This window comes from Electrophorus electricus, chromosome 5, assembly GCF_013358815.1.
Source record: "Electrophorus electricus isolate fEleEle1 chromosome 5, fEleEle1.pri, whole genome shotgun sequence".
NCBI lineage: Eukaryota > Metazoa > Chordata > Actinopteri > Gymnotiformes > Gymnotidae > Electrophorus > Electrophorus electricus.
In genome coordinates this window covers 4,646,277-4,715,441 of record NC_049539.1, presented here as the reverse complement: position 1 = coordinate 4,715,441, position 69,165 = coordinate 4,646,277, and the positions used below count along the sequence as shown (strand labels likewise).

General features: G+C 43.1%; 7 protein-coding genes, 1 long non-coding RNA gene and 1 pseudogene across 15 annotated transcripts; 4 read left to right on the top strand and 5 right to left on the bottom strand.

Moving 5' to 3' along the window:
• Window positions 1–21,440: 21,440 nt before the first annotated feature.
• hamp (hepcidin antimicrobial peptide) lies at window positions 21,441–22,888 on the bottom strand. The gene is made up of 3 exons (XM_027027660.2): window positions 22,584–22,888; window positions 22,374–22,460; window positions 21,441–22,194 (listed from the first exon to the last, which is right to left on the bottom strand). The coding sequence occupies exons 1-3, from the start codon at window positions 22,674–22,676 to the stop codon at window positions 22,096–22,098; spliced, it is 279 nt and encodes a 92-aa protein (XP_026883461.1). The 5' UTR covers window positions 22,677–22,888; the 3' UTR covers window positions 21,441–22,095.
• Window positions 22,889–28,172: 5,284 nt separating this feature from the next.
• LOC113588465 (upstream stimulatory factor 2) lies at window positions 28,173–36,264 on the bottom strand. 5 transcript variants are annotated; one of them, XM_027027650.2, is made up of 11 exons: window positions 35,934–36,264; window positions 35,429–35,476; window positions 34,945–34,985; window positions 34,641–34,759; window positions 33,568–33,675; window positions 33,100–33,241; window positions 32,606–32,693; window positions 29,850–29,908; window positions 29,458–29,552; window positions 28,994–29,122; window positions 28,173–28,679 (listed from the first exon to the last, which is right to left on the bottom strand). In XM_027027650.2, exons 2-11 carry the CDS (start codon window positions 35,464–35,466, stop codon window positions 28,590–28,592), a joined length of 909 nt encoding a protein of 302 aa, XP_026883451.2. In that variant the 5' UTR covers window positions 35,467–35,476; window positions 35,934–36,264; the 3' UTR covers window positions 28,173–28,589. The 5 variants fall into 5 exon arrangements, with proteins under 5 accessions (XP_026883451.2, XP_026883450.2, XP_035382194.1 ...); XM_027027649.2 differs by having other exon boundaries at window positions 36,167–36,261; XM_035526301.1 differs by lacking the exon at window positions 35,934–36,264 and having other exon boundaries at window positions 28,173–28,506; window positions 35,429–35,715.
• Window positions 36,265–36,490: 226 nt separating this feature from the next.
• etfb (electron transfer flavoprotein subunit beta) lies at window positions 36,491–41,117 on the top strand. The gene is made up of 6 exons (XM_027027654.2): window positions 36,491–36,578; window positions 37,778–37,936; window positions 38,197–38,355; window positions 38,815–38,877; window positions 39,352–39,510; window positions 39,633–41,117. Exons 1-6 carry the CDS (start codon window positions 36,525–36,527, stop codon window positions 39,801–39,803), a joined length of 765 nt encoding a protein of 254 aa, XP_026883455.1. The 5' UTR covers window positions 36,491–36,524; the 3' UTR covers window positions 39,804–41,117.
• On the bottom strand, window positions 40,282–42,142 carry LOC113588467. The gene is made up of 2 exons (XR_003411852.2): window positions 42,042–42,142; window positions 40,282–41,449 (listed from the first exon to the last, which is right to left on the bottom strand). It is a non-coding gene; the product is annotated as an uncharacterized LOC113588467 (long non-coding RNA).
• A 213-nt stretch (window positions 42,143–42,355) lies between these two features.
• On the top strand, window positions 42,356–47,679 carry vsig10l (V-set and immunoglobulin domain containing 10 like). The gene is made up of 8 exons (XM_027027661.2): window positions 42,356–42,730; window positions 43,143–43,472; window positions 43,655–43,927; window positions 44,823–45,089; window positions 45,795–45,908; window positions 45,988–46,028; window positions 46,192–46,284; window positions 46,403–47,679. Exons 1-8 carry the CDS (start codon window positions 42,670–42,672, stop codon window positions 46,469–46,471), a joined length of 1,248 nt encoding a protein of 415 aa, XP_026883462.1. The 5' UTR covers window positions 42,356–42,669; the 3' UTR covers window positions 46,472–47,679.
• Window positions 47,680–47,896: 217 nt separating this feature from the next.
• On the top strand, window positions 47,897–54,712 carry LOC113588474 (myelin-associated glycoprotein-like). 4 transcript variants are annotated; one of them, XM_027027665.2, is made up of 11 exons: window positions 47,897–47,958; window positions 48,129–48,170; window positions 48,889–49,260; window positions 49,486–49,779; window positions 50,171–50,440; window positions 50,734–51,009; window positions 51,433–51,702; window positions 52,195–52,455; window positions 53,180–53,282; window positions 53,883–53,923; window positions 54,467–54,712. In XM_027027665.2, the coding sequence occupies exons 1-11, from the start codon at window positions 47,955–47,957 to the stop codon at window positions 54,496–54,498; spliced, it is 1,965 nt and encodes a 654-aa protein (XP_026883466.2). In that variant the 5' UTR covers window positions 47,897–47,954; the 3' UTR covers window positions 54,499–54,712. The 4 variants fall into 4 exon arrangements, with proteins under 4 accessions (XP_026883466.2, XP_026883465.2, XP_026883464.2 ...); XM_027027664.2 differs by having other exon boundaries at window positions 53,874–53,923; XM_027027663.2 differs by having other exon boundaries at window positions 53,868–53,923.
• A 3,054-nt stretch (window positions 54,713–57,766) lies between these two features.
• Window positions 57,767–59,131, top strand: lim2.5 (lens intrinsic membrane protein 2.5). Its single transcript, XM_027027648.2, has 4 exons — window positions 57,767–57,941; window positions 58,376–58,525; window positions 58,823–58,957; window positions 59,042–59,131. Exons 1-4 carry the CDS (start codon window positions 57,767–57,769, stop codon window positions 59,101–59,103), a joined length of 522 nt encoding a protein of 173 aa, XP_026883449.2. The 3' UTR covers window positions 59,104–59,131.
• A 979-nt stretch (window positions 59,132–60,110) lies between these two features.
• On the bottom strand, window positions 60,111–61,131 carry LOC113588473 (free fatty acid receptor 2-like). The gene has a single exon (XM_027027662.2). It carries the CDS (start codon window positions 61,129–61,131, stop codon window positions 60,205–60,207), a length of 927 nt encoding a protein of 308 aa, XP_026883463.1. The 3' UTR covers window positions 60,111–60,204.
• A 4,365-nt stretch (window positions 61,132–65,496) lies between these two features.
• Window positions 65,497–68,619, bottom strand: LOC118241439 (annotated as a pseudogene).
• Window positions 68,620–69,165: the final 546 nt, after the last annotated feature.

The following is a 69,165-nucleotide window of genomic DNA, read 5'->3' as shown; positions in this document are numbered from 1 at the left end:
TGCAAGTACGGTATGTTCATAAATGCGTAAATGTCCCAAAGGTTGATAACTTGAGCCAAGTTTCAGTAAAGGAGGAGTGTATAGCAGTGATAGAGAGAGAGAGAGAGAGAGAGAGAGAGAGAGAGAGAGAGAGAGAGAGAAGAATTGCTCCCACACTGTTTAGTATGGTAATGTATGGAGATGGTGGCGCAGCTCTCTCTCTCTCTCTCTCTCTCTCTCTCTCTCTCTCTCTCTCTCTCTCTCTCTCTCTTTCTGTCTCTTTTCTCCACACAGTTCTTAAACCCTCCTTATTAATTGGCTTGGCAGAGGCAGCCGACACTCACTTGTAATCACTGTCCCTTAGAGAAGGAAAGGAAGCAAGGAAGACCACAAGGGGGGTAAAGAGAGAGAGAGAGAGACAGGATGAGAGAGAGAGAGAGAGAGAGACAGCAGGACATGGGAAGGAGAGAAGGAGAGAGAGAGATAGCAGGAAATGAGGATGAGAGAAGGAGAGAAAGAGAGAGACAGAGAAGTTCTTAGGCCCAGCGAAAGCATACAGTCTGGCGACTGAAAGGATATCATGGTAATGGGACAGGAAAAAGAACAGGACAGAAAAATGTGTTTGTGTGTGTCGGCGGGGGGGGGGGGTCATGCATGTGAAGCCTGGGACAAAAGGTGGAGCTGAAGGAATAGGCCCTGGGTCCCCTTCAGCTCTGCCCCACCTATTCTCATGGGAATGGGACAAGCAGACACTGGTAGCCTACAGAACAGGAAGGCATTTGATCCCAGCTCTGAGCCCAGGCTTGTGTTTGACATTTTTACACACTTCTAGTCGCTTATGTAAACACTCTCTCCAAAGTGTGTGAAGTAAACAACGCTAAGATAGTGGTGGTGGGTGGGGTGGGGTGGAGGGTGGCGGGTATTTACAACAGAGGAACAATTTACTCAGTGTTAATCTTGTTCACTTTTAAGAGCTGATGCCATGACTACTGTTACCGCAGCCACGATTAAATATGTCATTGCGTCTGCTTTGTTATCACAATTGTTTTTGTTTATTGCTGCTGCAGCAGCATGGCATGCCATTAAAGTAGCCTGAAATTGACAAACTGAAGCTGAATCCACAAAGACAAATACTGTGAAAGGAAACAGCTAAAATGGGGAAAATAGATGGAGGGTATGTGAGAGAGCCAGAGAGAGAGAGAGAGAGAGAGACACAAATAGGGAGGTCTCCAGTTTCAAAGACGCAATCGATTTTGCATTTTTACTTCGCCCAAACCTTTTATCACTTTTAACCCATAAGACAATGTATATTTAATTTTGTTTCACCTAAATGACGCAGTAAATTATCGATATTAGATATGTATGATAAAACACAGCCAGAAAAAAAAAATCTTTAAAGGGAGACAGGTAGAATCGCACACATCCCTGAGAGAGGGGCCTTAAAGACAGATTATAGCTGAAAGATATAACTAAAAGATATACAGACTTAATCACATCTTCAACCTTGTTTCTATCCATAAGTCTGTCGGTCTCTCATAAGTCTCAGTCTCTTGGTCCTGTCATGCGCACACACTCTATCTCCATTCTCTTTTGACCTACGCTTCTCCTTAAGTCTTGTTCATCTGCCGTGCTGAGTCACATCCTCATGTGGGTCACATCTGTAGTGTCTTTGCACACCCCCTGCCTCTGGCCACACCCCTGGCATCTGTCCCTGCCCCTGACCTTTGGCCTCACCCTTGCCCCCTCTCCCATCCCTCGCCTCTGGCCACACCCCTGGCATCTGGCCACACCCCTGTCTTGCACTACGCCTTGTTGCCTTGCCGTTCAGCTGCAGCTCTGATAGGTGTTTGGTTTCAGCGTATGGCGGGAATAATGAGGAGCTGCTTCACCTTAAGTGCCATACAAGAAAAAAATTAATAAAAGACTTGGATCAAATTGATTAAATGTGCTGATGCACCCCTTTACTGTCCACAGCGGGGGATGGCGAAGAGCCCGGCGCGGAGTGTTTGCGGGGGCTCTGTGTTCCAACTCGGCCATAAACAGAGCTGCACGGACGCACCAGGGATCAGGCAGAGTGGGTTTGAGTTGGAGAGTGCTGGACTGCTTAGAGCCTTATCGCCGCGGCTTTACCATGAATCACCAAGGCCTGTTGTTAGAGTCGTTAATGATGAAGTGCAGTTCAGTGACCCCTCGTATTTCATGGTTAACTGCTCACTTATGCCTGTCTTTTACAATGTCTTGGTGCCTTTCATATTTGAACCTCTCTTCACCTCTCTTCACCTCTCCACGCTTTTCTTTCCTCTTCTCCCCTCTTCTCTTCCCACATCCCTCTACTCCCTCCTTTCTCCAATTGAATCCTCTCCTTCTCTTTTCAACATTTCTGTGCCCATTGTCACAGTTGCAGTTCTACTGCAGCAACACTGAAGATCTCGCGTCATGTCACCGGGTCATCCTCACTGCACTGCTGCTCTGTCCGGCAGGGAGTCACGCGACCGTAATGCCACCATAACATGACAAGGAGACTTACTGCAAGTTAGCATGGCTAATCCAGGACTCTAATTGAGATGGTGACCTTGGTATGAACCTAAAGCAAGACAGAAAGCGCGTGCGAGAGAGAGGGATGAGGTCAGGGTCCTAGCCAGTAAGAGAGCTGCACACGAGTAGCAAGGGTGTCGCTAATGTCACACGTCGATTCTTAAAGGCACAGGCGAGGGATGTTTTTCGGATTGATGATAGTTGGGAGATCATTACAAATCAAATTGTGCCACTACAAGAAGGTCACTTATCAACATCTGTCATCTTTTCAAAAGCAGCTGGTAAAAGGGTTGTAAAAATGCCATGAAACAGAATATACACCCGGCTGAACTGTGATTACTTGGCCTTTTCAGGAGCTTATCTACCAGCTCCACCTTTCTTGCTGTAATGGGTTCGTAGGTTGCCAGTAGGTTTGTTCCTGCTGCTGTTTTCCTCTCTTCCTTCGTGGACATGTTTGTGCATTTCGTAGTTTTGTAGTGTTTCGTGCTGCTTCTTATTGTCAGGCTGTTAGCATCTGAAGGGGCTCATGTTCTGGCCCTTCTTCACTCTCCTTCCTGCTCTCTCTCTGACACATAAATGCTTGAAGTAACTGCTGTTGCAAGCTCGGGCAGACGCTGCTTGCACCACTTTTTAATGCGCCCTCTCTCTGTCTGTCTGTCTCTGTCTCTCTCTGTCTGTCTGTCTCTGTCTCTCTCTGTCTGTCTGTCTCTGTCTCTCTCTGTCTGTCTGTCTCTGTCTCTCTCTGTCTGTCTGTCTCTGTCTCTCTCTGTCTGTCTGTCTGTCTCTCTCTGTCTGTCTGTCTGTCTGTCTCTCTCTGTCTGTCTCTCCCTCTCTCCCACTCTCTTCTTCCCCTTCACCAAAGGGGCTGGACGTTTGTAGTGGAGAGTGGTACAAACGACCCTACCATGGGCTGCTCATGTTTAAATCATGTCTTTCAACGCCTGTATTTTTTTTAAAATAGTAAGTTGATGCATTAAAGTTAAAAGTCAAAGTCTTTTCTTTCGGTCCCCAGCTCCACCACATCTCCCTTTTCTCCACACCAACCATCCCCACCTTTTTGATTGCTTCTCTCTTTGTTACAGTCCCAAATCAATTGAGCTCATTTTGGACAGAATTGATTCCAGCATCTCTTATCGTCGACACAACTGCCTGTGCCCGCTCCTCCATCCATCTCTATCTCGGCCCATCTCTCTCTACCTCCAGCCTGCTGTAGCTCATTTAGAATGGCTCTCCTTCCTTCCTGCTCTCTTTTCCCAGCCTTTCCCAGGAGCTCCACAACAAAGACTTGATCCAATGGAGATGGAACACCAAAGCCCTGGCACATTTTATCATATAAAGTGGAATTTCCCATCGGCTGCATCAGCCACTCGTAATATGTGGCAGGATGTGTACCCAGCCAATTCTAGCGGGAGACTGAGCTGGCGGATGATGCTTTTCGGAAGGTTCACTAGCAGGGACAAGGAACCTTGGCTATACCGTCCAGCACCCTGTACATGGCCTATGTCCGGACAAGTTCCGAGCACTGGCGGTCGCTCGCAGGATGGGCTGGAAGAGAATCCACGCCATCCCGGGGAGGTTCTGCGGGGTGAAGTGTGTGATCGATGACTCTGAGAGAGCAATGGTCAGCAAGGGCACTGTGGGCAGAAGTTGAGCAGGGGACAGACAGGAGATCTGCTCGCCACTACACCCATTCAATATGAGTCATCCACCACCAGGAACAGAGCTCGCAGCTGGGGAGAGACCGTTTGCCCAGAAACAAAAATAAAGTTGGATATTGAATGTCAATACGTAGATGAAGGGGAAGTGTCTGGTCTAAAGTTGCAGGCAGGGGCTGCTCCGAGAGCTAACAGGAATAACGGGAACACTGAGCTTGTTGGCGGGACAGCAAATGCTGCTCCAAAATATTCTGAAACCAGACAGAGGCTGCCCCCACTGAAACCTCCCATCAGTCATAGTCAAGGAAGCTGTACCTAAAGAGATCTGCTGTTTGGGTGGCCTTGAGAGGCTCCACAAGGCACTGAAGAGAGATGGAGAGAGCGGGTACACTGGATGCAGCATTAAGTGAAGAAGAGGAGAACCTTGCTAGAGAATGCCTGAGTAAATTCAATATAGGCATGTTTATTTAACGACTCACCCATCGATTTTTATTCAGCTCCTGAAGTCGGGGGGGATGGCTCATATGATTAAAAGCCTGATTTCCTGCTGTTCAGGACGTCGGCTCTCCTGCTGCTGCCGAACTAACTGGTTTGTCATTTGTTCCAAAACAGCCGCAGTGTAAATTCCGGGCAGTGTGAAGCAGTGGGTCGCCCACAGTCACGGAGAGTAAGGGCTTCTCGAGCCATGACATATGCCTTGAGATTTCCACAGTTTACTCACCCTACCACCATTCGTGGCAAAATCATTATTGCCATTAGCATCTCTCTGTGATCATTGCTGTTATCACGCCAGTTCAATTTATCTATTGATCGCACCCTCAGTTCCTTTCTCTCTCTCTTTCTCTATCTGTGTGCATGGACAAAGGTTCGCCCTCTTCACCTTCTGCTCTTTCACTCTCCTGCTAAACTCTTTAACAGACGTGTTCTTTCTTGGTCATTAATTAAACGTGTCCATGCCACCTCTTGGCTCTACGGCGGCTTTCCGGTCGATGCGTGTGAAATCAAACTCTTTACTGCTGACTTGGCCCTGGCCAAGAGCATCTGCAGTGCCAATCAATGTGTCGCTCCGCCCCTTTCACTGACTGTCGCTCTTTCTGTCACTCTAAGTCACCTCTCTTTTGACCGCCCCCCCCCATTTTAATTTTTAGCCTGTAATTCAGTGCTCATAATAAAACAGATGACTTGCTTCAATTTCATTCAGTTTGGGCTTCTGTGTCTCTGTCTCTTTATGTCTGACTCTCTGTGTGTCTGTCTCCCTGTATGTCTGCTTCTCTGTGTGTCTGTTTCTCTGCATATCTGTTTTCTGTGTGTCTGTTTCTCTGCATGTCTGTTTCTCTGTCTATCTGTCTCTCTGTATATGTTTCTCTGTGTATCTGTTTCTCTGTGTATCTGTTTCTCTGTGTGTCTGTTTCTCTGTGTCTGTTTCTCTGTGTCTCTGTTGCTCTCCTGGCCTCTGATTCTTTTGCTCTCAGTCTCAGTCTCATACAATGAAAAATAAAACAAAAGCCATTTTAATTTTTAATATGTGAATTGGTTTTCATGGTAAGACAAAGGCAGAGGAGTTAGGACCACTCTACCTCTGTCTCCCTCCTGCCCTTGTTCACGGTCAAACGCATAGTGCAAGCCAGACTGGGTTCTGAGGGGCTCGGAGACTCCACCACTCAGCATCACTGCAGTCAAACAGGTCACTTTCTGCTCTCTGGCTGGGCACGCCGCTCGGCACATTCTGCGAAGTGAACCCATTTTGCAGCACAGCACGGCACTCGTTAGCATGGCTTCACAGCCTCACATTCCGCCGAGCTCTGGCTTCGCCTCGTTATGTCTGGAAGCATACTGAGGCCAGGTTCTGGAACAGGTATGTCCTGCCAAGCCACCTGGGATGCAGAGAACCTGAACAGTTGAACCAGCTGGACTCAAATCATTCACCACAGTCTCTCTCACACACACACAACACACCCACTACCACCACCCCAAAAAACAGACACAATATTGAATAAATTTGGTTCATCTCTGAGGTAGAAAAAAAACCATGCTGCCCAGGCAACCATAACTCCTTCAGCAGAAGTGAAGGTGAGGCCTAATTAAGACAATACTTGTCCAGAGTCTACCCATTAAAACCACTAGAATCAGACCAAGCAAAAAACAAACAGCCTGGCTGCAGGGAACAAATGCATGTCGGGTGGGATTTCAAGTGACCTTTGGGAATGGTGGATAGATTGTTTCTGAATTAAGCAATGCTTTGACTTTGTTTGCATATAAGTGGATTACATGGTAAAAAAAAAACTTCACATATTAAATTTATTGAAGATATGAACAGAAAAACAGATTTATGTATTAGCCCCCCCACCCCCCATTACCCCATTACCCCAGGAGAGCTGTTTTATTTCATTCTGTACCCAGATCAGTCTGTGGGAGATTTATAGCTGGTTTGTGTGGGGAAATAAATGATATAACTGGCAATGACGGGAACTGATCAATGTAAATTGCTGCATGAATGAGCTCTGTGACCTCTGGATGTCCTCAAAGAGCACAGGGAGACAGGGCCCACTGTTACTATGTGGTTTTCCCACAAACATCCACCCCCAGCATACACCCCCATTGGCCCCCATTATGAAGCATTCATCCAACCACCTCCACACTGTTAAAGTGGGTATATGATTTATCAAGCGCAAAATGCTTAAATGAGCTCAAGTCAATTTTCTTGCACCGAAAGTTCACCAAACCTTCCCACCGTGAGAGTAAAGTTTTTTGATGTGATTAACTGCATTTTCAGTAGACCCAAGTTTTCTATCCGTTGGTGCAGGCTGTGACAATAGTAAATCCAATAACATGTCTGAAGACTCTGCAGACAGTGACCCCTTTGGGGCACAGACTGAATGAGAGTATACAAAGGCTTATTTTACAAATGTACGAATGTCATGCATTTCTGTAAAAAAAAAAAAAAAAGAAAAAAGTTACCCCGAAGAATATAGGGGCATTTATTGTGAGTGCAGGCTGGAGGATGGGGGAGGTTAGTAGAGGGAGAAAGGCCAAGGTCTTTCCGTTTTACCCAAGAGCCTCTGGGAGCTGTCTGTGACACATCCTCTCATAGGCGCATGGTTACAGAGAAAGGACTGGTGTCACTGGTGTCACGGCTGGCTCTGCGCATGCTTGCAGAGAAAGGACTGGTGTCACTGGTGAGGAGGGCTCCTGTGAATAGCGCCTCCTGGCACTTGTTATTACAAGGCATCTGACGTAATACCTGCACTGTCCGCCAACAGATGCACCCAGACCAGAGGAGTGGGAGGGTGGGAAGACCAAAGCAAATCTTTAGCGTGACATGTGGAAAAAAGCCACTTTACAGGGGCAGAGATGGACGTGCTCAATCACAGTTGTAAGTCGCTTTGGATAAAAGTGTCAGCTAAATACCGCAAAAGTAAAAGTAAAGTAAAGTAAAAGGATGTAGCTGACAAGAACACTTCAAAGAAACAGTCTGTTCCAAGTAAGGGATCTGCAGTCTTTGGTCATCGGATCATGAACAAGTGAGAGAAATATGAAACGCAGGCACAAGGTGGATAATAAACAAATGATGTCATAAAGTCATAAAAAAAACCTTTACTTTAAATATCTATCTATCTATCTATCTATCTATCTATCTATCTATCTATCTATCTATCTATCTATATATATGGCACATATACATATGGCTAATAGAACATATTCATATGGCTAATATTGGTGATATATGAGTATAGAGTATAAAAGTATATATATATATATATATATATATATATATATATATATATATATATATATATATATATATATATATATATATATATATATATATTGGTATATGGACACCACATTTTGCTGAGAGTTATTTTTTCTGTGCATCGCTTTGCTGTCCTCTCTATATATAAAATGTACATTTGTTTGTTCACGCAAAAGCAAAAGATACTTTATTACTAATGGCTAATAACCTTGATAGTGTTTGTAGATCGCCTGACTCTCACACTGATCAATGCAAACATAGTATAGCACAGAAAACATCAAAGAACCCTCGGGAGTCTCTAAGACCTTCTTTCTCCAAACATAACCTTTAAAAAACTCGAGTACCCAAATAGTGTGTGAGATCAGTAAAGTAGTAAAAGGACATTGTCTCCAGTAAAAGGACATTGCTTATGTACCTGTCGCACTTTTTGTGGGTTTTATCAGTTTGGCCATAATTTCTGTGTACCTACCCTGCATTCTCATCACATTTCCTCTTCCTTTTCTACATCAGCAACCATGCAGTGAAAGCAGAGTGCCGCTGTTGTTCTCATCAGCGCTGGTGCACAGCAGCCAGCCCACCCACCCGCGTGAACCCACTGCGCTGCGGCTCGCAAGTCGTGAGAAGCAGTTGTTTTTGTTGTTCCTCTTACAGTGTGCACTCCTTTTGGTCCTCCAGTCTTCCAGGGTCCCCTCGCTGTGTGCTGCGCCTGGTCCCTCAGCCCCTGTCTCTATGAGGCACTGGTTTCAGACCTGTCACGGCTCGCCTCCACAGACCACAGGAGCCTTGAGCTTGGACCCCCCCCCCTCACCCCCACCACCACCACCTAGGCCCATTCGTAACCGAGTGACTCTAAGCAGCATTTTTCGGGCACTGGTAGCAGCTGTAGTGAGATTGCAGTGAGCTGGCTCCTTCCTGCGGACAGATGTCCAGGTAGGCAAAGATCTATCCAGTCAAACCCAATTAGGACCCACATGATGTGCAGCGCACTGTAAGCCCTTTCTCAGCCGGAGCAGGCGGCCAGCTGGAGTCAGCGGAGGCCTGACGTTCCAGGATGAGCGTGGATGAGCTGGCACAGACTCTGCGAGCCAGGGACGAGGCCCACTCCTGCATAGTCACAGATGTCCCACGCTCCCCTACATCTGGGGGAGTTGGATCGCAGTGGGCTGTAGTGATTACTGCAATCAGGGCCTGGGAGGATGAGTGCTTCATTTTTGTAGCTTTTTGTTGTTGTTGTTGTTGTTCAGGAGTGACAAAAGATACCCTGGGGTGAGAGTTTTGAAAGGATGCTTTGAAACAACAGCAGTGATTTGTGTGAGCTGGTGCCTTTCATTAAATAACTGTTTTTTATGGATTCGTCTTGCTCTTGCATTACAAACCTTACAGTGCACGTTCAACTAATGGATTCATTACTAAGACAACTGAGCAGAATAGTGGAAAAATAACACTTCAACCAACGGCCAAAGCAGCTTTGAGCAGCTTTGCATTCAGAGAGTCAACTGATTTTTTAAAACTTTCATTTAGTTTCATTTCAAACCACCCTACTGCATGTCTATAGGAGTTCGACTGAGCTGATTCTCAGCATTGTAGTTTTTTTCTTTCCAAGAATATTTTCTTCATGTAAGTGCACTGAGGAGAATTCACGCTGTACCATCACAGTGAAATGCACGTGGCAACAGCTGTAGTGTTTATATAAAACCAGCTGGACAAAATGGACACTGTAAGAGTTTGTTTTGTTTTTTTCAACAGGATTTTCTTTCCAGATTCCTGTCAAGGCTCTGATCCCTCAGGTCTGCCTCTACAGTAATGGTACACATTCCTTACATATTCCTCTGCCCCGGCCAAGAAAAAATTTCAAAAAGTGTGAGAGGGAAGCTTTGAGAAATGGAACTCAGTGATGCTTGTACACTGAGTGAGCATGATTGTGGCTCGCTTTCCCTGTCCCGCGGTCACACCGTCCACTTTCTCTCAGGGTCAAACATACTCTCAGCACAGGTACCACTGGCCAGCTGATTTTCCAGTGGATTGAATTGAGCCAACATCACTTGATTTCCATTCTCTGGTCCTCATGTCTGAGTCCCTGCAAAGCGGTCAAATGTCCTCGCAGGCAGTCGGGCATCCTTGCAGGCAATACAGGAGTGCGTGGCAGCATCCTACTAATCCGTCAAATCTCAGGTCAAATGTTAATTCGACTCACCCAATTCAGAACTCATATCTTTTAAGCTTCATATCAGCAGTTCATTTTTGCTGTGTGTCCCTGGATCAGTTAATTAATGTTATAAACACAATTTTAGTTGCTAGTGACCCATTGACCTCATTTTCCTAATTTTTTTTTGTGTTGAACTTCAACCCCCACACAGAAAGTAAGATTAAACAATTTATTATGATGCCAAAATTCTGAAAGTCTTTTATCTATTAGATAATTGACAAAAATATAAAACAAAATATCCATTATTTTAATATTTTGTTATTGTCAGTAAAATGTTTTGACCATGTTACCCTATTCTAGAGACTTGTAGGTCATTTGGGTTAGAAATAAGTGGATCACTAATGTACAAAAGTACCTGCGCATATTAGTGCTAATAGCAATAGCAGCAATACAACTGCAACACCATTATGGAGCTCGACTTGAGCTAGATCACAACAGGAGCGGATGTTTCCACATTTCTGAGAAGGGACCTTTACTGGGGGTAGGATGCGGTCTTATTCTTTCGGAGACCAAAATGCAGCTAAGCTGCAGCAAAGGTTTAAATTATTAAAAGCAAAACATGCGAGAACATGTGGGAACCTGCCCTTTCTGACATCACATCTCGCGTGTACATCGGGGCGCGCTTCCTCGGTGCTAATGAGACGGCTTTATTTTCCCATGCGCTATGAGGTCTGTGCTTTAACATGCGCAAAAGAGTCTCGTCAGACTCACGTCCTGTTAGGAGTCACGCAGACTGTTCCAAACGGCGCGGTGGCTTACCTTCAGCTGCCACAGAGAGCGAGCGGAAATGTATTCAGAAGCGCAGTGGTAATGCGTTCAGCTAATCTTCCGCTGATTTGGCTGATCTCGAGTTATTAGGGTGGCAGTTGGGGTGATTCATTGTCGGATAAATACTATCTATTGTGCCACACGCAGATACACATACATGCATAAATGCACACACACACAGACACACGCGGCCATATATATATATATATATATATATATATATATATATATATATATATATATATATAAAAATCCATTAGACACCGATGATATCTTCACAGTGAATAATAAGTATTGTGGTACGCTGCCGGTGTAAAGAAGACTGTTAGTTCTCGGCAGAACATCTCAGTTACCGGCAGTAAGATGATTAGGGCTGAGGTGGCCTGAGGTGCTGCTGTCTCCCATATGGACCATACACCTGCCAGACGGTCCAGTCACCCCCTCAGCCTCTCCCACGTGTGTCAGGGAAGCACGCGAGGCTTGGGCCAGCGTCTGACATGGATCTGCGCAGCTGGACGCGGATGCTCAGCCTCTCTCTCTCATCCTCCCCTGGGTTCTGAGTCTCTCGCTCCTTCTGTGGAGCTCGTCCCCCCCCCCCCTCATCATCCTCACCCTCCCGCTGATGGCAGATGACACTCAAAGCAGGGGTTTGGAGTCTCGGTGCTAACCACCCCCATGCTTGGCATATGTCTGCTCCTCCGTCCTGTCCTTTCCTCATTGTCACTTCAGGCCTCCAACAAAATGGGGATGTGTCCCGTTTCAGTCTCACGTCCTCTTCACCCCTCCACTAGCAAAAGCCGCACCGGCAGCGGTATGGCTGGCTGGACGTAGGATACGTATTTTCAAGGTCTACCACTGGTGAAAAGACTTCCACTGAACCAGCAGGTGCTGCAACCAGTACCCCACCCCCCACCCCCCAGCATCACGGCCAAGCAGAAGTAGACAGTGGGATTGAACGCGGGCTGAACTGGGATCTGTCTGAGTGCTGTTCCCTACCCTGAAACAATCTGGTCAAAGCGCTCTATCTTGGAACGGTCCTCTGTGTCCATGTCTCTCTGTGTTTAGGGCAAGCCTGCTAGACACTGGTCCAGCACTGATTAGCAGCTAGAACATCCTAACATAGTTCATCACTCCCTACAGCCTTAAAGCCCTGCCATGCACACATCACTGTGCACTAGTGCCCAAATCTAGAGGGGCCAAAGCTACAGCCAAAATGGAAGAACAAACACCTTAATCGTATTATTGTCCTCTGGGCCACCATTCTACGGCATATGCGCAGATATACTTAATTGTGTACATGTGACAAAAATACCCTCATAGCCGTATAATTCAGATAGGATTCATTCTAAATTAAATTCACAGTCTTAGTGGCCCACCGTGCCCTGTAAGTCTCTCTCTCATACTGAGAGAGATCTGTGCATGCGCCCACTGCCCAATGCAGGCGGGCGTACTGTGTAGTGGGTCTCTCCGGGCTCAGCGGTTAGGTGCTATCTCGCGGTTAATAGCCCCTGTCCTGCTCTGCAGGCACACTCACAGAGCCCCACCCCCTCTCTTTCTGCTACAGTACAACTCTCCTCCTGACCTCTGACACAGTCAGCCAACTCTGACCTCCCCATTTCATGCCTCTCAGAAACTCATCCATTGCTCTCTCTCTCTCTCTCTCTCTCTCTCTGTCTGTGTCTTTCTTTCCCTCTCAAAGCATCCCCTATCTAACTCTATTTCTCGGCGTTCCTGTTCTCTATTCTCCTTGCTCTTTCTGTGTTGTTATTCCGTGCGCTTTCTCTTCCCTCAGCCTTTTCTCTGTATGCTCTTTAATTTTTTGTGATCAATATTTAATTTGGTCTCATAATTGTCTCACCTCATCTTTTCTTTTTTCCCTTTCTGAATTATCACTAACGTCTATATTTGTTCTCTTAGATTCCTCAAACCCCTTTCTTTGTTCACTGGCCATATCCCCTACTTTTCTTTTTATTTTCCCCATCCTTCTGTCTTTCTTTCCCCCTGCTGGTCACCCCTTCGGCTCTTATTCTTTCACACTATAATCCCAAGCCCTCTTTGATGGTGCGGTGTTCAGTGGTTCACTAGCACATCTCCCATGGTTGAGATTTGGCACGGCATTCAGACGTAATACAGAGTCTGTCATGCGGCGAGCATTAGGGGATATAAATATTTACTCTCCTCTCCTCATCATTGCTTCCTCCGTCTCCATCTGTTCCACGCTTTCTTTTCCTCTGCTCCTTGTCTTTCCTGTGCCTTCCCAGATCTTACTGCTGCAGTTCGGAGAACTGTGGATAGAGACATTCTCCTCATATAAGCACCGATGCTACTGATGTATGGAAGTGACGCACGGGAATCATCACCCCAATAAGACCGTGTATGGTTAGCTAATCATGTATGACAGCATTTTTGAGTGCAGTATTTTTTCAAGTGCAGAATAACACTGACTTCAGAAAGGTTTGCTTCTTCTTTACCCTTCAGCATCCCTTCATTTTTGTACTCTCAGCAGTAAGACATTGTATACCAATGTTGCAATGAAGAATGCAGAGACACACACACTGCGGATCAAATTAGCAGAGACCTTCTTCATTTTTTTTCATGCTTTTTATAATTCGGTTTTGGTTAAAAACAGAATGCACACACTGGGATTTGTAGTTTTCAGAATGTTATTTGCAATATTGACTAAAACAGTTATTCTTAAAGAAGTCATTTAAGGTCCCTCATAAGCTTAGAGCAAATTCTTACATCCTATAATGACTAAAAAATCAAATGAGATGTCCTGACATCATTCTTTACCACTGTGGTATACAATAAACTAACCCATGAGACCACCAAAATGCATTCTATTAAATTCCTACCACTTCCTGCATTTCATAGAATTTTATAGCACATGGAACGTTTCTTTATTCCGCCGCATGTCTGGCCTGGAAGAACATGTGCCCAGAGGGGGTGTTTGAGACTGAAGCACAGAAACGCAACCCCACTCAACTTAGCGTTTAGCGTGAATGGATGTTCTGGCTGGCGCATGTGGTGTGGGTGTGGGACGTGTGTTTAACCAGTCAAACGGAGCCCAGTCCCGCCAGCACTCACGACGCTCTGAAACGGTGCTTGGTAAAGCAACGGTTGGTGTCAGTCCTGGTTCACTCTGTGGCAACAGCCTGGCGGTACACATAACTTTCTTCCCGGCGAGAAACTGCCCAGATGTTTCTCTTTTTTCCAGCAGTCTTAGGCTTATAAAGAGGGCTGGCGATGGATGTGTGTGTGGCATCTGTACATGAAAGGCCTCATTTGCATCATTGTAGCCTTACGAGTCAGTAAATGCCAGTCATCTGTAAACATGAGCAAGCATGCATGTTTCAAAAGCCCACAAACATATGTTTAGCTAATGTTCTTCTGCATTCCTTGCATAATGGACATTACCAGAACAAAATGGAGTTTGTAGGTCTCTGTGTAATCATGAGTAAATATTGATGGGCATGTCTAGGTGTTTGTGCGTGCATATTTGTTAGTGTGTACACATGTTCACGCATATATCTGTGTCTCTTTGCATTCTGCATTCACCTTCAATCTTCAAGCTACAGGCCTCTTCCCCATCTGTCCCTGTGGCTTGGCTAGTGCCTGCAGCCAGTGCCACCTACAAGCTTGTGTGTAATTAAAGTGTTTGATCCGCCTGCCTCCCTGCTGAGACACACATTTCCACACGACACGCGCACACACTGCTGTTGCCACTGTGATCAATGGCTGCAAGAGAGAGGAGCAAGCCGTAGACTGACAGTATCAAGATTGAACAGAGGGAGAGGGGGAATGAGGAGGAGGAGAGCACGAGAGGGAGACAGAGAAAGAAGGAGAAAGAGAGAAGCAAAGAAAGAGAGAGAGAGAGAATTAGATAGAGAAAGAATATTGAACATGGAGAACTGGAGTCGGAACGAGGGACAGAGACAGAGCAAGAAGTGGAAGGAGAGAAAGAGATATTGAGGGTGAGAGAAAGCAAGTGAAAATAGAATGAAACTGGGGAGAGAGAGAAGCGAAGAGTTAGGAAGTGAGGTATAGATAAGTGTAGGGTGGCCACTGTCAACAGAGAGGCATACAGCAGAGTAAAAAAGAGGCTTTCACCTTTTCCATAGTCATAATCTGATACAGCTGCCCCTGTGTGCTTTTGATACAGCTACGTTAAAACCTTTTGTCCAAGCATTTCATATGCTCATCCCATACTAACACACCTATTTACATTCATGTTCTTCATTTTTGTATTATTCTGTGGACTTTTCCTTAATTTACACAATTATTCTATTTTATACCTCCAATTTATTATTTTATTAGTTTAATAGTGCAGTATAATAGTATAGTATAATAGTAGCAGTATAATATAGTAATAGCATAATAGTATAAAATTTATAAATTTATTTGTATAAGTTTACTAATTGGTTATTTTGCTTATTTTCTAGTGCTGCTTTAAAGAGTAAATTTCCCTAAGGGAATAATAATAATAATAATAATAATAATAATAATAATAATAATAATAATAATAATCTATCTACATCACATCGACATCCCTAGCCATGCTGTCTGCAGCGCGTCAGTCACAGCTGGTGCGTTTGAATCCGAGTTAACCCCTTGCCCATTGCTTTAGATCTGTAAGCGGAGGTTGTTCTGAAACAGGCACGCAGTAGTTAATGGCTCGTCCCACTTGGCAGGAGTTTGTGCTACGCAGTGTGAGGCCCCTTTAGGAAAGTGCAGCGTGTCTGTGCTCACCTGTTCTTCCAGCCAGGCTGTCACAGCGGCTTTAGCAAATCGACGCCCAAAGATAAAAGGCACACGAGCACTTTAACATGGTCCTCCATCCCTGGCTGTGTCTCCATGGAACCCTCAGCTCGAGCACACCTCTGATCCAGCAGCCCCCCACCCCTCCTCCTCCACACACCACCACCCTGCCCTGCTCTTTGCTGGCTGACCTTGAGTGCTGGCAAGATCAGACACAGACAGCTAAGGGGAAGAGGCCCCATCCATCTTTCCCCCACACGGCTGGCAGCCTCTCTAAACAGACCGAGGGGAATGCTCCTTTGCCTGGAAGGCCTGGGAGCTTTACAGCTCCCCCTGGCTTTCCTAGGCAGAATTACCCGGTACCAGCGGACCTGTAGATGTAACCATTTGTAACTGCAGCAGAGCGTGTCTTGGGCGATCTGCACGCCAATATGCTAATGCCTCGTATACACTGCATTTATGAATCATGGCTCTTATCCTATCATGCACGAGTGCTATGATTCTTATTTATTATGTTTCTTCTTAGTCATGCTAGCTGCTCGCTCTGCCTCCACTGCTCTTCAGCACGACACAATATCTGCTGTGTTTGGCCGTCTTTTCACTTTCCTGTTTAAGCTCCTCCAAACATTCCCTCACAATCAGCCTCAATTGAATTACTCTTTCTGTTCTTCCTTTCTGATCTTGTCTGTCATACCCTCCTCCACCCCACCACCTCCGTGTTACACACCTCTCAGTGAAAACCCTGATGCGGCTGCAGCCGCTTCCGCCGATGCTACATTGTAATCAGTTTGCAAATCGATGTGGCATAAGGAGAAAGTGTTGTCTAGGGGCTCGGATCTCTCCGTCTTAATCTAAGAGACAACGGAGGCGGTCAGGGCCACGGAGCGTGCCGTCAGGAGCGGATCTGAGATCTTAGAGGGGCTCTTAATGCAGGATGAGATGGGGGTGGGGGTGGGGGGGCAGAAAAAGGGAGACATTTGAGAGAGAGGGAGCAAGAAAGGGAGAAAGAAAAAGGGAGAAAGCATTCTTTGAAAATGAAGCTCTTTGTAAAATCCACTAAAGCTGGAGTGGTTGCAGAATACAAAAGCATTCACATTAAAGCTTTCCTTTGTGCTTTTCTTACAGTAGCGGTGCTCTGTGCTACATTGTGCCCAGTAAAAAAAGCTGTACATAACTGAAAGTGACCACTGTAGATGTGAAAGGAAAGTTTACCTGTATTTTATGTAAGCAAACCATCATTTAGTTCACATAGCCTTTGATACTAATCTGTATATATTCTAAAACTTAATCTTTAGGCACAGTGCTAGCCTGCAACAATAACAAAAAAACCCTCCAAAGTGTTTCCTTTTTTAACTATCCACACAGAGAAAAAGGCCCTTGTTTTTGTTGATCATGACCAATAGCCAGCATTTCCACCATTTAACCATGATCAGACTGAGATATCTATTTATCATTAAAGAGAAAGGTACAAAGACAACAACAGGTCCCGGGTGGGCCGCTGTCCATGGTACTGATGATCCAGCGACTGCGGAAGCAGTGAGCTCTGTTAAACTGGAGCCGACCCGTGCCCAGCTATCTCCGTGGGCCGTGTAGCACAGCTGGGACAGCGTTTGCTCCCAGAGGCCCATGTTGTGCGAGTTCCATCCAGCAAGTCTGCCACGGTGCATTGGGCACAGCCAGAGGCATCCAAATTCTGGTTGGGGGTTGGGGTGGGCTTTCACTTTGAATTGCTCAGAAAGACCCCGTGGGCCCCGACAACCATGGTGGGGGCAGCCAGGACTGGCACAGCAGTGGGGGAAGGGCAAAGACAGACAGCAGCTGGCACTGTCAGCTGGAGCCTCGGGGGAGGCGGCACACTGGCATGTAGGGAGCAGGGTCAAAATGGCATGAGGAAAAGGAAGACCTGAGGGAAGAAGGCAGCACGGGGCAGCACGGGGGGCGAAGCCCACGAATGCTGCCACCTACATCCTCAGGATACCGCCTGGGAGCTGAGTCAGCACATATGTGTCAGAGAAAGAGAGAGCGCAAGTGTGTTCAGCGTTGGGTTTCATTCTGCCCGAGATCCATTTTTTTCCATGTGCCAACCTCATAAGGAGAGAAATGGCACAGATATTCCCACTTGCAAGGCTCCAAAGACGGGCGTATGCAGCACCTGACTCCTGGTAATTCTTCCACCAATCGTCACTGAGTCACCGTGGATGCTGCTATGTGGGTCAGCGGTGGACGGCGCGGGGGAGAAAAAGCGATTACTCCGCTAACGCTAACGGTGCACAGAGAAGGCTGCTTGCTGCATTGTTCTCGCCGTTGCACCGCCATTGGCGCTGCATCAGATCAGTTCTCCTTTGCATTGAAGAGGCTTACATAACACGATGTAGTGTGTGGCAGTCTACCAGCTAGAAACACAGCAGAGAATGAATGCAAAACACAGAAGGGGCCTGTAATGAGGCCATGGCCCTTTTGTATATGGCAGCAAAGGTGTGTGCGTCGGTTAGGAGAAGTTCTTTGTTGTAAAGCTTCACTTACTGATATCTGGCCGCCTGTGCATAAATCACAGTAGCTTAATTTGCATCCTTATAAAGCTGTTCATTAGTCTTTCCAGCTTTCCTTTGGAAATTATCTTGTGTTCCTTTAAGTATATTTAGTAGCATGAATCATTCTTCGGTGTGTTACATTTCCCTCAGGTGCAAGAGAGACACTTAAGGTCTGCGGTACAAATCACATGACTTGGTATATAATGCATCATGCCACTGAACATGCTTGTATGATAAAGATTATGCATACTTGAATGGTAAAGGAGGCTTGACAGGACCTGCAAGACCTGGGCCAAGGACTGCTGAGGACAGACAGCAAGTCAGGGAGAGAGAGAGAGATAGAGAGATAGAGAGAGAGAGAGAGAGAGAGAGAGAGAGAGAGAGAGAGAGAGAGATAGATAGATAGATAGATAGAGAGAGAGAGAGAGAGAGAGAGAGAGAGAGAGAGATGGTGGTGGGGGGGGGTAGACAAATATAGATAGAGGGAGCAAAACAATGAGGGGGAAGTTAACCTGCTAAATTCCAGGATTTAGTATTTGTTATAAATCTTATGACAAATTAAGCAGTAACTGTTGTGAATTATTCAGGAACTACGCTGAAATTAATAGGAAAGGTGTGTAGTTACAAGAGAGAGGGACGAGAGTCTGAACCCAGCAGAAGGTCTTTGGAGCGTAAAGGGTTAAAACGCAGCACGTTTTGCTTCTGGAGCTCTACGGAAGGTTATTTCCGCAGCTACTGCGGCAAAGAGCCGCGCGCGCGCTGCACCCGAGGAGAAACAGCGCAGTCAGCAGGACTTCGAGACCTCTCCAGGGAACGCCTGCACGCTCTCAGAGCGTCCGCCCTGCCCTCGTGCGACGCCGGGGATCGCGCAGGTGTAGCACGCGGACGCCCCGCCGGTCCTCTCGATTCATTACGCAATCTGGCCTCCAACCGGCTCGTCTGACTGAGCGGTAATGAAATAACACTCGGGGAAGTGGGTGGGTGGGTGGATGGGCGTGCAGCCACGGAGATGTGGGAAAGCAAATCTGCATGTTGTAAAACCGTTCCCTATCAATCACGCGACTGCACCGTATGTACGGTGGTTCCTATATTTGCATATTCCATTCATTCTGGAGTGGGCACGTGATTGATCATCAAATGTACGTGGACCAGTTGGAAATACAAAGGCACAGCTCGAGGGTTGGAGCTCGCTAGACTCCATGAGGTGTGAAAATGTCTCCTGTCAATACACACACTGAATCCCAGTGTAGACTGCGCTTGTATCTTGCGCTGTGACAAGGGCCGGCTTTGCTAGGCACCAGAGACAATATAAGACACACAGTAGAGCAGTGAAAACGGAAAAACAGGCCATTTCATTTTTTAAATAATGCCAAATCGAAGAAACATTGTGAGTTTCACCCGATATTCACAATTTGTTGCCGAAATAATGAACACAGGCTTATCGGTGTTTATCACTATGTCTCTGACAGCATGGTATATCAACATCATTACAAGCGTCGACCCCCTTGTCGGCATTAATAACAACAACAACAACAATATCTATGACAAGAAGTAGAATAATGACAAAAACAAATTCACACTTCTGAAAAACACAGCAGGCCTCCGTCCACTGAGTTGTTACCATAACACCATGCTCCAGCAGATTCGGAATCTTGAGTAAAAGTCCTTTAACTCGCCCAGAGCAGCACTTGTTGCACGTAGGCCTACATTATATAGTAAGAGCCCTGCCATAATCTTATGGTCAACTACGTCAGCCTTCCCTGGGCAATAGTCTAAAGACCAGGCTGCATAATTTATGTGCATATGCCACATGCAAGGTGCAAAATTATTCATGAAGACACAGGACCATTTCATCCAGGAGCGCCTGCAGAGAGACTTGGCTGCAGTAGCTCCACGAAAGTGGGCGTTATCTTTTCGACTCCTGTCTACGACGCTGAATTCAGTCGTGGGCATAATATCTGGGTGGACGGGAGTGTATCCGAAGTCTGATGGCACGGTCCGGCCGTGACTGTTACCATATTTACACCCCTGGTGATATCTTGGCGAGAATAGAGGAAGCGCGTGTGCACGCGCGAGAGACGGAGGAGACGGCCCACAAAATAAATTCACACAGCAGATATGGCCGCGGTTTGTTCTGGAATTAAGTAGACTGCAAAAAGCCTCCGAAATTTCCAGCCGCCGAAACAGAGATAAGACTTAGCATACAAATGGAACCGATGGGGTGTGTCTGTCTGGGATTCGGAAACAGGGCAAGTGCGTGGAAGAGCGGGTCCTTTTTGATCTCGTGAAGTCTGCATAAGTAAGGTTGGCTTTTGGTGGTGAGCAGAACCGAGCCTTTCTCGAGGCACTGTGCCCCAGTAAGGCAACGTGTACCTGCAGGCCTCCGCAGCTGGATGTTTCAAAGGAACTTCAAATAGAGTTTGGAATATTAAATGTTATAAAGACAGCGGGATGTTCTGACCTGAATCGATCTCTGGCGAGGTAGGAGACACGGCAGCAGAGACCGTTCAAAATCGTCCCGAAATGTATCGCTTTCAAAACACCAACAACAGGAGGTTGAGACCATTGCCAAAAGCCAGAATTGACCTTCGTTTATGTGTTCGCTCTTTAATTTGTTCGTATATTCATTCATTAATCATCTTGTATTTAGAAGGGGAAAAAAAGCTTGCATGGTGTGGCCCATTTCACAATAGGCCCGTAAAAGATGCACAACAATCAGCGGAGGTACACGGAGGAGAGAGATGGAGAAGGAGAAAGCAACGCTCCCTTGTACTAATTTATACTAACGACTCCAGATGCTGCATGAAGCCAACAGAAGGAATGGCCGAGTGGCCTGTTTGTGTTGCAGCTGTACCTGTGTTCACAGCCCTCATCTATTCTCCTTAGGATTTTCGGGAAGTGTATCGACTTACACAAGGTGAGGCGCGCGGTTTTACCTCGGAGCTGATTTAAATGCAAATGCTAAAACGTGATAGATGAAGAGGCTGTTAATGTAAGAAAAGAGTCGAGTGTTCAGAGAAAACCATTTAGGCCTACGCCTTATATGCATATGCCGGTATCTGCATATGAACAGTCCTTTGGTTTGTAGGTGTGACTGTGAAGGAAGGTAGCCCATAAGCGTTGGATGCAATGTGAATGAACAAATAGCGGTTTTGGCCGCATGAACCCGCAGTGCATCGCTGGAATTGTATGTAGCGCCCCCTATAGATTTCTCTGTATACGTCACGCATAGCACAAATACACTAGATGGCAAATTCTGTGAAACACGTTTTATTAAAAACATACAAATACATCAATAATCATAGAAGTAAAATAGTATGTACAAGATGTGTAAAAAATAGAAAAGGTAGATGTAGCCTAGAAAACAGTTAAGTAATTAAAATGTAGAACAAAACCGCTCTCTTCCGCTTGAAATGTTTTTACAATACGAGGTGTGCAGGTATATTCGCTGGTAATAGCTGTTACTGTGCGTTAAGTTTATTGCTGTCTGTCAGTATGCCTGCACATATTACTCATGCCAAGTTTCACCTGACAGCCGTGGGAAAGCTCTTGCAGCTTCACTTAGGGCAGTACCAACAATATAAACAATTTAATTTTGAAACCATGAAGTGCGTAATTATTCTCTATGAGTAGTTATAATGAAACTACCTTCTCTGCGTAACAGCTTTGTTAAATAGCAGCTAGCCTCAGCAAAGTCTATGGTTTGTAACTAGGCCACAGTTCTGGGAAACCTTGCGGCCTAGTTATGGCAGGGACAGTCAACGATCAGACCTGTGTCTTGGAACCCGTTCACTAATTCAAGAGATCCAGGGCGTTGGGCTGGAAGGAGATCGGTGCGGTAGGATAAATAAGTTAATGTCTCTGGTTGTCCTTCCCGAGGAGCGTGGGGATGCCTGAAGCTGGTCCACCTTAGAACCTGCAGCAGAATCCACAACCTTTGTTGCGGCAACATTTGCAGCAGTATCGGCACAGGGACAGATGACTTGTTCGCTTTCCTCTGAACAGCACCTAGAAAGGTCGAAACCATTAGTCCCTCGTTACCATTTAAAACTTATTTAAGGTAGAGTTTCTCGCGTACAGATCAGCCAACGGAAAAACGCGCCGTAAAAGTACGTCTTTACCACAGTGGGTCTTTACCACCGTTAATTGGGGTCTGATAAGACAGCGGAGTGGGTGCACGCGAGTACCTCAGGATTCGTCTCCTCTGCAAAATGCGCGGTCCACTGCAACTCCTGTGCACGAGGTTCACTTTCCATCTGCTCCTCGGCACGCGGCTGAAGGTGACGAACAACATGTTGGGAGAACTGCTTACCACGGGCAAAAATGCATTCCACAGCATTCCCGCTAAGTTCTTAATAAAATATTTTTGGTCAGATATTGAGCTGAAGGAAACTTACCTCAGACTCAGAGAAGGGAAGAGCTGAACTCTGAAAGATGCAAACGCAAGCAATGATGGCTGTGACAGCAACTGCAATACGCATGGACTTCATTTTCTGCAGTTTTTTTGGCTAGTAATTGTCCTTTAAAAGTCGTCCGATGAAAACGCAGAACTAATGATTTTTTTCAATAGCTGGTGTTTCTCTCTCAGAAAGTACTTCTTTAAAGCTGAAGAAAAATCTTTTTCGTTTTTTTACTGACAACTTATTCTTCTGAATACTACCTGCAAACAGCGAGCCCCGCGATTTTTTATGTCCACTCTGAGCAGTCCACGCCCCCCTTGAACTTAGCTAATCTGTTCCCGTAAGGTATTACCCAACAAGAGTCGGGGAATTTTTCATTTTATATATCCACATGGAATTTACACATTTAAATTTTTAATATTGCATAATTTATGCCGAAGCGATGTTATTTCCATTGTACATTTGTGGCGTATGACTCCATCAGTAAATAAAACATTATTAAACAAAACAATCGTTTTCCTTTAGAACTTTCTATTAGACACTAGCAAATTCCAAAGCCAAATTCAAGAAACAAGCCACGTTATGGGAGAGTGTAAAACTCACCACCTTAAGAATTCTATTTAGGATTTTTCATAAAAGCAGTGAATCCATTCGAAAATCATATTTTATAGATTTATCTCTGTTTTTGTATAAATATTCTGTGCAAGCACATATACAGAAGGCTCAAAAATGGAAAATCTTGAATGTATGTGTTTGTTGTCAGTACTTTGTGTTATAATTTAATTGATTTCAATTTGCAAGGTAAAAACAATACAGAAATACCTTTAATATACAATTAATAAAAAATCCAGAATTAAGAATGTAAATACTGAAATCAAAATTGATTCATGAAAATATTCATTAATGTTTTTGAAAATAAATAGTGAAGAATCTTGAGTCATACTTAAAAATCTTCATATAACATTATTATATAATTATTAAAGTTTGCATGAAACTCCAGTCAGGAGGTAATGCTACCCGTCAGGCTGTCTCATTCGATGATAACCTTTTGCCAATACAGACTGACTTTGAGCAGCTGACAGGTCAGAGTCAATAAATATTACCATGAATGACTTGTTGAATTTGACATATACTGAGGCACAGACAAAATGATCATCAGATGAACCAAGGTATATATTTCATTATGTCGATAGTGACAAAATTGCGCACTTATTCAGAACTACCTTCTAAAATCATTCTAATGGTGACTGGTCAGTGTGAAAGGCGAGGGTAATTTTCTGATGAAAGCTGTCAATGATCACTGCTCTGAGTTGTTTCTTTCTGCATCTGCATCTGCCATATTGCCACAGTATATCTGAGTTTAGCTCAGAATAACGCCAACCTGGATTTCATAAGCTACATTGTTAATGCTCTGTACATGCCAAGTGATGACATAAGAGAGACTTTTTACAAAAATAGTGTGATTTTATAGGGCTGAATTACTAACAGCATAAAATCATACAGTGGTAGCCTGACTATAACTAACTTATGGGCAGCTTGATGGAGTTTGCCAGTACAGACAGGTTACCAAATACCATACTTTTACTGATGTTTATGTAGTTAACAAAATGTTTTGAAAGAGCTAATGAACTGATTGTATGCAGATATGTGTGTCCATGTGTCTGTGTGCACGTTATGTGTATACATTTCTGTAGCTGCGTTTCTCTGTGTTTGTGCGTGTGGCATATGTGTGTCTTTCTGTGGATGTGTGTGTCTCCCAGCAAAGGGACGCCAGTGCTATCAGAGAGGATCTTCTAGTCAAACAGATGCTGGCTCCAGTACGACGCACAATGTCACCCTATCAGGCGCCCTGCTGCCTCTCTCTCTCGGTCGGGGCCAGTGACCTGTCATTATCTCTCTGTTCACCCACTACTACTCCTACAAGCATTCGTGATCTCTGAATTATCCCAAAAGTTTCATTCCATTTTCCTCCTTTCTTAGTTTGATTTCCCTCACACCCCACAAAGTGAATTACAACCATGCCAAAAAAACAGACTGGACACCCGAAGCCTCACCATTATCTGTTCTTATGAACCTGTGTATCTATACTGTTCCTTTTATAAAACTACATCTACCAATGTAAACACCTTTTTTAGATACAGGTGCAGACTGAATAAAAAAAGACCTGCAGCATAGGTTGTAGTTATATTTGTACTTTATTGATCCCTAAGAAAGGAGACTCGGGTGATCACAGCTATGGCATTCAATGAGAGGATAAAAGCACAGGTATTACAAAGAGCAAAAAAGCCTTACAGAACAGTGGGCAATCCTCTCTCACAGCTGCCTCGCCACACTGACAAGAACAAAAGGAAAAGTTCTAGCCCTGTTCTTGGTCTGGGGGCCAATCACCACACCAATCAGCCAACCCCGTTTCAAGTCCTGGGAGCCATTTGCACCAACCAACACTCTCCTGAACTCAGGCCAACCAACAAATCAACTTGGTCCCAAATCCTTAGACTCAATTACCCAACCGACTCTTGTCTAACCCTGGGGCTATTGAGGCCACAGGGCTAGTGAGAATTCTGGATTCTAGGTGTACCAGTCCAAAGGACCTGTCCTGTCTGACGGTCCAGGTTTCAGCCTCCTAGCAGTCATTCCTATGGCATGCCACCAGTGTGTAAGGCAGTGGCTTGCTTGCCCACACTTGTGTATGCCTGCTGTGTGGCACTGTGCTCCCTGGGGCGCATCACTTCGTTTCAATCCACTTGCCTGTTCGGTAAGGTGAGAAGGTGCCCTTTTGTTGAGGACAAGGAGGTCCAGCGCTGTGCAGTGATCGCTGAAGCCGATGAACAGTGTCTGAGACGAATAGCAGTGTCTGAGAATAAAGCCACAGACCAGCAGGAATAAATAAAAGCAAGATACTGGCATGGTACTCATGGTACTCATCTCTATGCAAAGAGCTGCCTGGTACTGTTCGGTCAAAGTGGTTGATGGCAAAAAACAGCCACACCTATAAAGAATTTTGTAGAGTTTAAACGTGATTCTGATGAAAACCACAGGAAAATGAAGTGTGGCAATTTGTCCGTAGTTGTTGCCGAAAAATAGCACTATGGTCATGAGACCTTAACCGGATTTTTAATTTTAAACTGAAACGGGTTCTTTTGGTGTATAACACGAGGGGAAATGATTCCACACAAATTGCACAAATTTTATTTGTTAGAAAGTATCAAATGGAAAATAGGGATTATCTTACCAAATTTCCATCTTCTTTCACTATTCAAATAATAAAGCCCTGTTGAGTTTACTGATCATCTAATTCATTTTTTCAGGAGCTTCCTCATGGCTAGTTGTTAAACACTGGAAAAGCTGTCAGATTAACAGTGCCCTATCTTTAATTATTTTTAATGGTTTCATAAAGTTGCAGTATAAAATATCTGTTCGGTGTCTTATCATTTCCATAAAACATTAATTAAAAAATCCAGATAAAATACAATTTATTTCTTTTTTTCCTTCATTGTTCCTTTCAATCTGGAAACCCTACTGCCAAATTCACCTTATCCAGGTGAACCTACAATGGGGAGGGAAAATCTCCAGTGGCACGAACCCTGTGGTGATAAAACACTTGCGAGAAGCTCCGGTGTAAAGGCCCAGGGGAGGGGAGCCGGGGTTCAGAGATCAGTCAAACAGCACGAGGGACTCACAGACGCCAGGCTGCCTGCGTGTGTGTGTGCACATGTACCTGTGTGTGTGCGGATCTGCCTGATTGGCAGTTGACAGATGTGTCAAAAGAGCAGCAGGAGGAAAACAGGCTTGGGAGTCAAGGTGAAGGTGAGGCATCAGTGAGTCAATCGCAGGCAACCCAGCGCACTAGAAAACAGGGTGCTGGAGGAACGGTGCTGGCAGGACGAGACGCAGGCAGGCACATCAAATGAAAAACTACGATAAACAAGACAGGACAGACGGAGTTACGATGTACAAATGAACAACAGCAAATCCAATGGTTAGTTTCGCAGAGACCTCTGAAAACACAGACATAACATAAACATAAAACCTACCTGAGAAACAGCTGGATTGAACTGCTGTGAGATGCCTACCTCTCTGTGAGGCTGCTTTAGTTAACTTACATTCAAAGTCTCTTCCTCCAGCACTGCATAAAGCTCATTTATGAGAAATTCATGTGCAATTAATTTAAAAAATTCAGTGTATCTCCCGAGAAAAGGAGGGAATGTAAATGACATTTGCTAAAGCAAAGACATTTTCAAATACCTTTTAAGAATGTGGTAAAAAAACAAACAAACCACCAAACAAAAAACAGTAATTCCGGCCTCATTAGGATCCAGTACAAGTTAAAGTGAGAAGCTAAAGCTTGTTAAAATCGCAGTGGATAAATTAATCTGGCAAGTCATGTATACTTAACATATCTTACAAGTGCAATCAGTGAACTGTCACTGTACAGGTACGCTGACGAGGATGCACTGAAGAAATACGCTGAGACCTGCAAAGCGCACCATCCTTAAAACGGTGATTTTCTGGAAATAGAGCAGCCCCAGCACAACCTGCTCCTGCATGACTCTCTGCCATCTTCACTAGAATAATCTTTATTATTGCTGGAGGAAGCACTGCAGAAAGCACCTTGTAAAATCATGCAAGCAGAATGAGTGATAAATTAATTAACAGAGTTGTACGCCACCTGAATGCTCAAAGTCTTCGCTGTTAGCGTGGTTAAAAGGCTGCACTCGTGAGGAATGAAAGAGCTGCCATGTTTAAATTATCTGCTCGGAGGGGACAGAATTTATACTGGCAAGCATGGCAAGCCATTATCAATCAAAGTTTATTTTTAGTTTTCAAAATTTTACTTTTAAAACCAAAGCATTTTTTAATTAGAGTCAATTTCGACAAATAATCTGCTTGTATATTCTTATTTTTGCACTCCTTGAAATTTTAACGGAGCTCAAAGAACAACTGTGATTGAATGAATGCTTACAGCCATTGGGAAATGTAACAGAAAACATCTGCATTGGGGTTGGTGCAGCGAAATCAAACAACGTGCTCAACTGTAAAAAAAAAAAAAAAAAGGAAACTGCACAGAAAATAAATACTTTGTTAATTTCCATATTATGCAAATATCCTAAAATGTAAGGCAGCATGTCCTACATACATTTTCCCACTGTAAACTGTTTTGTTTGCGGTTTTTTGTTTTTTTTTGCATGAGCAAAGTGGGAAGTGTTCATTGACACACAAACGTCTTTATCTCATTAAGCTGAGTAAACCAGTTCCATTGCTCTGCTTTGGGTGAATCGTTCACTGTAGTCATGGTGGTCCTTGGAAGGCGAAGTGTGATAAAAAGCAAATAGTCCCCCACTGGGCTCATTTTCTGTCAGTGCTGCACCCTTCCAGATGGCCATGCGCGGGTGTTTTGGCTCTGTTTAACTTCACATTTAGTTCTTAACACAAGCAAGATGTCATTTCAGGTTATCATCTAACTTCTTTAGCGCCCGACAGAATTTTTTATGAAACTATGCATTAAGTAACAAACTCACACACACACACACACACACACACACACACACACACACACACACACACACACACACACACACACACACACACACACACACAAAGAAATTAGGAAACACACACTAAACATGATAAAAATGCACCCCCCCCCAAAAAAAACAAGACAGTAATAACTAATAGTTACATGGAACAACACATCCCATTGTAACAATCTATCAGTCGATGAGCAAGAAGAGTCACTCAGGTGTCCTGCGCTGGAAGAGACTGCCCATTCTCTCAGCTCAGGTGGGTTACTGTTGCCCAGTCAGGTGTACAGTCAGTTGGGTTACGGTTGCTATTGTGGGCAATGTGGCAAGCAGCTCTAGCCAGCCACTGTGTGAGAGTTTCTGATTCCATCCACGTGGAAAACCAGCAAAAAGCTGAACTGAAAAAACAAACAAACATGCTTTCTGTTTCATTCAGCTGGCTGCAGCCTCTCTCACAGGTCGTGTCATGTCAGGCTCCGGTTCAGTGGGCCACAGCGTCTGGGATGCTCTGAGACGCGCATTGCCGCACTTGGGCTTGGAGAAGGGTGTTCTCCTTCTTCAGCTCCTCCAACTGAAACAAGCGCCAGAGGCTATTAAACTCTCGATCACACTGGAGATGTGAGAAGGTAAGCCAGTGCTCAACATGGTAGGTGGGACTGGGCAAGGCAGTACTGGAACTGCAACCATTTTCAGTGACTCTTAGGAAGTAATTAGATTGTTTATTTTACTTGGCACTTTGCAAAATTCTAGATATTCCTCTTGAGATCAGGAAATCTTTTTAGTGAATCTATGGAGTGAAATAGATCACCCCAAACTCTCACCCCACTGGCAGACCATTTTGTTTTCAGTGAAACAGGTTAGTTATTTTGGCAGGAGATATGTTACCTGTTGTCGAAGGATCTCGTTGTCCAGTTCGATTCTATTCATCTCTTTATGGCTCTCCTGTAGGGTGTGGTTAATCTGCCGTAGCTCCTCAATGTAATTGCATGCCTTCGACAGGATTCCTCCTTTACTCTGACACAAACACAGGACAAGCGACAAGCTCCATATGTACATATAGGAAACCAAATTATTTTTAATGATGATGATGATGATTTTGGCAATAATTTGGCAAATATTAGCAGTAAATACAGCTTGGTCTTGATATTGTATTTGCTAGTGACAGCATGTCTGGTAATGATTCTGAATGGGTCATGACAGCACGCACCGGGAAAAAGGTGGCATACCCATAACAACAGCATGCGCAGGTAACGAGAGCGTGCATGATGACATCAGGCACTGGTAACCACAGCATGTAAATCTAGGATAATGTTTTGTGCTTGTGTTCATGGCTGCATGGTGCAGCTCACCGCTCCCGTCTTTGTGCTGTCCAGACTGCAGTCGGGGATGATTGTAGACAGCGTCACGATCCAGTTGTTGATCTTGTCTCTCCTACGCCTCTCCACTGCAGGCGACACCATAAACATTGCAAACACAATAACGGCAAATGAGATAAACTGGCCCCTGCCAAATACTTGAGTCAAAGGCACAAAAAAAAACCAAACAAACACCAAAACGCTCGTCGTTTCACATCGCCCTCTAGTGGTTCACTGTCAGGACTGCCATCTGAGACTTCAAAAAGCATTTTACTCCCTTGATGTTTTCAGAATGAACACATATTTAGCATGACCTCATTTCCCAGATGCTTTGAATGTGAAACAGAAATGCTCCCCCTGCCATGTGCCCACACGCTGCCGCTCACCTTCGTTGTGTTGCGCTCTCCTCCGCTTGTCTCTCGGGGTGCGTGGCCCGTCTAGCTTCCTACACCGGCGGCAAGAACAACGGAAAAATCAGCCCTTCACTATCATTCAGACCTTTCACCTTGCATTCATAGTAGCGCCAGTCTGTTTGACTACAGTAGAATACAGAAAGCGGGCCTGAGCTATTCACTCCCTTTCTCCGGCTACACGTGGCACTCAAAAAACCCACACTGCTTGATTCACGACTGGGGCTTTAGCAAAGACCTGCACTCCATTCTGGATCCGTGGGGTGTTTGTTTTAAAGGAGCGGTTGATCTGAGGGCTTCGTGAAGTGCTCTTCAGGCCGCCACCAAAGGCCGTGCATACGCAGGCCCGGCCCACAGGATTGTGGTCCGGGCCCATGGCATAGCCGGCTTGATGCCGGCTTTGCCCACAGAGCGCGCCAAGGCTCAGCCAAACAGTCTGGAGTAACATAGAGCGCTGCCAGATTCCCACGCCCATCTGGCCGGCAGCAAACCTGCCCCCTTGTAAGCTGCAGCGCAACGGGTCCGATGCCATCTGAGAAAAGCGCTGCTCTCAGGTGCGTAATGTTCCCAGAGGTATGATTTTAATGAAGCCACAGTTCTGGAAGGAGTAGCATGTGGGTGGGTGTGTGTGTGTGTGTTTGTGTTTGTGTGTGTGATGGAGAGAAGGAAGCCAAGGGCAGGCCAGACAAAGAAAGGCAAGTCACTGCTGTTCAGGGCACTCTGACAGAGCAAAGCAGAGCAGGGCAGGTTGGGACTTCAATAATACTCTGGATATTACAGTCATGCCCTAATAGTCATATCCTAAAGGGTTTGGAAAGGTAAAGAGGTAAAGCCAGGCCATAGACAAATGCAGAGAGATTAACACCAGTATGTCATAACAGTCACATACAGGGGAAAACCAGCTGTCATATGAAGCCAGAGGGAACACACTTTAGTAAGGGGGGTAAACACAGAAAGAAATCTTAATTAAAAATCATACTTTTGGATAAAAAACAGCAAGCTTTCTCTCTAAGTAAACATGTAGCAGTTCAGAATAATTCTCTCTCAGCATATCAATGCTAGACAATCGAGGGAAAATTAAAAATGATTTTTTTTTTCCGGTGAAGGTTTTCCTTTAACGATTATGCAGAGGCTCTCTGCCCTCTGCTACACACTGACAGGATGAGTTGATTTATTGGATCTATGGGAGAGGAAACACCCTTCTCACCAGTTTAAACCTTCATGTCACAGTGCATCATGATCATTCATGTGGAGGGAAAGTGGGTTTTCAGACACTTTCACTGAGCATGTAATTAACTAATGAGTGCTTTGCCTTAAGATAAATATAAAGTTTGGTAAGATGTTCAGTTGTTAGGAACAATATCCAAACGTGGGGATGATGTAGTAAAAGTATGCCTAATTAATTGCCACTTTGTTTGGTTGGTCGAATCAGTGTTTTAGGTAATGGAGTTTTAACACATATCACCATCACTGCTGGGTTGACAATGGCCAGCCTCATCCCTCCAGACATTCACTGTTTATATCTTTAATGTGATGGAACTTATAGAGAAGAAAAATCAATTGGAAAGCCAGAGCCTAAAAAAAAAATATCTAAATATATTCACCACCCACTTTATATGAGCTGTTTCTTTTAAACAGCTTTCATGTGTAAAGTCAATCTGTAGCCCTTCTGTAGTCATGCCCCAACTCTTAATCAGTTTCTGACCACTGGGACACTATTGGCTGGATATTTTTGGATGGCGGACCACTCTCAGCTCAGCAGTGATGCTTTCACATGCAAAGACTTCAGCAGCGCAGCTGTGTCTGGTACACTCATGCAAACACAACACCATTCCATTAACAGGTCAGTGCCACTGGTGTATTGAGAATAGTCCAACATCCAAATAACACTGGGCCAGCAGATGCCCTGTAGTCACAAAATGTCCAGTGGAGAAAACAAGAGTGGTTGACACATTGTGCACAGGACACATTGTGCACATGCACCCATAAGAGGTTTAACTATTCATCTGGCCAGGGAGATCAAAATCTCCATTTAATCCTGAGATAGTGAGGCGTATCTATGCAGTATAACATGTATGTATAACATACAGAACCTTCACGTGGTCTTTACAGACGTTGGTGCACTTATTTAAGGATCACATATCAAGCACACATGCATGGGACTAGCAATCATTTTGAGCACTCCTTCCTTTTGCATTGTTAACGTAACAATTTGAACCTAAGCACAACCAAGCACACCAGTTACAGCTCATTCATATCACATGATGAGGTCAGTGCAGGCATAACAAGCACTCCTTGCTCAGCTCTGCAGAGAGAGAGAGAGGCATAATGTAGCCAGGAAGGCTGAAGCAGACACCCACCCAATTACTCACTCACCCACCCACTATGAAGCCAGCTGCTTCCCAAAAAACATGCAAGAGATTCCTGACAAAACATTTCCGAGACCTGCCATACATGGCTGAAGGTACATTGCCCGACTTTTTTGCCTGTGAGAATTGCGTGGCTTCCCTCAGGGTAAATTCTCGCAACATTTTAAACAGCTTCACTCTCGCAGCTCCCACGTTCAGAACTTTCCTTTATTCCTAAAATGAACAGATTTTCCTCCATCACCTCCATTTCCTCCAACACTGCATTTGGGAAAAGGTAAGTGAGGCATATAAGCAAGAATTCCCTACAAAAACGGGCATTAAAGCCGAGGCCCTCTTTAGTGCCTGCTTGCAGCTGTTACTCACAGTGGGTATGGGTGAGTGTGAGGAGCTAGGGGGCATGGTGTGCCCACCTGTAGAACATCAGGAGAAGCCATCATCACATAGAACTGACCTGAGTTAGAGAGAGAGGGAGAGAGAGAGAGAGAGAGAGAGAGAGAGAGAGAGAGAGAGAGAGAGAGAGAGAGAGAGAGAGAGAGAGAGAGAGAGAAAGAGAGGTAGGAAAACTGTTACACATACTACATGCTTTTAGTATTCATCACCCCGAGGCCATGTGCATAATTTATAGTGTGATTGTAGTAGAATTAAAGTTTCCAGTTTCCTAAAATGCCCATTATACTCTACTGTATCCTGGTCCTGGGAGCAAAGTATGGCGTCAAAGCTGTTTGACTCATCAGTATCAGATTTATAAACAGATCTCCTGCACATGTATGAATGCATGTACATGCTCGTGGGTGGCATGGAGAACCCTCAGTGTTAGACAGCGCTTTGTTTTATGAGGTCCGTTAACTCTGACCTACCGCCTGTGTGTGGGAGTGAGGGGTTGCTAGGCTGCACCGACACGCCTGTGGCTGCCACGTTGGTTACAGTGGATGCTGGGAAAGAGGCAACTGGCTCCGGGCATCGAATGCCTCCATTACTGTAGGGGCTCTGAATCACAGCCTGCAGGCACACACACACACACACACACACACACACTAACTACATATTCACAAAGACACCTGGGCCAGCATGCAGAAGGAATCTGTTTTGGAGGTCTGTTTGTGACCACATGCAGTGTTAACAAATTCAGTGGCTAGATCAGCACTTTTTCTTAGATGCTTTGTTAATGCAGGCCCTGAGCATCTGGTCATTATTGCAACAATGCATACATTAGCTCTTAAATGAACAGCATTATCTTATGGAATCTCTTAAATCCACCGAGGACTGTAGACTTCAACTGTAGACTGTTGAAGAAAAGCTGGATGAAATGTTCACTGACATTGTACCTGTGGAGTTCCGTTGAAAGATGCCGTGGAAACTATGTCCTCTCCTCCGTTTCCTGCCTCTCCACCCATCAATGGCTGGTCAGTTGCCAGGACGACTTGATAGGTCACCTGAGGGAAATGGAAAGGTAACATTCAGAACATCTTCAAAACAAGGAGGGGCTAGGTCAGATTCTTCAGGTTAACCTTTTAACTATCTGACAGCTGTATTCTCATTAATATCCACAGAGAAATAAAGATCTTGAACAAATGTGACCCAAATGAAGACAAGTCTTGGATTAAACTAAACTCAATTAAAATGTTTTTTTTTTTAAATATTTTGTTTGGTAAACCAGACTTACTAGCTTCACCTTGATATTAACTTGAAGATTTACTGAGTCATTAGCAACAGGACTGAGCTAAGATGCAAAGAAGATCCCACAGATTAATGGAGAAGTTAACTTCACATTATAAAGCTTCTCCGAAACTAGAGCAGGCACAACACCCGCCTTTCAATACTGCAAACAGTCCTCATTTCTTAACCATGCCCCATGCAGAACACTGGGCGTAATCTAATTTAGACCAGGGCCCAAAAACAGCTTTAGCTGTTCACAAAAAAAAAAAGAATAAGTAAATGTCCCATGACAGCCCCCCAAAATCCCTCTACCATCATATGACTCCCCTCCTGACTGACATGTGACTTGGGCCCAGTGCCAGTCCCAGTGAGGGAACAGAATCACATGACCCGTCCTACAAGCAGTGCAGACAGGAAACAAATTGCTCAAGTGAGAAACAACAACATCCTTTGGCATTGTACAGATCTAAAATACGTCATCAACAGCATCTATAAGTGGTAGAACTTCAAATTACTTATATTATTTTTATTTGTAGAGTGAATCTACACTTTGTACTGGCAGTGTATGGTTTATGCCTCATTAATAATAATACAACAAATAATAATCATTTAAAAAACTAGTCACAATACATACACACCAACATGAGCTAGTCAAATCTTTCTGATCTTCCTCTCAATGTTCTTCACATCATTTCTAGAGTAGAACTATCTTGTCTATTGAGGATAGAAGATGACGGCCTACCTGTGCACTGCTGTTGTCTGTGCAAACCTGATACTGGATGTTGTGGTCCACAAAAGATGAAGTGTGTGGAATGCCAGCTATGGCAACTGTAGCTACCTTGCCTCCAGTTGAGCTGACTCCTTTACAAGGTGGAGTAGATTCACCAACAGGTTATCAAGGGATGATACATGGACTAGGTCTAAACAAACTATTTTACTCATTGCAAACAGTGAGTATCCTAAATTGTGTAAACTGTGAGTAGTTCAATTGAGAAACAGTAAGTATCCTAAACTGAGGACTGCACTAATGAATTTCTGGCCAGTACCTTCAGATATTTGTTCAATATCCTCCTCTTGTTTTTCATGCCTGGACACCAAACAGGCAATTATCATTAAAAAAGAACTGAACCTGTTCTGTTGCAGTAAAAGTGACATTGTTAACGATCTGTGAAAATTAAAACAATAATAAAGGGTCACTCAACAATGAGTGTAAATATTTAATGGACTTTCAGGAAGACACTTCTAACTCCCTTTTTAAATCCGTGACAAACACAAAACATAACTGATAACAGTGAACGTAGGCCATACATACATACTCACTCGAGCAGATTATACACCTATCTACCGTATTTTACATATATTTTATCTTATCCACGTGTTCAAGATTATCTATCCATCATAGCTATCTATTTTACAACAAGTAAATTATAATCTCGTTCAACTTGTAGCTATCTTTCTTAAACTCCTCAAACAAAGTAACAACACAGAATTGCGAGAAAGTGCCCATGAGAAGCTCAGGTAAGTGTTTACCTGGACGAAGTCTCCCGAGTCTGCTCTAGAACATCCATCTGCCTTCAGCTTCAGACCCGTGAGTCGGACAGAGATAGCAGATGGAAACGTTGATCACGGGAACAAACACACAAGTCATGTGAATCGCCCGTCTGTAGCCACGTGATTTATCACAACTCAGAACAAGAGAACTAGTAGTGCAAACTGCTCGTTTTGGATTGAGCTTTGCAGAAAACTCCCTGTCAATAAAACGAGAGGCTAACCCTCTAACCAAGTTAAATCTGGCTGCGGAACGTGTGCTGTACTGAATGCCGCGATTAGAGGGTTTTCGAATTAAAAGTGGCGTGCGGATGTACTGTAAATTCAGCACTAAATTATTGTTTTTATGTAAATCCTTTGAGAGAAAATTGTAATAACCTAAAAGTCCATCGCTTTATGTCTGCTGCCTGTGAAGCTTATGCTAACTTGAACTAAAAATGATTCTCTTAAAAGTGCTTTCACGTTACATAAGAGTTGGCATACAAACCTGAGGAATATATCCATTCTTAGCAGAATGTTGTATGTAGCACTTGGATGTTGTGTGTTTACCACCCCATTAACGTATTGAATGTTGGAGATTGTGTAAAATGTATTCTGAAATGTTACTTGCTTTAATCTAGTCTTTAATCTAATAATTCTTAACACTACACATACCATGTAAAAGCGTACCATGCATTACATTTTCTTTTTAGAAACCGAATGCATAATGCTGTTACATACCAATGCATTGAGTACTAAGTGGGATTGAGTTTTGACATGAGGTATTACCAAATGTTTTACCACAAAGACGCCACAAGTAACTCCCTGGTTTCGCGAAACCTTTCACCTCGTTATCGGAAATGGAACCTGAAATTGACCCTTTGTTTTTACTCGGACCGCAATTTTGGCGATACACGCAATACACGATTGGCCTCAGCTTGATAACTGATTGGCAGTTATCTTGCTTTGTAGCATTTCATTGGCTTCGCTAACAGGCGTGTCTTCCATGTCCCGCCCTTCTGGCATCACACCGATATTCCTCCGGACTGTGCGGGGTGTGTGATTTTACACGTTCCCAGGAGATCGGAGAGCCGCTACAATGACTGCCCGGGTCCTTGTTGGAGTTAAGAGAGTAATTGATTACGCCGTCAAGGTACATGTCATTGTACTTTTGTCAAACGCAGCCTTGCAGTAAAGACAAACAAAGAGAAAGAAAAAAATGGTGTCCGCGTATATTTGGATATGCTTAATTGCGGTTCCCCAAACCCAAACCAACTTTAGACCAGCTGTGCTAGTAGGCAAATAACTGGGTCTGCATATCAAGGTCAGGGGTCACAGGGACATTTTCCCCGATATGTATTTAAACTAAATTTATTTCCAGGTTTTTTTTCCAGGTTTGTAGACCGAATTTATTCACAGTTTTTTTTTTCTCTTTCTACTGTAACGTAGCTAGGTAGCTAACAAGCTAGCTATTTCTTTCATGTTGCTGACGTTTAGCTAGCTGGTTAGCTAACCTATCTAATATGTGACTGACATTTTCCTCAGATTATAACTTTTTTTTCTAACTTGTCATTCACTTAAACTAGTACATTAACACATATCCGAGTCTATTTGTAACTAATGCTAGCTTTTTTTTTTAGGCGTACTTCCAAATTGCTTTTATCTGAGTCGTGCATATTCTACTGTATGTTATGTTCGCTATCTAACCTATAACACTGAGTAGACTACAAGTCCCAATAGTTCAGAAATTGAACATTCATTATTGATTATTGTCTCGGTTGCTATCTATCTATCTGACCTTTGGGAAAGTGCTTTTGTAGTTTGCATTCAGGTTGCTTCCAAAGTATATAGTTGCATTGTGACTAGATCTGTTTCCACCCTTTGTTTTACTCCTCACTGCTGTTTGACAACTTATGACAGGAGAGGGACACTACCATTGTTTGCCTGTACATTCAATAAACTAGGAGTCTGATAATGGTTGCGACAGCTCTGATTCATCTACTGTGGAGTTATTTTGTGAGTTTAGACTACCATTAGGGCCAAATGCAGCAGACATTACTCCCAGTATCTGGGCTAGGAGTTTACTGATCAAGATAATGTTTAACTTGTCATTGTTCTTAGATATAAGTTCACTAAACACAACCGAATGACGAATAATATCCAAAACTGAATATCAATGCAAAAAAAAAAGAGAGTAGCAAATCATCTTAAATCCTTGCACAGTATTTGAAGGCCCATTTTTATTGTTCATATCACATTTACTTTGAAAACTGGCATGTTGCTTTTAGATCATTTAGTGTGCATTTTGATTTTGCACACATGGCAGCAAGTTCTGACCTCTTCATTTTCCAGATCCGAGTCAAGCCTGATAACACTGGCGTGGTCACGGATGGCGTGAAGCACTCCATGAATCCTTTCTGTGAGATTGCTGTGGAGGAGGCTGTCAGGCTCAAAGAGAAGAAGCTTGTTCAGGAGGTGGTCGCTGTCAGCTGTGGGCCTCAGCAGGTGCAGGTAATGGGCACCAAGCAGTCTGGCTGTGGATATGACCAGCAGATGGCGCTATAGCTCTGCACCAATGAGCGGCACACCAGTGAGAATGGCTTGTAGTTCCATTCGATTGTTAGGATGTTATGTTAACTTTTGACCGCAAATATCACCTATTAAGATTATATAAAGTTCATCACTTGCTGTTCTAAAGAGATATCAGCCCATGGCATGTTAATTTCAGCAGACACAGGTAGCAAAATGTTGATATGGACGTTTGTGTTTAGGAGACCATTCGCACTGCGCTGGCAATGGGTGCAGACCGTGGTATTCATGTGGAAGTGTCTGGAAAGGATTACGACTCCCTCGGACCACTGCAGGTGTCCAAGATTCTTGCAGCTCTTGCAAAGAAGGAGGAAGCATCTCTGATCATCCTTGGAAAACAGGTTGCATTCTACTGTTTGCTTAGTTTTGTTTTATATGATCACTGGTTTTTGTGCTCACAGGGAAGTATTTCGGTAAAAGTTTGCAAAGGTCTTAAGGAAAAATATGAAAAAGTGTAAAACTAATATAAACCCTGGGATTATTTTGCACCCTGGGATTATTATACAAAATGGGGTTATTTTGTTTCACTGTTTCATGAAGGTTTTTTTAGTGCCTGGTTATCAGTATTGAATGTTAAGGCTGAAGTTAAAAAGAAAAGCCACTCATGGCCTTTATAGTCTAAAACAACTGTTGTTTGTTGGTTAATGTGTGTCCTGGGAATTCGCAGTAAATCTCTGGGGGTTAAATTAATTCTACCAGGAAATAATATCTTCCAAGATCATGCGAGTCCACTCGGAGCAGTCTTATAAAAACTGTGTTAATTTAACGCAGGCCATTATTGTGTGTTTACTGTCTGACAGGCTATTGACGATGATTGTAATCAGACTGGTCAGATGACCGCAGCTCTGCTGGACTGGCCCCAGGTGTGACTTTGCCCTCTGTTCATCTTGTTGCTTCCACTTTCACCCCCCCCCCCCCCCCCCCCCCCGTCATGTCTCATTTGCCGTTCATGTAGCACCTGCTACAATTTGTCTTTTTATGGTGCTTAATAGTGGACATTTTCTGTGATTTGTGTGAGTCCAGATTTACCTGAAACCCGATGATTTTTAGAGAAAGGAAAATGGCTAAAATTTCACAAATGTTCAAATACTTAATCCTGATTCAGCAGCTATTACAATATCGTGGCGTTAGGATAGTTTTACTCCTCGTTTTTCCTTATTATCTTCATTCATTTCTGGTCACAGAGTGAAGCACATGCTGTAATCTAACATTATATGTACTCGGTCAGTGATCGTGACCTTCAGGTTTGTTTGAGTGAGATCACTGTAGACTTGTTTAATGTAAAGTTGTAGTCTGACCCCTAGTGGACTGACCTCTAGTGGACTGGCTTACTACAGGGGACCTTTGCCTCAGAGCTGGTAATTGAGGGAGACAAAGTGAAGGTGGTCAGAGAGATCGACGGTGGACTGGAAACCATCAAGCTTAACATGCCAGTGGTGGTGACAGCCGACCTACGCCTCAACACGCCCAGATATGCCACGCTGCCTAACATCATGGTGTGGTATTACCATACGTCTGTGTCTCTTTTTCCATGGGCTTTGTGGTTGATGGACACTCCATTTCCACACCTGCATTCGCCCATCACACTCGACTTAAACACTGTTTATATTCCTCACAGAAAGCCAAAAAAAAGAAGATTGCTAACATGAAGCCCGGAGACTTGGGCGTGGACATGACCTCTCGGGTGGAGGTCCTGCGGGTGGATGAGCCTCCACAGAGGCAGGCTGGGGTCAAAGTGGAATCAGTGGAGGATCTGGTCAGTAAGCTGAAAGAGGCAGGGAGGATATAGAGGCAGTGAGGGTAGCAGCAGCAGCAGCAGCAGTGCCCACACACCCCTGCTGGGGTGAGAGAAGAGGAATACAGACCAACTGAAGAACTTGGCTCAGTTTAGGGGCTGTGTTGTTGTAGCTGTTTTCCTTCTATTACAGTGGTATATACATAAAAATCACATTATCCTTTGAAACAAATCACCATCAATACTAAAAAAAGCATTTCTGAACTGATGAATTGTGTACATTCATACTGTAATGTAGATCAGACTCCATGGAGGATCACTTAGTGGAATCAGATACCCTGATCAGCCAGTGGTGGCAGTGTCTGCCCCTTCATGAATTCTGACTCCACCCCTGTCATGTAGAGGAGCGCTGAGAGACGCAGGTCCACATTTAACAAGTTCTTCACAGCAAGGGTCCGGATGTTTTATTTGTGCCTCATACAACCTACTGTGTGCTACGGTTGTAACAGCAGCAGGTACCTGATGCTGGATCTCTCTCTCTCTCTCTCCTCTTTTTTTTTTTTTTTGGAATAAGACTGCTGACAGACACTGGCCCATATTTTGTCTTACATTTATCTTTATTTCAGATCAGGTCTTTTTTTGGTTTTTTTTTCACATAGTAATCACAGTTATATGGGCCTTGGGGATTTGGCCCGATACGAAGCATTTTATGCTTTTGATTGCTGTTATAAGATTATAGGATTATCTTTCTTTCAGGGTGCGAAAACATGTCTTTGATTATTATCCTTAAAATAAGAGGATTTGAGGATTCCAGACCTGATTCACCACCAGTACTACTGCTCTGGGCCTCTTAATTAACATGCCTCTCTAATTTTGCTTCTTCTTCCTGGAGAGAGCAGACCTGTTTTTTGTGTCCATTTTGATTATAACAGCACACACATGCCCATGTACATGATATATGGTCATGTACGCTTGATTGCATTAATAGTAAGTCCGTATCTTTGTCAGCTGCCCGTAAGTACCAAGCAGGTAACAGCACCATGAGTCAAATTGCACTTGACTTGCATCGTCCAAAAATGATTCGGAGTTTTGCAAGAAACTCTAGATCTTTCACTTGAAGTTTTCAGCCACATGTTTTCAACTGATGGAGCCACTCAACCTGCAGGAGAAAAGAGGAACAGGGGCCTGTCTATTTCAGGCTGTGTAATTTATATGGTGTCAGTGGTGTTTAGAGGACTCGTTGTGGTTGGACACTGTCTCTCAGCATGGAACAGGAGGATAACACTTTTTAAAACCTCAGCACCTCCAGGTAGTTTTGACTGTACAGTGTCTGACTGAAAACAATAATTAAAAAAACCTTGTACATCACTTTTTCTGTTTGTGCTTTATACAGACAATCGTCTTAATTCCCATCTTGGTCAACCACTTTTAATTCCATAAGATATACAAACAATTCTTGGTAGTGATGATGGTATACCCCAAGTGAAAATCAAGGGCAACTTTACCCGAAATTCTCTGTATAGATTTATTCCATTTCACTCCGCTGCACTGTATTTACTTAAATATATTAGCATGTTAATTATGATTTAATTTCCTGTCATTAATAAAATCTCACTGCTTGGTGCCAGGGGTCCTGTTTTGTTGGAGAACATGTTTTTTGCTTGCTGGGAAGGAGAATGCAAGAGCATCTCAGAAGACTTCTGGAAGGAATAGTAGCAAAGGATCGGTTATTTCACCTCCTGACCACCTCTGTTGGCCCGAATAGTGGCCAAGATAGAAATAGCACAATACAATCAATTCAAATTTAATAGCTAAATAAACTTGAATACCACACTGATGGCCTTTGTTTTCACGTGTGATTGGGTTGACGTAATTACATTAAGGCAACATTAAAACCTTTAACTTCTAGAGCTCTATACAGTATTGGGTAAATTTTAATTCTTACACCTGTTTCACTGCCGTAATTCACCGCAGCGTAATCTAGGTCACGGGCAAGTATTCCCCTCACAAGAGTGTCTGCTTTCTTGTGTATATGTTTACTTCATGTAATTTAGAAATACCTTTCTCAGCATGTCTACTACCTACTGAAGTTTATGAGAGAAAGTCAAGAGTGTAGGAATTGACAGTGACAAGTAAAAAAAATGACAATTTGACTGGTTACACTTGGAATGCTATTTTCTTCTGGAGTTTTCGTTTACTCGGAGCATGCGTGACTTTGCAGTAGCGATGCAGGCAACTGTTAACTTGTCCAACCTGTTGAAAAAGAACACGGCGTGAATACCAAATACTTACGTGTCCTGTCTTTCGTTTGCTCTTAAACAGAGAAGAGGGTCATCTAAGTCTTCATATGATGAGGGTTTTCATGTACTCTCGAGGAGCGTCAATGATCCTTATCGCTCTGTTCAATTCTGTTCTCATGTTGCATTTTCTGGCTGGTTGCCTGTCGCTAATCCCAGTGTCAGCTCTGAGAATTGATGCTTCTAAAGGCAGTTGGCAGCGCATAAACCTGTATCACAGGACGAAGTTTAAAAACGCAACCTGGACATAAATGCTTTTTAAAGCATGGAACAGTTAAATGAGTCGGGCTATTACATTACGCGACACAGATCCATTTGAGTTGGCATGGACTCAAACTGCACGGACACATTTTGAGGTTGCCAATGTCAAGTTTCATTTATTTTTCGTTTATCTGGTAAAAAAATTCAGGAGTTTGGTAAGGAGCCTTATTCCTTCGGTCCTGCAGTTTGCATACATAGACCCGCTAAGAGAAGACCTCGGGGACGGAGTGGGTGGGGTTTGGGGAGTGTTTCTCACTCCAGAGATTTTCAAGTCCACGGGAAAGCTGAGATGCGAGTTGTTGACAAGATTTCGGAATGAAGTAGGCTAACCTCATTGCTCTTTTGCCCGGAGATTCGTCGTCATGAAGCAGTGTCTTTCTGAGCTCTTAACATTGGTGCTTCTGCTGATGTTATACGTAACCGGTAAGTTTCACTGGCTCTTTAAACTATATAGATAACGTACATCCGTTTGGGGCACCTTCCAAATACGTTTTAATAATAATAAGAATTTCTACAGGCATTAACGTTCACATTACCTGATTCCGCTTACATAATTTTTACAGCCCGGTTTTAATAAACCGTTTTTTTTAAACTGTAAACAGAGCTCTCTTCATTGCACATCAGTGATCTTCAATGACAGTCTGACCTAGTTCAGACTTGCCATTTCAAGGTAGCCTACAATATTATCCAACATTTGGAGAACATGATAATGATGTACACAAATGTAACAAAGTAATCTTATGCAGGCACTGATCCAACATATAGGATGACTAGAGATTTTTATGTAGAGTTCCTATTCGGGATTAAACTTAAACAATTTTTTTTTAAACCACAGGTTGTGGTTGTGCTCTAGTCGTATCACCCACTGGACCCACCCTGGTCAATGCTTTCGTTGGCACCAATGTGACCCTTGGTGTGTCCTACAGTGGAGCGACTGGGCCTTTGGTGACCTGGTACATGGGGACAGTACGAGTGGCTATATGGATAGCGGGCTACAGCATTCCTCCCGACATCGCTCCTATGTACAGGGGGGTGTTATCCGTAGATCACAGCGGGTCTCTCATGTTCTGGAATATTCCGCTCAACTATAGCAGTACATACACAGTGCAGATGATGAAATCAGGGGGCCGTGAGGCATCGCTCAACTTTACACTCTCTGTATATGGTGAGTCAACTTCACATACTGTGCAGTGGCTACAACACAGGACAAAGGCAAAGGTTGCATGTTTTCTTTTTGTAAGTCTCACAGAGATGGACATGATACTGAAGTGGGAAGCTTTATATGCATTAAAAAGTTACACTGAAGCCATATACACTCTAGTGACTTTCCATCTTCTTACTTCACAGACAGCATCCAGGACATTTCTGTGGGCACTGGGGTGCAAGATGCCATTGAGGGAGGCCCTGCGTTTGTGCTCTTCTACAGCTCAGTGCCAGGCCAGGCCACATATTCAGAGTGGTACTTTAACGGTCTGCCGGTGGCAGATGGCCCTGTCTACTCCATCATGGAGAAGAGTCTGACGATAAAGCGGCCGAGCCGCAATGACACGGGCCGCTACAGCGTCGTCCTCACCAACCCGTTCAGCTCCGGGACACAGTACAAGGACGTCACCGTGTTTTGTAAGATTGCTCATGTTTTGTCCTTTAGATCAGGAATGTTTAACTGCAGGGGGCCTCTAAGATAGTACACTTAATTTTTTTTTTTTTTTAATATTGGTCCCACTGCACTTGGACCAAGCAAAACACAAGAATTGGAATACCTGGTACAGGCTGCTGGGAGCTGGGATGAAGCAAAACTGTGGACTGTTCCCAAGGACTGGATTGATAAACACTGTTTAAATTAGGGGGTCTCAAAGAGCCTCTGCAATTGTTTTTGTTTGTTTGTTTTTTGCAGTTTTCTCCAAAGTCTGTAGATTAGTTTAATTGAATTAGTTACAGCAGGCAAGACACTAAACCATGCAGAACACTGGCACGCCATTAGTAGAGCTGCAGAGCCAGGTGGTGTTGAGATGTTCCGCTGTAGCCATGTGGTTGCCCACTCATCTTCGGAAGGTCTCTGCTCATTTTATCTTGAGCAACATGTAATACATCTGATCCAGTTAAGTGGTACCTTGAGAAAGCCTTGTTGAGCAGTTTCAGGTGGATTTGATTAATATTAAGCCCTGCAATGAAAGCAAATGCACCTTTTGGTTCATTAATGTGTGTTAAATTGAAAAGACTATAATGAAAATCTAACATTGTCACTCTTGCCCTCATAATCATTTTAAAACTTTATCCTGATATCTTGATACATTGTTTTAAAGATTAATTTCATTTTCCCTTACTTGTTGAAACAGACAGCGATCTAGGTGATGGTTAATATGGTCCTATTTGCTTCATAATCCCTAATCCCTAAAACACACTCGCATTTTGTTTGTGTTATATGTTTATTTGTTTTTAATCTGTGTTTAAAGTGTTACTTTAAACAAAGAGCCATTTCATGCTGTGCGTTTGTTCCCTCCCTGATTGTATTTAGATGGGCCAGACCAGCCATTTCTGGAGGTCAGTCCTACAAAGGCCACCTTTGTTGCAGGGGAGACTCTCTCTCTGTCCTGCCGAGCTGAAGGAGTTCCCACACCCTCTGCTACCTGGGTTTATAATGGCCACGGCCTCCCAACCTCCTCCAATGGAACGCTCGAGCTCATGGATGTGCAACCGAGCCAGAGCGGTGTTTACACCTGTGTGCTGCTTAACACGAAGACCAGTGCACATCTCGAGAAGGACATCACCATAGAAGTGCGGGGTATGATGGGGAAAATTCCTAGCATGATTATTTGACAGAGCACAATTCAAAATGGACTTGCCAAACATTTATTCAGAAGATATTAGATACTTCTAGTGGGTCTTTCACAAATAAATACATTTTTTGTATTTATTGCAGATCATATTAGCATTTAGCTGTGTATTTTCTAAATTTTGTTTTTAAATCTTATGAGTAGGTCTACAGTGTATGAATTCTGTATCTCTTTTAATATTGTGTTTATATTACCTAGCTGTCTTTCTCAGTGCTTATGTAATGAGGCAGTGAAGATGACATGATGATCTGTTGTGCTTGTAAACATAACAGAGATGGTAGAGGTGGTTTCTTTGCTGATTTAGCCTGTAACTTGAGAGAAGTTCTCGTTTTTGGGGGGTGGGGTGTCTTTTTTTGGTATTTTTGTAATTTCGGTCATCATTACAGATGTTTACACTCAGTCAACAGTGGGTACTGCCGCCTTCCAAACGGCATCGAAAGAAAATGCAAATTGTTCAGTGCTTTAAGGAGCACCACTTTGTTACATTTTTGGCTCAGTGTTGCTGACTCAGCAAATGTAAACCCAGTGCTGTGTGTATAGCTGTGCAATACAGGTCTCAGTGCTAAGTGTTTATCTGTGTGAAGCAGGTCTCAATGCTGTGTTTATCTGTGTGATGCAGGTCTCAGTGCTGTGCATATTTCTGTGTGATGCAGGTCTCAGTACGACTGCTATTATTGGCCTAGCTGCTGGAATCCCTTGCAGTATCCTTCTATTGATCCTACTCAGCAGCCTCATCCTCCTGTGTGTCTTTTGCTATAAAAAGAAAGGTGCGTGACCCCTGTGCTCATCCAACCGTGATCTTTGGTGGGATTTCAGAAGTTTCTGATTATTTGTTTGTCTTAGCAGATCGAAGCCCCAGATATCCTGTATCAAGAGCAGTGGAGAAAGTAAGTTCAAGTTCATCCCCTAAAAAATCCTACGAAATGCTAATTATGCTAATAAATGAACTGCAGGTCACAAGAACCGGTTATGTAATTGATAACTTGGTAACTGCATGATTGTGATAATTGGTTTTGCATAATTTGTTCCCTTTTGTGTGCTCTTCCTTAGGCTGTGGTCAGTCAGCCTGATCTGACCAAACCTCACAAACTTTTGACCAGTGGACTTAAACAGCCTCCTAATTACAACCTTTACTGTAATCAGGTATTGTATTTCACCTCAACCCTTTCTCTAATTTGATATGTAACTGATCATACACTGTTTTTCAGTACTGAAACATTATAAGAAAAATTTGATATTTTTCACATTTTTTGGTTTTCAGGTGATAACAGAACGAGGAGGATCGTTGCCGTTGGCGACCCACCCAATGAGAATGGCTACTACAGTGTAACTGCTGCTCTAGCTCTCTTCTAGTCTAGCGTTTAAACATTTTATTTCAAATAATGCTTTTATGCCATTAAAGGAATTTAAAAATGGGAAAACGCCCAGATCCCAGCAATGTGTAGACCTACCTCATCTCATTTCCCATGGTTTGCCAAAGAGTCACTGACTGACTTTTTTAATAGACAGACATTAGTGATGTTAAGTTTAAATGTAGGAATTAATAACTGATTTCTTCCATGGAGACAACAAAACACTGTTGTAAACCTCTCTGGACAAGAGCATCTGCTAATTGCTGGAAAAATGTCTAACATGAGCTACCTTTTTTTCCTTCTGGATATCTATAAACCATTTTAATAACAGGGAAATGGTGTCTAGCATACAGAGTCTGTTTATCTGTATGAGAACCTGATCTGGTTCAAATCTGAGCCACCCACACATTGGTTTGTCACACAAATGGCGTCAAAGAATTAAAGAATTATATATTTAGGGTTGTAAAAAGAGAAACTTCTTAGCATGCTCAAGTGATGTGTTTTTAGTAAATAATATGGAGAATTAGTAATGTGCTCTTTGGTAGGAAGGCTAGAAGTTTACTTGAAGTTTAGATACTAGAAGTTACTTGGCAACCCTGATGAAGGCAGTATCTGCTCTGTGGGTAACTTTCTCTGATCTGTACCAGTGCGTTTAAACTTTTTATATTACCTATGTGTATTTGCCATGAAAAGAACAATTTAAAATGCAGTGTGTGAGTGGGTCTCAGTATGAAGTGAACTTCTCTTATTTAGGGCTGTTTTGATTTCAGATCCTCTGGTTTTTGTTCTTTTTGGTAATCATTTTGCTTCCTCGTTGCCAAATCAAGGGCTCTTTTCAGCAGTGTTGTCATTGTATTGGGTGTAACTGTGCATTTTAAATTAGTGCTCTTCGTTTGTAGTTCCTTTAATACCATTTTTCTAAGTCTCACTTCCAAAAGATTTCAGTAGTTCGAGCTGGTTAAATGTTTTTCACATGGTTTTTACTTTGCAAAAAGAGAATATAAGAAAAAGTCTCAATATTTGAATTTTTTTTCTTACGTCTTAATACTGTATTTAATTAATTTAAGCCTTCTTTAAATGTGCTAGTGCCATTGAGAATGTAAATCTCTTTGACAAGAGAGACCTGGTGTATCATCCTATGCAACACAGCATGCACAATTTGTAAAATAAAAAACAGTGACATTGAGCTTTTAAACTCTATTTATTTATTTATTTATTTATTTATTTATTTATTTATTTATTGCTTCTGGGAGTATTTAGCCACACTCTCACTTTCAAATTATTGATATAATCTAGAAAATTAGCTACACTTGTCATTCTAATGAAGCTCTGAGAATCATACTTCCCCTTAGTTTATTTCTGCTAGTTTCCGGCATAAGTGCTTATCTTGCAGTAAACTTACAGAAAGGCTTGGCAAGGTCACTTAATTGTCGCAAAGGAAAAAGCCACAGAAGGCATCACATGGGTATTCATTTACTAGCTGAATATCTATATTGTGCTTAATGTCTAATTGCTTATAGTTGCTTTTCAAATTCCATGTGCTGAATTTGAAAAAAATAGTCTCTTACTGCAAATACCTGCAAATGAATCTAGATATCCGATTAATTTTGTTTGTTCTCTTGTCCGTGGATTTAGTAATGGGGTATCGGCCTGTCAACCTCTGCTTTCTCCTGCAAGGTAAGAGTGAGGTGGTGTTCCTAATCACATTCTTGGTATTGTTTAGGTTTGATTGAATTCCATTAAAAGTGTAAAAATAATATAGTGTGAAGGTTTATGATGAACTGACATGGTTTGTTCATTCAGGAACACATCCATAACAGTACTACATCACCCAGTGGCTTGTTTGAATCCATGTTGAATCCATGACTATGTGTGTACTGACCACTTTATTAGAAAGATTTGTTTATTGGAAACACCTTGTAGGTGTACAGTTAGAGACTGTACCATAATGCCATGCACAGCTTGCGGTAACCATCCTTCAACCCCTCAACGGAGGTTAGTTTTTGACCACAGAACCTCTGTTGTTTGGACATTTTTAGACATAGTAATGAAGTGTAAAAACACCAGCCACACTGCAGTCTGTATATAATAACAAGAGCACAGCATCCACTACCATATAGCTACCATGTCGGTATTATTGTGTTGAGAAAGGCCTGCCAACGAAATATTATTCAATCACTTGTCTTGTAGTCACAAAGCAATGAACAGAGGGGACTGGTAAACCATTCACAACAACACATGGCCCCTAGATGTACACCTAAAAAAAACACCTAAAAAAACGTTCCTTTAAAATTTGGGAAGATAAAGTGGCTGGTGATGGTGAAGCTAGATGTTTCTACTGAAGAGGGGTGTGGGTGTACTGTGTTTTGTTTCCACGCTCTATCTTCCTGGCCAGTGCTCTGGTGTGCGATGGTGGAGGCACAGGACTGGCATGTGGACATGCCCACTAAGACCAACGCTCTGTCCGGGTCCTGTGTGGTCATCCCCTGCTCCTTCACCCATCCGTCCTCCCACAATCCATCCGTCATCATCTGGTACAGCTACCACAGCACGAAGTACCCCGTGGTCTACAGTACAGACGCTGAGGCTGTTATTAAGCCGTTCCGTGGTAGAACTGAGCTCATTGGAGATGTGAAGTCGGGAAACTGCAGTTTGAAAATAAATTATGTTGTGCCAGACATGAACGGATACCAGCTTTACCCCTGGATTAATCCAGATACAGTCAGTCACAAATTCTATTGGAAAACCGTTATGTTGAATGTCCAAGGTAAATCCTCTGCTGATACTGCAGGATAATTGTTTTGGGCACTATTGCTCATCTCAAAACTGTGCACATGGTGGTTACAGTTACATTAAAATTACATTACATTGCTATCTGTTAGTCACTTATGTTGGTTGATTATTAACGAGGTTAAGATAAATTGAGAAAATGTAAGTACTGGATAACTGAAAGATTCCCGGCTCACTTTGAATATTCTCTGTTTTATATCAGAGGTCCCATCCACAGTAGACCTGTTTGTTGAGGGAGAACCCAAAGAGGGTGACACTCTTCGTATTATCTGTGCAGTAAAGCACACTTGCCCGTTCTTTCCACCAACACTTTCATTTGGTGACACAAATGGAAACGTCCAGAATGAACAAACTGCCTTGGGCCAGGGCTACTGGCAAACAATAAGCACCATCTCCTTCCCTGCCCAAGTCAGTGACCAGGGAAGGGTAGTAGGCTGCTGGGTGAGCCACATGAGAAGACCCACAGTCCCCAAGTGGATGGAAATTAACCTGAGCTGTAAGTTCTAATAATGGAGTACCAGGTTCAAAAGCTTATCAGTAGTGCTATATTAAATGTCTGAACCATTTTAAAGAGGTTTTTTTTTTCCCCACATGTTTTTATCCTCGTGTCTGCATGTAAGCAATTTCATTGCTGGGTTTTGCTTCTTAATTTAGGCCGCATTTGCTTTAATACTTTTAGGCTTTTTAAATCTGTATGCAGTTTCAGGAATACTTTTTTACTTTCCCATTTGTTAGATTAAGGGTGAGTGAGCAGAGGGGGTCATGTTTGCATGCTACAGCAAAAAAAAAGTAATAAACAAGAAAGTGTCCATTCATCCATGAATTTATTTATGCATTCAGAAATATTACACAACAACAACAACAACAACAAAAACCTCTCTCTTTAGATGCCCCGAGAACAGTGCATGTGTCCGGGGAGAACAGTATGGCCCAGGCCGGGGGGAAAATGACTTTGGAGTGCCGCAGCAATGCCAGCCCCCCTGCCTCCTCATTCCTGTGGTACCTTCAGAGAGAAGGCCCTGTGCTTGGGCTGACCACTCGTGAGAAGAGCATCACCATCACTGACCTGCCACCTGATCAGAGCCGCTTCTACTGCACTGCACAGAACACACATGGAGTGGCCAACTCAACCTCTCCCTTCATCGTCACCGCGGAGTGTCAGTCAACAACCTATGACCTTGCAGTCTGTACACTCATCGATGTTATGTAGTGAAGAAAAGCACTGAAAAGTGTGATACAAATTCATACAAATTCTGAAACATAAAACTCCTTGACGGGCTCAGCGATATGCAAGGATTTTAAGTTTCTGGGTATTTTATTATAAAGACCAATATTGTATTTTAATATTGTGTTTGCACTGTAGCTTGATACTTTATGACGCTTGAGCATTGACAATATTCAGTGACCAGCTGTGTCTTCACGTTCTCTCAATGTGGCATGTTGTTTCTAGACCCACCGAGCATCCAGCCCGAGTCCTGCTGCATGATCCATCCTCCAGCGTTGCGGTGCTGGTGTAAGGTCCAATCCCGGCCCAGCGCCTCCGTGGAGTGGAGGGTGGATGGTGGAGAGCCTCACTCTGTCCTCACCGATGTTATGGCTGTCAGCGTACGGCAGAACCACACGTTTAGCGGGAAGATCCGTTTTAACGGAACTTTCCGGATCACAAATGTTACCTGCAGGGCCTTCAACGCTCATGGCCAACAGGAGCACACCCTGGTCATGAAGGGTACAGTAGCTGTCCTTCACTTTAGAAATAGATGGTAGTAAATAGAAGGTGCACTGCAAAAAATGTGACAAGTGTCAGATTTGGGATTGGTGTTTATTTTGTTGCTGCAAGTTGCCATAGACCAAAACAGTCTTTAGTTGCCTTCCAATTTCTTTCTCTTAAAAGAAATTGAATTTGTATATTTGTATATATGTATTTGAATAAGCTTAATTTATCATGGAAGCAGAGAAATAGAAGGCTGTATTGTATTGTGTACCCTGCAAACCACTCATCTATTTGGTGACCACCTGAAGAACATTAAACATAGTTTCAAAATGGAGTCTTTTGAAAAGATGTCAACACAGAGCAAGTCTCATTCTAATGAGCTTTCTCTTGACAGCAGAAACCATTCTGCTTTCAACTTCCCTGCACCGCTGATTTCAGAGCTCCCGCTGGACGTTGCCATCATCCAGCAGCCTACCAATATTTTAGAGGGTCAGTATATCACGCTGTCCTGCGTCGTGTCCCGTGCTTTCCCTGCGGTGCTGTCCTACAGCTGGTACCAGCTCCGGGGGGACAGGGATGTCCTGCTCAGTGAACAATCAGAGAGGCTCCACCTGCTGGCCGCGGGCAGACTAATGGGGCCCTACCGCTGCTCTGCCCTGAACGAGGTCGGCCAGAGCAGCTCTGCCAGCACGCTGATTCATGTGGACTGTGAGTATCGGAGCACGCTGGCACATTACTTCCACATCACTTCCACTTTCTAGATCAGTGACCAACAGCAAAAGAGAATATGTATCGTTTCGTGTTATCTTCACCAAGCATTATCAGTTTGTCTTATTATGTTTTATCAGGATGTGGGACTGTGGGTGAGGTAGCGCAGTCAGGGTAACAGAAACATATGACTCAGCAATAACATTCGCAGTGCACTTATGTGATGATTTAGTAACGTGAAATACATTGGCTAAATCCTGACAGAGGAAAGAAGCAGGTAAATAATCCAAATAATCAAAAATGTTTCAACAACGATATAAAATGCTACAAAATGCATAGTTACATATAGGTGGGGAGTAATTGTTCAGTCATTATCTGTTAATGCCAGATAAATCCAGATCCATGTGTATAATTATATGAATTATGTAATTAGGATAGTCAGGTCTGCTCAAGTGATCTCGTATATCTCGTACATCATGTCTCTTTTTCCAGTCACCCCAGTCATCTCCCCAGAGTCCTTCTGTGCACTGAAAAATGGTGAGGTGAAGTGCGAGTGTTTGGTTGACTCTTATCCAGCGGCTGCCATGGACTGGGTGGCAGCTGGTGTTCAGGCCAAGCAGACAGTTACTACTGAGTCCCATGGGAGCATGAAGTCTACTCTGACTGGGCGCTTAGGAAGCGCAGGAGACCGTGCGATCTTCTGCTACGCTGCCAATGAACACGGACGACGCCATCTACAGCTGACGCTCACAGGCCTGTCTGTTATCTTCTTTGCGTGACAGTGCTCTCATTCCCCCTCCCGAATGTTGCTGCATTTTGTTCTGCTTTCCTTGATCTGAGCCACTGCACAAAGCCACTCGCAAAAGGCTTCATAACTTCCCAATTCGTTTATTGAGAGATGTAATTAGACATGTCAGGGCAGGGAAGTCCCAATGAACGTGCAGGACATGAGGTCCCTTCATGGACTTGGACTGGAAGCTGCTTCAGTGACTCATGGGTAGTCTGTTGACAAGGCCCAAATGGATACAGGTTTTTTTTAAAATACATTTTGGTTCCAGCCCTACGTAACACTGCCTGGTTAGGAACACTTAGCTAAAGTAACCCTTGCTGGCGAAATCTGGTGATGTTTTGTGGAGGTTAAATGTATACCACTGAGTGGGCCATTGAGATGATCGCTGCATTAACACCTGAGTCACCTTGTCATTAACATTTTGCAGTTAACAATTTGACCTTCAAATTGATCTTTTCCAATCTTTTCCCATTTTAAGCAGTGAAGCAGAATGTATGCTAACTTACTGAATGCTGGTATTACTTGTGTGCTGTAAAACTCTTCAGATTATTTCATGTTTCATGTGTTACACATTTCAATCCTCCTGGTTGCCAATAATGACAGATTACTTTGAATAGGACACATCTGACTATTTATGTCTTATGGATAATGTACTACTAGTATAATAGCATCTGTTTGCCATCGCAGATTCTTCTGCTTCCAATGGCTCTTCGATCGCAGCTGCAGTGTGTGGAGCTGTTATCCTGGTGCTCGGGACTGTCACTGCTCTCTACTTCATACAGAGGAAAAGGTAAACACCCCAATGACTTGTTTTCCACCTGCAGTTTGAAGGGAAATTTGACCCAAAAATGCAGGCATTGCATAAAGTGAATGTAAACCTGTAGTTATATTTATGCAAGTTAAAGATAAATGGTCACTTGCTATTGTTGTGTGTATATATAGCCATACACTCACCACCCATTGGATTCAAAGCACCTAGCTTGCAGCTTCACTCACTGGTCACTTTATTAGGTACATATACCTTATACTATTTGGATACTATTTGGTTGGCAGATCTGTTCTGGGCACAGCAGTAGCACTGCTGTGATGGTGCCAAGGTAGTGGGTATTGTGCTGGTTTTATCAGGTGCGGCTTGTGTTTTTACATGCCAGTGTTGCAACTTGTTTGCCACACTGAAATGCAAATGGATCTGTGAATGTATTAATAATATACAAATTACACCTCTGGAATACAAATACATGTTGATAATAACTGATAATTGCTTATACAGTGAGTCTATGTGGAATACTTTAATATTCCATCTAGTGAGATCCTAATTCACATCACAATATCATGTTCTTTGAGAAATTTGATTGAGTGTTCTACGTTTCCATGGAAACGGGAGGGACAGGGGGAACAAGTATGACACACCTGTGGAAGTTGAGCTGGAGGGTAAGTAATAGGAATATTTCAGATCACTATGATGCTTACTTTTTGTGCAGTTGCACAAGTGAGAGGCAGTTCTAACCCTGCAATAGCACATCATATAAGTTTTCTTACGATTAATCTATTATTAGTATTATTATTAGTTAATCAACTATATATATTAATATATATATTATATATATATAATATATATATATATATATATATATATATATATATATATATATATATATATATATATATATATATATATAAATTTATTAATGTTGATTAATCTGCATTCTTATCATACTGAGATTACAATCCCGCATATTAGACACATATTACATCGTCCTCTTCTTAATTTTCATAATTCTTTGTGTAAAAGATGAAAGTGTAAAGTAATCATTGACTAGGGGTATCTGTGTCTAGATCAGATGAAGGCAAATACTTTTCGTAAACAACAGTAATGCCTTGTTAAACTTTGCTTTGGTCATCCCAGTCATGACTCCTCTATGAAGGATGAAACATGCTTTGGCTACTGTTTTACTTTTTTTATTCTCTCTGCAGATACCCAGCTATTCAGGACAAATTGGTTCTGATGACAGCCAGGCCAAAGATATGTCCTGATTATTTTTTAATAGTACTTCACAGTCTTCCATTGTGGTCTCCCTTTTCTTACTTAAGTGACCACTTGCACATATGTACACATTAAGTTCAAGATAGTTAAGTGAGTGCCAATTTTTAAGTGTTATGGTTAACATGTCTATTTGGTGCACTCTGTGATCTGAATAAAAAAGGACATAATTTTCATCACTTCTGGTATATTGACTGTGTGTGACTGTGTGACTCATGTGTCTGATGTGAGTGTGTCCCCTGTGTGTACAACCTGACCTGAAGAGCATATACTGAAAGAATGTGTGAGCCTCAGCATTCTGCTTTGACAACAGAGTACTATTACTGCAAACCTCTGCACATCCAGTTCTAGGACACCCGATACAACAGCGACTCTGCACATCCGCAGTTCCAGAACACCCAATACAACAACGAATCTCATCACATCCACAAATCTAGACCACCCAATACAACAATAAGCTGTGGAACATCTGCAGTTCTAGACCACCCAACACAACAACAATAAACTGTGGAACATCTACAGTTCTAGACCACCCAGTACAACAAGGGATCTCTGCACATCCACAGTTCTAAAATACCTGATACAAAAAATGACCTCACTCCAAACACTGACCATAGCGTGAAAGGGTCACGTGGACCAGTCCCCAGCAAGCTAAAGTGCCTCAGTTCTGTGTGGACAAATGTGTGTGTTTAAAGGATTTTGCCACCATCGACAGAAAAGCATGGGGGGCAACTTTTTGGAATTCGGCCTAGGGGGTCCTTTTGCTGTTCCACTCACTTTGGACTCCGCGCTCTCCTCTCGTCCTCTTGTTTTCTGCACGAAGGTTTGCACCTGAAGAGTGTTTCTTTAGCTCAGGTAAGGACCCTCTGGATCCCATGATTACTGAGAAGATTTGAGTGAAGAATTGCTGAATTGAGTTTAGAAGTGACAAAGAATTGTTAATATTTAGTGCAATAAAATATGAATAATTTGATGGCAATGTATACTGAAACTTAGTCCATCTTTGTAACTGATGGAGTTTGAGTTGGTCTTCAATAACAAAATTACAAATTGCCACAAATAACTGTGACAACTATTGAAAATACTTAAATGTAGAGGCTGTCTAAATTTAATTGGTGTTGTATAACATGTACACTGGTGCACATATGGCGTTTTATGTGGTGTGTACAATGGTAAACTTTATTTAAAAACAAAAGCAAAAAACCCCCAAAAAAACATTAAAAAAGTCTACAAGTCTACAAAATACCCCCACCCCCTGTCTTGTGGCTCAACTTGCCCCATGTAAGGGTAAGCTGATCCAGCTCATAGCGTAAGTTGAGCCATTAGAGAAAACAGTTAACTATTGTACTAACCAAATTTCAAAGTATAATTACATATATTGTTGTTAATAATTAAATCCCCTATTGTGTTGATAGTGTTGATATTCATGAAATAAATTAATAATTTGTCTACAGTTCTGAAAGCTGATGATGGCTAGCCAAGTCTTTAGGATTATTAAATAGATATGGCAGTTTTAAATCAAGTGAAAATGATTGTTTTTCACTTTCAGTGTCAACTCCCAACTGTATGTTTGATATAATAGTGTATAACATTTTAGCCTAATTTTCTATTAGGCCTACTTGGTTATGATCGCGATCAGGCATAGAAAATTTCATTCCATGCATGTAGGTTGCAGAGGAAATATGAAGTGTTGCTCTCTGGGGACATGGAGTCCCTGTCTGTTTTTCTTCTGTAATTACCTATGTGGCATGCCAGCTGTTCAACACCTAAAATATGAAATATAATGTCAGTTATTCATTTTTATGATGAAACACCAATTTAAACACCATATATCTGACTTAACTACATATCAACTTGAGGTGGTCAGATGGAGCACTGGTTCAACGTGCCACCCAAGGCTCTCTGGCTCAGTTTACCCCACAGATACCATTTTGGGAGAATTGCTTAGTCTAGCAGCCCACAGCTACACTTTTGCTAATTCAACAATGTTTTTATATAATGGTAGTTCATTGCATATCTGATATAACTTTTTGAACTGAGAGAAATTACATTAGATGTGAGATGTGATTATATCCGATACACAAAAGCAAAAAAAAAAAAAAAAGGTGAAAAAATATCGCTTCATCTACATGTTTCTGCCTTCCACAGAACAACGGAAATGGAGACTGCGAACCAAATAATGATCTGTATTCCAGATTATAAATTTAAATACCTGAGGCTAAAGTTAATGAATGAACTGACATAAATTAACCACAAACCAGTTTTGCTTTTCACCAAATCTAAAAATTTCATGCCTTTAGCAATAGCTTCATTTGTCAGTTAGAACCTTTTAACATCCAGCTTCATGTGCCAGTTAAACATTTAACACATGAAAGCTCAAGGAAGACTTAGAATATCCTTTTTGGTAATTTTTTTTTACCATTGTAGTTTGTTGCAACAAAATGTGTCACACTGCATTTACAGACTTTAAATTCCTCCAACACAGCACAAAGGCTGGTGAGATATGTGAAACCCCAGGACACACACAGCTGTTTATGTACTGGTAAATACTACACAGTATTGTGTTCTAAGCCTCTTAGGTATGGAGTTTTCTATGGCATATATTCTCATCAAAGCGGAATATTGAATGTAGGTAGCAAAAGGGGACTTGCAGGAGTGTTTATAAACTCCTAATCCTAAAGGAACTATGGTAGTTACATGGATTATAGTTACTTACATGTATTATAGTTGATGTGCCATTCGTTACTTACTTCTCCCTTAGAATGAAACCTTATTCAAAATAATTTGTCTGTTTATTATTATTATTATTATTGTTGTTGTATTTTTTATTACTTTTATTTGATCTTATTTCACATCATATTTGTCCAGATTAATTCATACAAAATTGATAGCCTGTCATCCCTTTAGCAAACAACAGCCCTTGCCATACTTAGATCAAGTGACTGTGTCACACACACTGACCTGTGCACTGCTGACACAGACAGAGTAACTGTGTCTTCCACTTACATCCAAGGCCCTCCAATTGACATCATATTACATAAAGTATGATACACAAGCCTTGTGCTATGAGCCCCGATGTCTGAAGCCTGAAACTGGACTGAGTTGGTCCTATTGTGACCATGGTGAATGTAGCCAAGACCCGACATGCTGTGCACTAACGTTGCTACTGTGCTCTGATCCCATGTCCATACGCAGTGGCCTTGGACATAGCAGCTTCCACAGCACCCATCAGAATGTACAGCTTTATGGGAGGAGGGCTCTTCTGTGCTTTTGTGGGGAACATCCTCCTGGTGGTCTCCACGGCTACCGACTACTGGATGCAGTATCGCCTGTCTGGCAGCTTGGCTCACCAGGGCCTATGGCGGTACTGCTTGTCTGGCAAGTGCTACACGCAGATGGACAGCATAGGTACGTCCGGGGAGAAAACTGCCTCACAGTCATTAATACATGCAAATAGACATCATAGGTACGTTAGTGGAGAAACCATTCTGGTTGTCACTGCTCGTAGGTAAAGCTAGGCCCTGTGGCAAAAAAGACAGGAGTAATTTCTGGGTTAATGTTTAGACAGGCACTATGTCAACACAGCTGGTGATAAGACTGGGCCCCTAAGTGACACTAAAACACTAATATTGTGTCCATTTAATTTCACTTATCTGTTAACTGTTAGCATAGTTGTTTGTTAAAACAACAATGTAAAAAGAGCACATATAGTCAGCTCATTAATCATGTTGTCAGGTTTAAAACCTCAGATCAGTTCTCCATGGTACAATGCACTAACATCTCTCCTCCCTTCCCTGTTGCTCTTGCATGCTTGTTTTCTGTCTGTCTGTCTCTCGTCTCAGCGTACTGGAATGCCACCAGGGCCTTCATGATCCTGTCAACCATGTCGTGTTTCGCAGGGATCATCGCAGGCATCCTGTCGTTCTTTCACTTCTCTGCTTTTGAGAGGTTCAACCGTTCCTTTGCTGCAGGGATCATGTTTTTTGCTTCAAGTGAGTTGACATGCTAAGAATGCACAAGTTAGTACTCTCATATCTGTAATTCATTTATAGCATGCAGTTTGTTAATAGCACACCATTTGTCATTCATGCGTTTGCAGTTCTGGATGAAGCGGCCCATTAAACGTACACATGCGGTACACAAGCTGACATGTGCCATTAAAGTGCACTGGCCCAGCCTACCGTTAGTCTAGTTTCATGTTCTCAAAGCAACACAGGAATGCAAATTTATGTGTTAGCCTCCGAATGACAGGAGCAGAGCCGCGCAATTAAACCGCTGTATCTCGGCAGCCCTCTTTCTTCTGCTCGCCATGGCTATCTACACGGGGGTGACGGTTAACTTCCTGGGCCAACGCTTTGGTGACTGGCGCTTCTCCTGGTCATACATATTAGGCTGGGTCACCTTGCCCATGACCTTCTTTGCAGGTAGGTTCATATGTGCAGCTTCTGCGTGGTCTTTGTGATACAGTGCCGATCAACTGATCTGATGGTGTCTGCTTTGTTTTGCAGGGATATTTTACGTGTGTGCCTACAGGATGCAGGAGTGTATGAGAGTGGCTGGCTCACTCTAGGGAGCCATAAAAAAAAAAAAGAGGAAAAGACAAGGAACAGAAACTAAGACAACAAACATTCTCGAGAATAGTGAAATGAAACAGTGATATTAGTGTAGTCTCACAGTTTACTAGAATCAGTGTACCAAAAATAAATGGCACCTCAGGTTTTCTGCTTCTGTAGTCCTTGCTTCAAAAATATGATTATGTGAATACCAGCAAAGCTGTTGGCAGAAACTGCGAAGTTTAAATTATATTAAATTATAATAATACAATGAAATACAAGTGAAAATCACAAACAATTTAATATATTGCATTTAGTCTGGCTAGCATTTCAAATAAAATTTAAAAACCATGAATCTCTTTTACTGAGTATTATTGATATTTATATTTTTTTCTATATATATAATGTATTAACCTCAGAGATGCCTTATAAACGTACAGCAGATTTCCCCTTTAGTACTGTATATATCTTCTGATGCTCTTAGATAAGTGCTTTTTTATTTGCCACAAAGGGAAATAAAGACAGCATTCCCTTAACACTGGAATATCTCAAAATGGACACCAGACTTATAGGCCTAGTGTCACATGGGACATCAGACTCATAGGCCTAGTGTCACGTGGGACATCAGACTCATAGGCCTAGTGTCACGTGGGACATCAGACTCATAGGCCTAGTGTCACATGGGACATCAGACTCATAGGCCTAGTGTCACGTGGGACATCAGACTCATAGGCCTAGTGTCACAGGGGACACCAACCAATTGCAATAGGAGGCTTTCGCTAGCAGTTGTTGCTATGCCCATTAGCAAAATACTTAAGAACAAATGACAATGCTTATGTGATTTTTTAGTACTACTCCTATGCATTTCAACACAATGTACATAATGGGAAATAATGAGTTAATCTGATTTCAGTTTGGATAAGTTTTACAAGGATGTTGCATAACAGAAATATCTACTGTTAGCACTCCCCTTATCAGCTGACTCATATGAGTCACACAGCCATTCAGAGTTCAGAGCCCCATTTTCACTTATTTGCTGTCTCAATCTGTCCTGACGAAAAAGCAAATCATCATAATATACTTATTTTTTCCTTGAAATACATGAACGCAGTGACAGGTCAAATGTCCTGGTCCATTTCCACAGAGGTATTGGTTTTCGGGGCCTTGTGGCGCCTAAAGGATGCTATCTTAAAAAAGGACAGTTTGGTGGTGTTGCGATAGGTGTTGGAGGAAAAGTAGAAGATCATGGGGTCCAGGCAGGTGTTGAGGGTGCTCAGCAGCAGGGTGTAGTTCCTCCAATCTGGGCTGTGATTTATGCTGTAGCCCACCAAGTGAGAGATGTTATACGGCAGGAAGCAAATCAGGAAGACGGCCAAGGTGCTGAGCGCCATCCCAATGGCCTTCTGCTTCTTTTCCTTGGCTATGCAGGGCCTGCTGTACAGGATCCAGATGCACTTGAGGTAGCAGAACACACAGACCAAGAGTGGCATCATGAATATCACTAAAAAGAACTCTAGGCGAGTCGGGAGGATAATATCGTTCTGGCTGTCGGTGAAGTTGCTGTAGCAGGTGGTCTTAGGAGTTGTTTGGTTCTCGTTGCCCTTGTGCACGATAATGAAGACGATGGTGCAGTGGGCGCCACTGCACAGCCAGATGAAGACACTGCCGACAATGCCGTGGAGCACCCTGCGCGACGCACGGTAGGTGACAGGGAAGGCAGCCGCCAGGTAGCGATCCACGCTCACCGCCATCAGCAGCAGGGAGCTGGTATAGATGGTGGTGAAGAAGATGAAGCAGGTGATGGAGCACAAGACCTGGGAGAGGTACCAATGCATGTTGGAGGCCGCCTCATACATCTTCAGGGGGAGGAAGAGCAGGAAGAGCAGGTCAGATGCCGTCAAGTTGAGCAGTAGGATGTCGGTGGGCGTGGGTTTATCACTGAGCTTTCGGATAAAGGCATAAATGGCCAAGAGGTTGGCTGGTAGGCCGATTAAGAAGGTCAGAATGTAGACGGACAGAAGGACCCAGGACTCAAACGTTGCCATTTTGTGAAATGCCAGATACTGGAGGAATGAGAATTAGATGATAGCATTAGTGCATGACACAGGACATTTGCATAGCAAAGGCTGCTTTTATGGACTGTAGTCAAATTCCAGACTACACAGTCCACTGTTCCACTGTCGTGTTACTGACATTTGACTCTTTTTGCACTGGTTGATGACAACAAGAATATAAGGTACAAGGTATATAAGGGTGTATTTATCATGAACATTTGAGATGTACAGAGAAATACCAAAGAAGTGGATTCCATAATAGAATTGCATTGTAATAGATTTGTAAGATGCAATCTATTTCTTACTGTAAATTGACTGCTTCCTAGTCTAAAGCTAATATAGCATCCTTTATATACTAATACTAACATTGTTGTGCTGTGCACTTAAACTCTTTGACCTAAAGATAAAAAGATAATATTATCTTTTTATCTTTAGGTCAAAGAGTATGAGTTTGATCACATTTCCTGTTTGATTCAGGTTAGGAAAATTTGTTAAGTGCAAATGTTTTTGAGTGGGAGGATCTGGTGGGCTTATTTTAGTGTACTGCCCCTTTAACTAGAACACAAACATCTTATGCATTATCTCAGATCTTCTGTGATGTTTGTATGGTTTCATATGTATGAAAAACCACATTTCAAATAGTACTTCCTTACCAACATATAAATATCTATGATGATTATTTGTAATGAAAATGTATTGTGCATTGCCTATATCAAAAAAAAAAATTGCCTATATCTTTTTCCATTCTGTATCATCAATAATTAGTGAAATAGATTTATTTATATAGAGTAAAAGTTATTAAACTTTGTATAGTTTTAAACACATTTTTGGTTTAATTTGTTACTCCACTCATAGAAACCCCCAGCCTGCAGTTGACATTTTAATAGTGGTAATCTGTAATCACTAATGTAATCATTAATGTACTGACAATAAAAATAAGTGAAATGTTTACAAAATGTTTACATTTTTAAAAAATGTTTAAAATATAAAATTCTAATTCTACAATAGAATTAAAAAACCCTAAACTACAATACAATTATTTTTCCCTCTTAGATCTATAAGACAAGATGTCTTGTTTCCTAAACTGAAACAATCTAGACATTGCTTAGATCTTTAATAATACTAGGCCTTACTTACCCACTGTCAGTGATGAGTTCCAGGGTTATAAAACACAATTTAAGACTAATTTTTACTTGGGTAAAGTAAGAATTACAGTTAAACAGAGTGGCATGACCACTTTTTTCCTTAAAAAAAGTATAATCTAAAAATAATATTAAACTGGATTAAGTAAATAATGTAGGCATACATAGGTTATGTTCAAAAGATCAGTAATAGTAATGAGTAGTACAGACTTCAGAAACTTTACAAAGTCCATGCAAATATGTTATCACTGAAGCCACTCTGACTCTTTCATTTTTGAAAGAAAAGGCCACCCCCCCTGACATTTGGCACTCAGTGACACCCAATAAAAAATGACTTACTGGTGTATTTGAATGATTATCTCATGTTTCATTTCTTAGCAGACATTACATTCCAGAATGTGTAATTGCAGTTTCCTGTTACATTTTCTTCCTCTGAAAGACAACAAAACCTATTAATACATCCCACACCTCACAATTTGTCTGTAGTGTTGCACACACAAAAAGAGACAGTTTATTACATAGGGTTGGCACAATTACTGCTAATCTGAGGTGTTTAAAGTTAAAAACAGTACAGATTTAGAAAGTTACCTGTCTGAAGCATTTTATTTATTTATTTTTTTCCAGGATTTTCAGTGAACATTTATGAATGACTCCATCAATTTTCTGAGGAGCAACTAGCTGGATTAGCTTTTCACCGCAAGGTTCCATTTTGGGTGTCTACATCTATTCAGATGTGTAGTAATCCTTTCTCTAAAATAAATACATAAAGTATTCTCATAAAATACCTTATTCGCGGTATTGTGATGGCCCAAGTGCCGCAGGGCAAGGAGCAGGAGGCACAGACCTCTCTCGATGAAGACAGGCATTTATTAAGCATAAGACAAGAACGATAAACAAAGACCCTCACACATAGCGAGCTAGTGCAGAGGGATAAACAATGAATGATAACAAGTACAATGAGCATGAATACCAACACCTATGACATGCTACACAACTCTGGGGTTTAAATACAGACATAACATTTTTATACTTATATTTAGCTGACACTTTTCTCCAAAGCAAAGCAACGCAACACACCTTACAATTATGATTGAGTACAACTTGAGCAATTGAGAGTTAAGGGCCTTGCTCAGGAGCCCAACAGCAGTAGGGCTTGACCCAGCAAACCTGGGAGTACAAGTCAAGTACCTTAACCATTGAGCTACCACTGCCCTAACCACATCATAACGATGTGAACAAGGTGGAGGTGTGTGCTAACAAGGGGGCAGTTACAAAAAGGACAGTCAACAAAGACAGCTCCACATGCATGTGGCAGGCTGTATCACGCGATAAGTGGGAAGGGGAGCGAACGGTGACAGAACCCCCGCCGAGCGGTGCAGCACCCAACGGTTCCATTACTGGGACAGTGAACCCCAGGCTACTGTGGCATGGCAAAGCCTGGTGCCCACCCAAAACAAAGAGAGCTAGAAGCCACCACCAAGGGAGGTCTCCCACGCATGAGTGGGAAAGGCGAAGTCCGTGCCTATCCCAGGGTGGTACAGTGATGCTCCGTGGCGAGTCTGACTGGTCTGAAGGTGCGACACCGATCAGCAACAGCCTCGATGGAGCAGGAAACGCCATGTCTACCAGTGACAGCCGCAGCCTCAACCAGATGAGAAGCACAGCAGAGTCCAGTGGAGGCAGCAGCCTCAATGGGACCGGAAGCACTGCGGAAATCATCGACGACCCAGCCGAGGAGACAGATAACATGATGCGCCCAGGTGCACCTCCTTGTCATTGTGTGCACCCACAGACAAACACAAAAGGATGCACTAACAAAGTGACTGCTGGAAGGGCAAGCACTGGAGGCGTGTCCCTGGCCCTGCAGTTCACAAAGAAGGGCACGTCCACCCTGGGTCGAGACGCACTTCAGCCCACACGTCGCCAGCTCCCCAGGGAGAGCCCATCATGCAGGTGAAACCCTCGAGGCAGTCCTCTTCCTGCGCTTTGTGTGGACCCTCCAAGTACTCATAGCCTACATCTGAAAGAGAAAGAGAAAAGAGACAGCAGTCGCAACAGATGGAAACCTAGCCAGCCCCACTAGACCACCCAACTACTGGTCCCAGAGGAGTCAGTCTGCTCCCCATGGGCCCAGCCCAGTAGCAACTAGGCCCCCCCCCCCAAGAAATTCCAGGGGTGTTCCCCTCCATGGTTGGAGCTGGCTGTGTCTTCCTCCTCCTCTTCCGGTGTGGCCCCCAGCTTTGGTTGAGGTCCTCTACCCAACATTCCAGGATGCAGACAGGGGAATAGGGGAATATCCCCTAGCATCAGAGCAGTGTGCTTCCTCTCAGGGCACGCCTGCTCTGTGTTGTCCTGATTGCTCAGCCTTCAGCGCATCCCTGTGAGCAGTCCTCTAGTCAAGAGAGTCGGCATCTTGTTGTGGTTGGTCATTATGTGACAGCCCGAGTGCTGCAGGGCAAGGATCAGGATGCACAGACCTCTGTCGACAAAGACATTTATCAATCGCTAGATACAAATGATAAACAAAGGCACTCACACATAGCGATCTAGTGCAGTGAGAAAGAGCAATGATCGATAACACGTACAAAAGCAGAAATAGGAACAGCGAGCATAAACTGTGAGCAGGAATACTAACATCTATAATGACTGACAACATGTTACACAACACAGGGGTTTAAATACAGACATAACGATGTGAACAACAAGGTATAGGTGTGTGCTTACAAGGGGGGATGGTAAACAGGGGGGTGTGGTAAACAGGGGGGAGTGGTAAACAGGGGGGCAGTCAACAAAGTCAACAAAGACAACTCCACGTGCGCATGGCGGGCCGTACCATGTGATAAGTGGGAAGGGGAGCGTACCGTGACAGGTATACATATGTAAAATAAGCAAAGTAAATATTTTAGCTTTATTTATATGTAGTAATATACTATGTTTTGTTAAGTAACAAATCAATAATTCATGACAGGAGAGAAGCAGATCAAAATGAATACTGACACAATGAGGAACAGACACAGAACTAGTGTCACGGAACGCTCACCTCCCACGAGGCACGTGGTTTGGCCAGTGTTTTATGTTAAATGTAAATAAATGTACGTCCCAGACATTGGAGTCTATGCGGCCTGCCCCTCGCCTTGCGGCACTCGGGCCACCACGCGTTACAGAATGACCAACCACCACAGGACGCCTACTCCCACGGCGAAGAACAGACTTCCTAGTGGGAGGTGCGTGGATACCCCCTGCACTGCCGCCTGGATCCCAGGATATTGGGGAGAGGACCGCGTTCGATGTCCGTGTTTTCTCTGGAGGCGGAGGGGAACACCCCCAGGAATTTCTTGGGGGGGCCTGAGGCTGTTGAGCCTGGGCCAAAGAGGACTGAGGGGCACCACGAAGACCAGAAAGAGGGCGGTTGGGTGGAGCCAGCAGGATCTCCTGATTCCCTTCCTCTCAGCAGACTCACCAGTGAGACTGGAAGGGTCTGCCCAAAGCCTCAGAGGCAAACCGCCTCTGGGATACTCCTAGAGTGGCGGGAGAGAGGAGGACTGTTAGGGGAGTTAGCATGTCCGGAACCGGGGCGGACGTACACCCCCGCGTGTCCGTTGAGGCCACGGACACATCGGACACATCACAGCACCTTATGTGTGTGTGAGGGCGCTATTGTGTGTTTGTGTTTTGTTTGTACAGGCACAACGTCTTGTGGAGCGTACCGGACCGCCCTGAGAGAGGCAGGGAAGCTGCCTTTCTCCCTCTCGCTGCGAGGTCTCCCTTGCTGGCAGCACCTGGCTCGCCTGGTACTGGCTGGGTGCCGGGCACTGCCATGCTGTGTGTTTATGTTTACATGTACACGGTGCCTGGAGGTTTGCAGTCATTGGATGGATGCGTCGGGAGCCACGCCCCTTGGGAGGGGGTTCTGTCATGGAACGCTTGCCTCCCGCGAGGGACGTGGTTTGGTCAGCCACATGCTGTAGGAGGACTTTCGTTTGTGGCCACACCTGCACCTCGTTTCGTCTATGTGTATTTAAACCTACGTCAGGGTGTGCAGCGTCATTGGTCATTGTTGACGTAGCGTGTGGATGTAACGTAGTAAATGTTCTGCTGTAATGTTCTTTGTCAATGTTCATCGTATTAGTGTTCATTGTATGTGTTTAATGTTCTAATGACTTAGGAGATTATATGTTAGCTCCCACTATGTTGAACAGATAGATGAAGGTTGAAGATTGATAGAAAGGCTGAAAGGCAACTCTTCAGTCCATGCTACTTATCCTCTGCTACTAGGGTCCAGGGATAAAGGTTTTTTTGTTCCTCATGTGTTGATGTGCTGCTTTAGTTTCAAACATTTTCTGAATTCCATTCATTGTGACTTTGTAAAATTCAATACAAATTTTTACTTATGCTGTTAAATATCTGTTTATTCCCTTCCCAGTTTATCTGTGTTTGGAATATATTGGCACATTAAAATACTTAATATTTTTTGCTGCTGATGTAACAGCGATTGTATGCTTTTGGTTGTATGCTTGTATGCTTTTGGTTTGGCCAAGTTTTCTCATTCTATTTTAAATAGTATTCACACTAATTACATCATTGCCAGGGATGTTGGTCTTAGCCCTGCATCTCAGGAGACCCTTCAGATATCCTTGGAAGGCAGCCGAGGAGACATAAATGGTGATCGGGTCAAAGACCGTGCTGATGGCGGTGAGAGGAGCGGTGCGTTAGCGCTCCAGGTTATGTCACTCTGCCTGATGTATCCCTTGCAGAATAGTGGAGATGAAGTGAGGCAGGATGTAGGGAAACAGGCACAGCTCCAAGTGCATGGGCAGCACCATGTCTAACTGTGGCTGTGTGAAGCTGTTCTAGCAGTCCTGTGTGGGGTTCTTGGCTTTGGTCAGGTGGTCCACGATATAGATGAAGCTCAGACGGGTGGAGGTGGTGACCCAGATGAAGCCACTACAGACGACTGCGTTGAGCGGCTTGCAACGGACCTTGTAGTGGATGGGGAAGGCCACGCACGGGTAGCGATCAATGCTAACCACCAGCAGAAAGACAGAGCTAGTGTAGATGGCGGAAAAGAAGGTGGCGACAGGGCACAGGTAACTGGGGAGGAGCTAGTGCATTTCTCATGCCACCTTATACAGCTTCAGCAGCAGGAAGAGCAGATCGGAGATGGTCAGGTTGAACAGCAAGATGTTGGTTGGCGTGGGCTTGTCATGGAGCTTCTTGGTGAAGGCATAGAATGTGAATGAATTCGCTGGCAGGCCGATCAATGTGAGGATGTAAACAGATAGGACACCATAGCTCTGAAGACTGCATTAAAAAAACAATACTTTTTAAACTCTGGTAGGACTGAGGTCCCCAACCATGTTCTTGATGGGCAGATCCCAAAACAGCCAAGCCAGATATATAGGAGTAGGAGAAAGCAAATTACCTGGCTCAAGTGTTGGAAATGTAAAGAGAAATATTCTAACAAAGTGGGGGTATTTCAGTGCAGCACACAAGACAGCACAGGCTGTCTTTAACTCTAAAGTGTCGTGAGAATAAATGCAAATCAGTCCCTACAAGTTATTATTGAACCAATAATGTTTATGTCCCAAGCCTTTAGCACCGCATCCATGTATTTACATATGATATGTAAAGTACACACACTATGCTTGGACCTAATAAGCAGTAGGAAATAAAGTGTTAGCTAACTTTAATTTATCTTCATTTTAACCTTCTTTTCCCTTTAAAGTCTCAAATAGAGCAATTCAGACACTAGTTTAAGGAACTAATACCATAACGTTTAACGGACTGCAGTGGGCATTTGAACTTTAAACAATGTCATAAATATTGCAATAAATTCTTATGAAAAAACCTTTGTGTACTTACATATTCAGTGCTAATAATGAGAAATCTGCCCAGCTTTTTATTTTATTTTTCTTTCCCTTCTTCTTTCTTGCTTGTCTGTCAGCACTGCTGCTTCCAAATCATCCAGAATTCATTTTGTAACTCATTTAAAACCTTTATCCATTGCTGCTCCAGAATTTCATTATTTTATTGATAAATTATTCCTCTGCGCGTTTTCTTGTCTTGGTTCATAATTCACTTCTTGATTAGAACAGACTGCCTAGTCTAATATTTTGATACAGTGGTTCCTTCAATCCCAAGTAATGAAGGCAAATAAATGAGGGCCATAAACCTTTTATGAGCCAACAAAGCCATCTGTTTTTACTTGGGTATACATAGATGAGATGCTCCTCAAGCTTCACTGAACATGTGATGTCCTTTGTTTATATGAGTTACACAGAAGATTAAACAAGAACGGGGGCTAAGCCAACTTTCCCAGCCCTGAGGGAGCCAACATGATCGTCCTTCCCCATTTGCTCTGTCAACGCAGGACATTTGTAATAACAAAAGCACTTCAATAATCACCTTTGCAAATCTGCCAATTTGGTAGATGTTTTGACACAATTAGATGACATTTGATGGTAATGACACTCATTTGAAGTAAATTATTTGTCATGATCTTAAACTCATTTAATTCAAATTAAATATGCATGAAGTCAATTTACACCAAAAAATTAGGATATAGTATGGTCTCTATCTAGCTTTGTGTTGTTGTTTTGGGGGTTTTCTGGCCTTCTCAGATGCTGAAATTTCAACAATACCATCAATGTGGAATTACATGTGCCATTTTAAATGCTGGATTCTGGGTAAATCATTGTGAGAATGGGCCCTGTGTGCTATTCATATTAGGTTATACATTTGCCAATACCTGTTTGTTGCAACCTCTGACCAAGGCAGGGTTAGTTTTAGAAGAACAGGCTGACACAAAGGCTGTCCACTAGATTTCAAACTAGATTATATTAGAAGGAGTTCTGCATTAACACCTGCATCGGTTTAGTCTTGT

Coding starts and splice junctions, on each gene's coding strand:
- hamp (XM_027027660.2), bottom strand. CDS start 22,676: ATGAAGTCCATGCGTATTGCAGTTGCTGTCACAGCCATCATTGCTTGC. Junction 22,461..22,583: donor TTCCCTTCTCTGAGTCTGAG/GTAAGTTTCCTT, acceptor CGTCACCTTCAG/CCGCGTGCCGAGGAGCAGAT. Junction 22,195..22,373: donor CAGAGGAGACGAATCCTGAG/GTACTCGCGTGC, acceptor CGACCTTTCTAG/GTGCTGTTCAGAGGAAAGCG.
- LOC113588465 (XM_027027650.2), bottom strand. CDS start 35,466: ATGGATGTTCTAGAGCAGACTCGGGAGACTTCGTCCAG. Junction 32,694..33,099: donor CTCACTCCCACACACAGGCG/GTAGGTCAGAGT, acceptor TCTCTAACTCAG/GTCAGTTCTATGTGATGATG. Junction 28,680..28,993: donor ACGAGATCCTTCGACAACAG/GTAACATATCTC, acceptor CGCTTGTTTCAG/TTGGAGGAGCTGAAGAAGGA.
- etfb (XM_027027654.2), top strand. CDS start 36,525: ATGACTGCCCGGGTCCTTGTTGGAGTTAAGAGAGTAATTGATTACGCC. Junction 36,579..37,777: donor TAATTGATTACGCCGTCAAG/GTACATGTCATT, acceptor TTCATTTTCCAG/ATCCGAGTCAAGCCTGATAA. Junction 38,356..38,814: donor TGATCATCCTTGGAAAACAG/GTTGCATTCTAC, acceptor ACTGTCTGACAG/GCTATTGACGATGATTGTAA.
- vsig10l (XM_027027661.2), top strand. CDS start 42,670: ATGAAGCAGTGTCTTTCTGAGCTCTTAACATTGGTGCTTCTGCTGATG. Junction 43,928..44,822: donor CAAGGACGTCACCGTGTTTT/GTAAGATTGCTC, acceptor GATTGTATTTAG/ATGGGCCAGACCAGCCATTT. Junction 46,029..46,191: donor TATCAAGAGCAGTGGAGAAA/GTAAGTTCAAGT, acceptor GCTCTTCCTTAG/GCTGTGGTCAGTCAGCCTGA.
- LOC113588474 (XM_027027663.2), top strand. Junction 52,456..53,179: donor TCTACAGCTGACGCTCACAG/GCCTGTCTGTTA, acceptor TTGCCATCGCAG/ATTCTTCTGCTTCCAATGGC. Junction 53,283..53,867: donor TACTTCATACAGAGGAAAAG/GTAAACACCCCA, acceptor ACGTTTCCATGG/AAACGGGAGGGACAGGGGGA.
- lim2.5 (XM_027027648.2), top strand. CDS start 57,767: ATGTACAGCTTTATGGGAGGAGGGCTCTTCTGTGCTTTTGTGGGGAAC. Junction 58,526..58,822: donor GATCATGTTTTTTGCTTCAA/GTGAGTTGACAT, acceptor GTATCTCGGCAG/CCCTCTTTCTTCTGCTCGCC. Junction 58,958..59,041: donor GCCCATGACCTTCTTTGCAG/GTAGGTTCATAT, acceptor TTTGTTTTGCAG/GGATATTTTACGTGTGTGCC.
- LOC113588473 (XM_027027662.2), bottom strand. CDS start 61,131: ATGGCAACGTTTGAGTCCTGGGTCCTTCTGTCCGTCTACATTCTGACC.